A 60,948-nucleotide genomic window follows, 5' to 3' on the forward strand; every position below is an offset into this window, starting at 1 on the left:
TTAAAATTACTAGTTTGCCCATAGATGATAAGGTTGGAGTAAAAGAAACCTAATGCAAAATATCAATGATCATTATCCTCTCCTATCTATATATATAATAAAGTAGAAACATGCCATGTCATGGCCTGACCTTTCTCCCTCACCCCAATGGAGAACTCTCACACCCTCTTCATTTTAGCCTTCCTTGCTCCCTCATGAAGCCCCCTCATCACTCCCTTCTCCTTCTCTCATTTTGACATCTCAGCATGCTTGGTCCATCCCTCTTTCTTCTACGTTTATCCCTTTGGATATCCCTTCCTAAAATCTCCCTCATTACTAATTATCTCCTAAATTATCTCTAATTTAGTAGAGAATTTCTCCCTTAAATTATCTCTACTTCCTATTTATCCTATCTCCCACTTTTGATCCGTCAAAAGAAAGTTTGAATTAAAAAATTTAAGAATTATTTAAATATTATAATGAAATTATATAGTAACAAAAATATTTTTTAGAAGCACAAAAAATTATCATATATTTAATAATATTCATATTATTACTAATTTTCTACTTTTATGAAATTCATAAGGAAATTGTGTACTAATAATATAAATTATAATTTTAAATTTATTCAATTTAAATATTATTCAAAAAAACAAGAATTTAAAATTAAAAAAGTATTATTTAAAATTTTCAATAACTAAATATGACAAATAACAAAGTATTTAATATTATGATAAATAAAATTTAAATATTGAAATTTTTTAAATATTTTATGTTATATTTAAATATTTAAGATAACTAAATTTTAAATAGTTAAAATAATGAAATTATGTAATAAACTTAAAAATTTTACTAAAAGTAGAAAATCATAATAATGTATTTCATAATATTTGAATTAATAATAATTTTATATTTTATAAAATTAATAACGAAATTATATAATAATTTTAGGCATTATGAAATTCAATAAATAAGTAATATTGAAATAACTAAATAATGATATTATTTAAGTAGATTAAATAAAGAAATTATGTAAAAACCTTAAAAATTTTTATCAAAAACACAAAAATAACTATAATAGATTTAATATAAAATATTTTATAATAAGAATATAAAACATAAATGATTTAAAAAATAACTAAGCAATATTATAAATAAATAACTTTTAAATGTTTTCAAATAAAAAAATTTAATACCGAATTATATTTTAAACATTATTTTAAAACAAAAGAAATTAAATAATGAAATTATGTAATAACTTTAAAAATTTATCAAAGACACAAAATTAATTATAATAGATTTAATAATCTTCCACAATAAGAATATAAAATATAAATAAATGAAAAAAATTTAAATATTATTCAAATAGTTAATATAGATTAAATAATTTAGAGGTATTGAAGCTCTATTAATTATTTATTGTATTCTCATTATAACTTTCAATAATTATCAGAGATTGAACTATTGTTATTTGTTAGAGATTAGATTATCAATTTAGCTGAAATTAGGAGTGTTCAATAGGCAGTTTAATTTTATTACAGATTGTTTGGCCAGTCAAACTAATATGGATGGGTTGGGAACTTGGTCACTCGAAGCTAACCAACCATTAGTGAAAATCGGTTCAACCATCCTGGTCAAACAAGTTAGATCGTTCCATGTCATCACTCTATATTTAAATAAATATATATATTTATATACATATATGTATATATGTGTGAAAATACATATTTTTTCAATAAATAATGTATAATTATATTTTACATATAATATATGTATTATTTTATATTTTCAATTCAATTTTTTTTGTTTATTAAAAATGTTAAAATTGCGATTTGAGGACAAAAAAGGGTTTTTTTCGCAAAAAAAAATAGCAGGGTAAGGCACCCACGACACCTTAGGACACATGGATCTTGAAAACTTACCAAAAAAAAAAAAAAAAGATCGCCTCAATCGGACATCGGAGTGCAAAAGTAATGGCCTCTGAAAGTTTGCACATGCATTAACTATGCAAGTAATGCAACCTGTAACCCAGTGACCGAGTTGAATGGATCAACAGTTTAACCCTCCAAGTCGGATGGTTTTTTATCAAGTCAACGGTTTTTTACTAAAGGGTGGGTTTCAAAAGAACTAGACCCGGAATCAAGGTCAGGTGGCGATTTAACCGGTTGGGTCAAATGGTGGGTTGAAAACAATGGTATCGGTTTGGGCTGGTTTCAGTTTGGTTGGTCGGTTCAAAATATTTAAACTTAAAAAATTAAATTACTTTTAAAAAAACAATGATATTATTAAAAGAATAAATTTAAAATTTAAGTTTACAATATAAAATATTTTAGACTAAGAAATATAAGAATTTTCCCACTTTCATGTATTAAAAATTATATTTGAAATATAAAATATTAGTATATTTATAATCAGGTCGGTTTAATTTTGATTGATTTACAAATGGCCAAACTAAAAGAAACTTGAATTGGTCGAGTTGGGAAATTTCTGAACTGAAGTCAACCAGAAATACTAGAAAGTGCAACTCGGGGCGAGTTGGGTGATCAGTTTGGTCGGTTTCATCAGTTTGATGAACATCCCTAGATGAAATTAATTATTGTTATTTTTGTATTGCAAAAAATATTAAAAATAGTATATGAAATATAAATAATTATTAATTATTTAAAAATTAAACTATAAAATAATTACGTACCTTATGTATTTCTATTATTTAACTTTCGCTTAACAAAGTCCATGCACCGCACGGATCCCACTAGTTCTCACTATTTAAATTTTGTTCTAAAAATTTATGCTCTTAATGATGGTATGATTTGAGGTTTCTTTGCATTATTTATGACATTGTTACCGCCATACTAATACCACAATAAACAAAATCGTTGCTCCAAAATAATTTCCCTTTTTTATTATTATTACTGCAAATTGGGCCAGGTTACCAAACCCATTCTACAAGAAGTTGGGTTGGATTAGGGTTGATGCCTTGACCAATCTGATCCCACTTCATGTTTTTATGTATAAAATTATATAAGCATATGTTTATCTATGTAAGTACGAAGTTAACTAATAGAGTGCTAATGTTAGGGGCGAAGTGTTGGAATTTAGAAGTTCAGGAGGGTATAGAGCGTGTCCCACATGTGCCTCACATGCATACCTCAGCATGCATTGAGAATATTTCGCGTACTTGTCATGGGAGATGGTTCCCAATACACGTTTGGAATGTGCCGTGGGGCGCACTCTGTAGGGCGCCCCTGCAAATTCGTTTGTGGTAAAAGAAAATTTAGGGGCTAAGTGTCACAAACTCATACAAGTGGCTATCTGTATTTTATAGTTGAAACTTTGAGCTGCTAATATACAAAAAAACCTGGCCCATTTTTTATCGGGTTTCAACAAAATTTTAGGCCTGTGGACTTGATATAATATTAAATGTAACAAAAATATATAACAAAGCGGCAAAGCTGTGAACAGGTATAGACAATTTATGTACAACAAAAAAAAATGTGAATGATGTGTAAAATGAAATCCTGTCTCCTTGCTGTCTGAGAAGATGAAGACAAGGTTACGTTCGACGGAGAAGATGAAGACAATATCCTATCTCCTTGTCATCTGAGATCTAAGATCGAAGTTGGAGGAAGAAAAGGGTATTTTCGGTGGAAAAAAAAATACCAAATAGCGTGAAAGGGGATGTGAGTACTTACCACATACTCTCGATAAGATTTTCTCACACTTGCCGCGCAACTTTCATTTCTCACCAGGGTCACACCTATTTGGTTTGTATTGTAGGAGATAGAGGGTCCCTAGTCGATTGTTATTTTATTGGTGTCAATGGTGAACATCTTTAATATATTCAGCATATTAGTGGTCTCCCAACCGACAGGGGGTTTGATGATGGTCACTAACTAGGGTTCATTGGCATAGAGACTAAAACACCCCAATATAAAGGGTATTTCGGTCAAAAAAGAAAAGGTCATGGATCATGGGAAATTTGAGTATTTTAAAAAATTTAGAGCAATAGACTTATATTTCCGTTAAGCTTCTATGCTTGGGAGTTGGGGCTACAGGATTTAGAACGTAGTTGGAGCCATGTCATGCTCACCATAAAGAATTAGGAGTCACAATTTGATTGTTTTGGGTGTTTCCCCTTTGTTACATAAAATCACTTGGAAGTTAAGTGCTTGCAAGCTAACTATTAAATTAATTAATTCAGATTTCTTTTGGAATTTCTTAGCCATAATGGCATACTTGGAGAATGTAGATCCAGAATGGAATGGCTTCCTTTATTTAAAAAGCATATAGCTTAAAAGCTAAGGATCCACTTGGTTTGCAGGAATAGGGGGTTTGGAATTGGAATCAGAATGGTCCACTCTGATTCAACCTGATTGGTAGGGTGGAATCGGAATCCCATTTCCATTCCTGGTGGAATAGCATTTCCCAATATGAAGAAATGATCATTATCTCTTCTCCTTTGTATCTTGGTTATACTTGGAGATTTTCTTAGCTTCTAGTTAACAACTTTTTGTGTGGACGATACACTAGCTAGAGGCTTTTTGTTTGTAGTCCTCACCATTTTCAGATGCCTTGAAGCTTGTCTTAATTGAAGGATTGGGCTTCCAATCCTGATAAGGTAAGGGTTTTTATTTTTTTTATTTTTAATTTTTTGGTAGAAAGGAGGATTCATTAAGCAAAGGTACAAGGCCAAGCCAAACAAACACCAATACAAGAAAACACCAAAGGAAAAAGAACAGAAAAACGGGAAAAAAACTGATCTAGATTCATGACAAGAAAGGTGTTTTCACTATTAAATCAGCATATATGTAGCAAAAAAGCTCAAATGCCTGTGCAGGTTTCTCAAGTGTAAGGTGAGAGACAGTTGGGGTCATCTATTTGGTCCCTCCAAGTACCCTAGAAGGTTAGATATTTTCTTTGGAGAAGTTGTTTAGATGCAGTGGCTGTCAACTCCAACCTATTTAGAAGAAAAGTCGTACCAAATCTTGCTGCCATGTTTGCCAAAAGGAAGTAGAAATTGTTATGCACTCTCTGTGCTTGTGTGAATTTGCCAAGCATTGATGATTTGGTGGTTCTCTAGGTCAGAGTTTTAATCATCTGTCTCCTATTACCTAGTTTAAGAATTGGCTCCAAGACCGATTTGTGTTTTGTAATTCTCAAAAAGGAAAGAAAAGAAGAGTTGAAATGTCATACTATTTTAATGCTGTGGAATATTTGGCTGCACCAAAATGACTTTAGTTTTAGTGGAACTATGCCTAACCCAACATCTGTTATTGGCAGGGTTCAATTCCAGCTTCAAGAGACTCAGGACTAGCTATATCATCACCAATACAGCCTCATTCTGAGAATGGGATTAGATCTTCTTCTTTTTGGATTCCCCTGCAGGATGACTGTTTAAAGGTGAATGTGAACATGGATTTTTTTGGATTGTGTTGAGGCAGCTTTTGGTATTGTTATTAGAGATAATTCAAGTTTTGTTGTTGCAACTAAGTGTGGATAGATTTCAGCTTGTTCCCCTCTTCTAGCAAAAGCTAACACAGCATTCACTACTAGAATTCCCATTTTTAGAGGCACCTAGCTGGAGACGGTCAGAAAAAATTGCCTCTATAATGTTGGATTGTAATCTCATTAGAGATTAAATCCAATGGGGTTTGATTGGTTAATTACATGAGAAAAAAAAAAATACCTGCACATACATCTTGGAAAATAGTTTTCTTATACTAATACCAGTTTTCAACTTGTCCCACATTAGAAAATTACTAAACATGTTTTGAGATTTTAAATAGGAACTTGTTTACATTTCTTATAATTATAAGAGGAGATTATGGAGGCTTGCTACCACACAATGTGCGCGCATGTGTGCGACACAATGAGGCTTTTTAGAGGTGCACTTTGCTCACACTCGTGTGGTTTGCAAAAAGTGGCTTTGACTTTTGATGTGAGGTTGATCATTGACGTTTCAATGGTCACGATTCGATCGGGTTCGGATGTGATCAAAATGAACTATTCAAAGTTAACAATCATTAATTGTTAACTACCTTTTAACAATCACAATGTTTGAAATTGTGATTGTTCAAAGAGCCTTTTTCTGAACCAGCACCTTCCTCTTCTCCATGACTTTTCAAAAATTATATGTGTGAATCAAGCAAATAAACACAAGTTTTCAAAAATCACTCTTGTCTCTCTCAGTTTAACCTACTACTTTCTCACAGAAGGTTTCTTCAGAGATTCTTCAACTTTGTTGGTTGTTGCAGATTCTCACCCAAGGCTTTGTTGTATCCTGGGAACGAATTTGCATGCAACCCAACAGCAAACTCAATAAAACTGAGTAGGGACAATATATGTTCTAAATATAATGTCTTTAGACATGGCTCGGAGCTTCTCTTCCAAGTTTCTGTGACCCCAATTTTCCAACATATAACATAGTAAATAAGGCAAATTTATTGGGCTACTTTAGAGATACCTTTTAATGCATCTAAAGTTATAATTTCACCCTTACCTTTTTGGCGAACAAAGAAAATAGTCACTGATTTAGTTTGGCACCCACACTATCCATGTATAATAGTTGCTAGCCAAATCTCCTTACAAATAACTCTTCACTTTCCACCTCTTTTTCTTTCTATTCTTTTCCCATTTCTTCTCTTTTTCCCCTTTCCTCTCCTTTTTTCCTCCTCCCATGCCCTAGTTGAACTCAACTCTAAGGAAAAAGCCATTTAAGTTTAGAAGCATCAGGTTGTCGATAGAATCTTGTTAGAGACCTATGTTAATTTACCTACACCGAAACCCAAATGGGAGTAGATGGTAACAACATCTATTCATCATCTTGATGGGTCGTCCATATAGATTAAATCTTCTCTACCTGTTTGTGGGATACGGTACCATTGACAAGGTGAGAATGCTTCAACGCCCTTTAGGATTATTTACATTTTTCTGTAGCTAGTTGGTTATTTGTGCTTATGGTGTTCGGTGATCCATTAAGCACTTTTTTCCTTGGAATTTGTTGCTCCTCCTCCCTGCTAACAACTATTATCCACTTTAATTTATAACTTTTGGTTTTGGATAATGTAATGTGATTTGGTGCGTTCCATCTTGGAAAAAATATCATTATGTAATGCTTATTCCTTTTTTTGAACTAATTTTCCAAAGTAATCCAAAATGAATTGTATAACCTAGCACATGCTCTTCACATCCATGTGCAATTACTTTTAAAAATTTGAAGTTCTACATTTTTTTAATTTCTTCTATGAACATGTTTGGGCTTTCAGCTAGTTGGGAACCCTATGAACATAATAGGGTTCCTGTATTAGACTTTGTTCTCTTTGTAAGGAGGTTTGTTTTAATAGGTTCTTACTAAGTATTGCTTTAGACTTTCCTTTTCAACTTTGTTGTACTACCTATTTTAACAAAATTTCTTCTAATTACCTATATCAAAAGGAAAATGAATGTGTTTGGAAAGGGGTTGTATTCTTATGTCCTTCAAATTTTCCTGGTCATGTATTCTTATGCCCTTCAGAAAAATCATGTTTTAGATGAACAAACAGGGGAATATGTTTGGAAAGGGGCTGCTTCAAATTCAGATCGTTCCGTAACCATATGCTTTCTCATGACAAGTTCTTCATTCCACGATTTGAGATATTAGGATATTTCAAACTTATTTTGAAATTGAAATTTGATGTGGCTAGAAGGTATTGAAAGATTTTGAAAATGGATAAGCTTTTGGATTTGGGCTTTGGGATGTGAAAATAAAAAAAAAATGAGCCAATAAGTGTTTTGGTAGTATGTTTTTCAAATCATAACAATTTGAACCCAAAACTTTCAAAGTCTGAGAGTTTATTTGAGAGGGATGAAACTTTGGTAGAATTGCTTTTGTTTAGCTACTTTCTAAAAGAAGCTTTATGGAAAAAACATTTTTCTTTTGCTGAAATATAGTTAAATTAGGCTTCTGATGATTTTCAACAAAGTATATTATGTAGCATCTCTTTAAGTCCTAAAACAATAGAGTTTATTTTAGTCATATAAATGTTGAATGGCTTTGATTAGCATCACCATCTTGTGTACAGGACCTACATTATGATAGGCCTAAAACATAACAATAAGCTTATCAGCTATAAGACAAACCTAGATATTCACACCACACAGTGAAATTTTCTGCATATGTGGTTATGATTTTTTTTCCATCTTTTTTTTTGTGTAAAAGTTTATTTTGTAAAAGATTTCCTCTTGGAGTGAGCTATCAAAATTTGTTTGTTTGTCTTTTTTTGGTATTATGGAGTTGTTCTACTTTATAAATGTTTTTTTTATTGTTTTCTAGATCTCCCCCTAGATGAGCACATAGTTCCCCTTTGAAGGTCACCTATCAATCATAGGCATAGTTCTCTTGTTTGTAAGCCTGCTTGTTTACGCTCAAGTTTGGTCTCTTCACACAGGTAGTTTTGTTTAATTAATTCTAGCTATAGATATTCCTTAGTATAGAATTGAACTTGATATTAGTGATCTTATTTGCATTCCACATGGATGAGAGTGTGCATGTACTTGTCTCCTTGCTCCCAAAAGAAAGTTAACATAGTTTATGTTATGAAGAAAAGATGTTGGAAATTTCAAAACTTTGTATAATTTATATATGTTATGCAGAAGTAATCACATAATATTAGAGTATGTATAAGTTCTATATGATTGATCTTGTGATTGTCAATTCAGCAACTCATAGAACTAAAAATTTAAAGGATGTGTATAGTTAAATAAGTGACATAGTTCATTACACAAAGTATTAGACAAAAGCAACAACAAGATGGTTGAAAATAGTCAAATTGGTATTGTTTAAGTCTTGTAGAATATTGCAAGTATGTCAATCCCTTGTTACATGGACTCCTTCCATGTTGAAGAAATACATCCATATAGTTGCATGTGGATACCATTTCAAAGGAGGGGTACCCAATAAAACTTGCTCCTTCCAACTCCCCTAAGCAAGATATCTTCCAATCAACTAGATGATCTTGGGTGGAATGGTATGGTGCCACTGAAGACATAAAGCAATGGCTAAAAGTCCACAAATTATTAAAAATAAATTTATATGTTATGAATGATTTTCATTGTAGGCATAAACCCATAGGCATGGATGAGGCAATGGTTAAGGTTCTCTAAAGGTTTGAAGAGATATGACTAAACCTAACTAGAGAGAAAAGGAGGTGGCCAGAACTCTAGAGGGGTTGTACTACATACCCTCCAAATAGGTATCAAGCTGCCATAGTTCCTATCAAATGTCAGTAGTCTAGGAGAAAGAGAGAGAGAGAGAGAGAGAGAGAGTTCAGGTCCTACCTCTAGCTAGTAATGAGAAGATTGCTTAGTTTTAGTTTTCTCCTTTTTTAATTACTCTTTTACAATTTTACCATAAACCCCCATGAGAAGACTATTTAAGTGTACTCCTATCAATTTATCAAATGGAAAATGAAAATATAACACTTTGTCTTTTCTTCTTCTTGAGGGTGGAGATGAAAATCCAGTTCCAAACCCTTAAAATAATCCATGTAAATTAATTAACTTTAATAGGCTTTTAAACTCGATGATCTTCAATAGTGATTTTTTTTTATCAAGCTTGATGATTCACCATCCTCAGTAAGAGAATTTGTAACATGATTCACTTTTCCATTCATTTAAGTTAATAAATCCACACTATTCCAGCAGCCTCATCTGGCCATATTTACCTTACATAGGCATGCATTCGAAAATAAGCACATCAAAATTAGTAGGGGTGATCTTTGGTTGGGATGGGCTGGGTTTCAGGCCTATTACTTTAAATATAGAATGTAATATGTATGTGCCGACAAAACCTGGCCAGCCTAGGCCTAGCCCATTAATATCTGTATCGGGCCAAGTCAGGCTTATAAATGATCAACCCTATTGTTTAGGCTGGTTGTTCAGTCTAAACTTGGATAAGATGCTAACCACCAATAATCTTATCTCTTGGGAAAATGGTTTTCAAAATTTTTTCTTCCTATGCAGCTCATATATCCTCCCTTCCCTTGTGATATCTGGTGGTATTGGCACTCCATTTATCTATAGGCTATTTAGAAGCAATGATTCATACCTGCTTACCTATAAGCTTAAATTCCCCTTGTTAACATATGGCCCACATGAGAAAGGAAATATCTTCTGGGAACCCTTTTCCTTTTGTCTTCTCACATGAAATAGAAAACATTTGATGGAGAGGGGTTTATGCTTTTATCTTTCATGGGTAGAGTAGGGGGGTTTGTTAGAGAATAAAAACCTATTCAGTGACCTAACTTAACAATTTAAGCTTTTAGGTTGAGTAGTTCTTTTAGATGGTATCAAAGCTTATTTGACGAAGTAGTCTAGTATTTGATCCTTCTTTATAATTAATTAAATTTCAGGACAAGCTATGGGTGGGCCTATTCTTGTTGGCACTCCAAGTTCAATGGGCTTTTATGTGAGGGGGCATGCTATAGAATAAAAACCTATTCAATGACCTTACCTAACAACTTAATCTTTTAGGTTGAATGGTTCCTCTAGAGGTTGATCTATACTTTTGCCCTTCTATTTGGAAGAGCTCTGGATATTTCGACCAACTTTGAGTTCACCAGAACAACATTATCTTTGAGCCTTCTTAATAATGTCTAGATGTAAATATCCCTCTCTCTCTCTCTCTTTTTCTTTTGAGGGGGGGATGAGGGTACTAAAAATAACAATTTTGACTGTAATTTTGGTGTCAAAAGAAAAGCTAGATGGTTCATTTTAGTCAATTAATCAACAGTTTAAAAGGGTATTCAATAGCATGGTTTGTTTTTACATTATTGCTACTTTCAGAAAACCAGTCAACAGGTATGAAAAATTCCATGGGAAAAATTAGGATGTAGATCTTACTCAAATTAGCATATAGATGTCCTACAAGCATCAACAGATACATGTAGAAAGACATTATATAAAATGTAAAATTTAGAGAGTACTTTGCGGAGAGAGGTTTCCTTCTTCTACCTCTCCTTCTAGAACATTGTCTTGAGAAGTCTAATTTGAAATGTTTGGAGGTATCTGTGAACCATCAAAATTTGGTAAATATCCATTAATTCTAATTTCCATTATACTTTAGTCATGGATCTTGTGGTCTATAAGAGGTCTTTCTAGTCAAAGTATTTTGCCATGGTGACCAATATGTTCTAAAAGGAATTTCCTAAACCTATTTTTGCTAAAATATTTGTATGCTCATAAATGAAGGAAATTAAGAATATAAAGAGTGTGGAAGCCGAAGAAACACCTATAATGAGAAAGAGGCCCCAAAATCTATTGAGTCTAAGACTATTTGAAGAGACTATTGTACCTTGGTCTTCACAGGTAGTTTGATTTTCATACCACTTTCAATCATATTCGTTTTGTCTCGCTCTGTTAGATTTAAGATTGCTTTAGACACATGGGAGACTAAAGAGGAGCCCATTGGGAAAGCCTCGGAGGTGAGGACAAGGTCTTAAGATAAGAAACAAACAAAACACTAAGAAAATGTTAGAATCTAATGTCCAACACAAACACATCATCCATTTAGGAAACTCCTTGCAATACTAAGAAAAGGTTAGAATCAAATTCTTATTGAAATAATGTTGTAAGATGAGGTTTTTATGCATTTTCTTGCTTGCATCCCAACCAACTGGTTGAAAATAGTATGAGAAAATTTCTTGAATTCCATTTGCATGAGGATTGGACTGCTCTTTCTCATTGGTTAAAAGGAGAGATTCCCTTAAAAGTTGTATAGAACCACAACATTCAATTTGCAAGTGTGTTACTTATACTGAGGCCAAGTGTGTTAATATGGATGATGGGTGTAGTGTAAAGGGAAATGATCAATTTGCAAGATGATGATGATGAGGGGGTCATTAGTTGTTGATAGGATCAGGGGGTCATTAGCTGAATCATATGCAAGACTCCCTTAGTACTGTACAACCTTTCTTGCAAGCAACCTTGGGTCTGTTGGAAAGGTACATGCCCCAATTGCCTCAGAAGAAGAAACATTTGGGATTTTCAAGAGAGTCTTCATATGCCTTGTAGGTCCAAAGAATGGGTTTTTAGATGGCTATAGAAAGATTGTTGGCTTGGATGATTGTCATACCAAGACTGGTGCAATAGGGGGTGTAATACTAACTGTTGTAGGGCTTGATGGTAATAATGGAATCTGTCCTATTGCATATTCTGTGGTGGAGGTTGAAAACAAGGACAACTGGATATGGTTTCTGGTAGAGTTAAAAGATGCTTTGGGTATTGACCCGCACAGGTGGACATTTATGTCGGACAGACAGAAAGTATGTGCACTGCTTATAATTGCTTGTTGTTTGTATTGAATGCCTACTTTAATTTTTTTTTTTTTTTTTTGTGTACAACTAGTACTAACAACTATATTGAATGCCTACTTTAATTTGTTTTGTGAAAACCACAGGTTTTGTCTACGACATTCTTATACCAACTTCAAAAGCATCTTCAAGGGCAAGGCATTAAAGGATGTTGTCTGGTCTGCTGGGAAATCATACACCTAACTTGACTATGTTCATTACATGGGAGTTGTCAACAACCTATCCAGAGATGCACATCAATGGCTTAGCGGGGTCCCCCTGACACAAGGTCCAAGCATGGGTTTGACCCATCAGTTAAGTCTAATAACGTAACAAATAACTAGACAAAGTCATTCAATTCATGGATTGGGGAGGCCAAGACAAAGACTATTGTTGAGATGCTGGAGGATATAAGAAAAAAAAATTGATGCATAAGATATATGAGACATGAGGCATCCATTGCACTTGGGTTTGATCTATTGCCAAAGGTGCAAGCAATCATTGACAGGAGAAGAAGGGAAGCTAGGTAATGTTTAATACTTATGTACCTTAGATCCTTTCTATTCTTTGTTGTTCATTGCATATGTACTTATTTGTTATATACTGCAATTGTAGGTCTATCAAGGTTTTCCGGTCAAGACAATATGAGTATCAAACGTTGGGGGATGGCTTGGTTGACAATGTCACCAAGATGGATGCAAAGACTTACACTTGTAAGGTTTAGGATATAAGTGGCATACCTTGTGATCATGCACTTGTAGTGCTTAATTATATAAGAGGTAGGGTGGAAGACCTGTGTGACAAAGCCTTCCAAAAGGCCACTTATGCAGTGGTGTATAGTCACTTTATTCATGGTTTCCTAGGGTAGAAATACTGGAAACAAATGCAACACCACCCAATTAAACCTTCCACAGTAAGGAGGAGGCTAGGTCGACCCCCAATCAGTAGAAGAAGAGAGGATGATGAGGCAAGCCCATCTTATTGTGTCCCACTAGAACATAGAATGGGTGCTTTATTTGTGGTTTATTTGGTCACAACAAAAGGAATTGTAGAGCCCTTCCTCCAAATTCCAATAGAGAGACTCCAAAGGTAATATCATACAAGCAACAACCCATTTTACCATTCATTTATTTGTGTACTAAGGTTTTTGAATTGTAGGCACAGAGGCCTGTTGCTGATCAACATGATCCCACCCGTACAATGAGAATGAAAGTCTTGCCACCTAGGAGAGGTGCTATGTCTACACAGGTTGTTGGTTACTCACCCATGACCACTCAAACCCATTCAACATATGTAGTTAGTTGGGTCTTCATCAGGATCATCAGTTGATAATACAAGGGGAAGGTCTGGTAGGGGTGGTTGTACAAGGGGAGGTCTAGTACGGGTGGTAGAGGTTCCATGGGGAACCTACAATGTCCAATCATTGACTCATCAAGAAGATAGGTGAGGGAACTTATTTGATTTGTGAAAACACTTTCTTAAACATCTGATTTTTGTACTGACATTCATTCCAATTGGTGTGTGTAGGTAGAGGAACAGAGTAATCAAGTTTTGAGATACTCCTAGCCTTGAGAACTCTGTTTTTTTTTTTTTTTTGGTACATGCACAAGAACTAGTTTTTTGTATATTTTGACACAGGAACTATTTTGATACACTGATATCATTTTATTTTGACACAGACATAGATACATCGATATCATTTTTTGTGAGTTATTATTGATTAACTCTTATGATTAAACCAGTAAGGGTACACTTATGATTATGTTGACAAGTGTATGATATGTTCACATATGTATTTTGTGGGTTATTATGATGTGTGTTGATAGGTGTATGCTTATTTGTGAGTTATTAGCAGTTGAGAGATGTATTTTTTGGGTTATTAGGTTGGAAAAACTTTGGCTGTTTATAAAAAAATAAAAAAATAAAAAAAAAATAAAAAAAAATAGCATGGGCTATTTTGGGAGTCTACTGTGAATGACAAATGAAGACTTTGGCTGTTTTTAGAGGCTTCCAAGACAGCCTGTTCCAAACAACCAAGGTGATCTCTATTAGGTTAGTGGCACCCTCTCGTCTTACATCAGTATAGGTTAGTGAACACATCACAACCTAAACTTACCATGTCCAATGTCTTGAAGCAAGTAGCTAGTGAGTCTACATTATAATTTTAGTTTATCAAAACCTCCTGGCTGAAAACCTCTTGGCTAAAAACTTAGGGCATACCTTCAAAGTATTTCATGATGGATCCATTAAGAGTATCCCCTACAATACTTAGCAGAAAAGGCTCTTGCCAAATACTGCCTTGTGAAAGGAATAATTGGTTTTTAAACCCCCATAATACTTGGCAGAAAAGGGTCTTGCCAAATACTACCTTTTGAAAGGAATAATTGGTTTTTAATTGCCAGAAATTGCCCAATAATGCATTGTTTCTATAAACAAGAAATGAGTCTTTAATTGGTTTTTGGTATTTTTCCTTCAAGAGTTGGAGTGATGAATGGAAAAGATAGACTATTGTTGACATTCGTCTAGAACTAAAAGAACTGGCACCCAACAATGTTTACTCGGTACACGTTCCTAATTTTACATTAACTGTTTGATAGACTATTATTGAATTTCTAAATTATTATTCTTAGCTTGATCAGTACACGTTCCTAATTTTACATTGACCATTTGATCAATACACATACAAAAGTAGGAAACCACATCATGCATCTTTGATGCGTAGGTCCTTGATACGCTTCAATAATTTATTACAAAAATCTGACATTCTATCTAGGCTATCCTTCTGAGACTAGACAACTTCTACAACTTCATCCAATGTGTCCCAAGGTGATTGTTCATTACTACTAGAAGGTCCTTATCCATCTACTTTCATTGTAACACCCGTACACTATGCTCAACATTCTACATCTGAGTTATCCATGAAAAAAAAAATTACAACAACCTGCATTCTACAAAAAAACAATTGAGGTTTAAGAAGTCAATGAACAAAACAATTTTGGATTAACAAAATTTTTCTTACCTGAGGCTTTGTGTATACCCAGAACCATTTTCCTTGGCTGCCAAGCCTTTTGGATGTGAATACTCAACATAGCCCAATGCCATAGGGACACATCCTTACTTCATCTTTCCATAAGAAGAAGTTGCATCGTTTATCGGGTACGAATTACAATGAATGAATGTAGGTTATTAAACATACATCATGTATGTAAAATAACTTACATAACTTCCAACTGACATAGTAGTGGCACCCATAGAACTCTTGGCCAATGTTCTTAGTCTTTCCATGCCTTGCCATGATAGTGATGAGCTCTCCATCTCATGGACAACATATTCATGGTGACGGAACACAATCACACTTGACATAAAAAATCATTACACATATTTCGTGAGCAAGGGTGGATGAGCATAGGGGGGGTTGAGTGTGCGGGGTGGGTGGGGCTAAGTGTACGAGGGCGTGGACGTGGGTGGGCGTGGGCGTGGGCGTGCAGGGTAATGCAGGAGAGTGCATTGAACCAAATGAACAACCCACACTGCAAGCCCCCTACGACCACCTTCACAAAGATACGAAGAGATGAGATTGAGCTCTCCTTTCTCCTTCTTCACTGACAAAGTTAATAACTAAATCTCGTTCTTGACTGAGCTCTCCTTTCTCCTTCATGACTGACAAACTCAAGAATGAGACTGATCTCCCCTTTCTCCTTCCCCAAACCATAGTGCCAAAACTCACCACCAATTCCAAATGTTAACAAAACGGGACACCTCCTACAGTGCCGATGCTGAAAAACAATGGTCGGGTACATGTAACAGGCTGCCAGTGACCAAGCCCTAATGCAAGAAATAGTCCATGTCTGATCGATCCCCAAAATGACATGAACTTAAATGAAAAGGGCATTTTTGACTGAAATTGGGCATTTTAGGAATTCTAGACAAAATTATTAGTCACGTGGTTTCACATGCAAACGGACTATGACGGTGGACCAACAGCAAGGAGGTGTGTGGTAATTGTTAGAAAACTTAAGGGTAGTTTAAGACAATATGTAAGCAGTGAGGGTATAGTTAGTCAATTTCACAACCAGTAGGAATCGTTTAAGAAAATTGCCCTAAATCAATTTCAGAAAAGAGATTGGAAGGGTTTGAGCTAGTGATTCATACGAGGAGAAAATTTAAAAAACAAGCATTTTGATCAAAAGTAACTACATGGGTATTTTAGATATTTTCATATCTATTTTTAGAAGATTCTAACAAAGGGGATTTACATGCAACCATGCCATAAAGGTAAGGGGAGGTGATCGCAATTACCAAACTTCAATGAAGGTTTCTGCAACAACCAAAAACTTCAGGGGAGATTTTAGCAAAACATGAAGGATTATTATCTAAGACTCACCTTCAATTCTTCAGATTGTCTTAAACTCACCCTGACTTTTTGAAACCTTCAGAGACCCCGTGTTAGAGATCTACGTTAGTATAGATGGTTTTTGCAAAGTTACCATTTTAATCCAAAAGACCCTTTTCATTTCCTCGAGCACTCGACCCGAGGGACTTTCCAGAAACACTCTTCCACTCTGAAACAAGCACAGTGGGTGCTAGTGGTTAGTCGTTTATTTCTCAAAAATCTTCTCATAAGCGTCATCTCAAAACGGGGCACCATCCATGTTGAATCCTTGGATAGCCCAGCCTGACCCAACCAAAAACCACTTGAAGAAATACATATACATACATTTTCTTTATATAAAAATATATTTTTTCTAATTATATATACATGTACATATGTACAAAATATGTTTTTTTTTTTTGGTTGTACAAAAATATGTATATGAACATCTTAAAGGAGATAATTTATACTCCTAAGTTGGGCCATAAAGCCCAATAAAAGATGACTATGCAAAATACATTCATAAATTCTTTCAAATCCAACTAACCCCTTGAGCTCCACTAAGCTTGGCCTGAGTTGTGTTGAATTAAGCTTGGATTGGGCCTGGGTTGATAAATTCAGATTTGACCTTAGACTGAAACACATCCAAACACAAGATTTGCACCTTTGGCTCATTTCGGAGTAAAAATACAAATATGTAGAGCGTAAAACCTTATATTTTGTATTTTTTTTAAGACAATCAAGCCTGTCATCAGAGTGATGAGAACTTACTTTCATTGACAAACCTAATCTGAATGCAGAGTATCAATAAGAAAGTCAGGAGGCAAAGACCAAATAAAAAGAGAAGAAACAGAAAGCACGTGCTTGGCCAATTTGTGCGCTGTATGGTTAGCTCATGAGAGCTGGCCTGAGGATCCAACAAACCAAGCAGTGAGGGATCCTCGACATGAGAAGTTTGCAATCTTCAATAAGATGTCCGATCCGCCTTGGAGACGGAGAGTCAGGGTGCAACAAACTCTCAACCATGCTTTTTAAAAACGAATCGGTGACTGAATCGGTCAGGGGTCCGGTTATCGGTCTGAAACATCTAACCCGTATTAACAAAAAAACATTTAAAAATTTAAAAATGATCAAAACCGTTCGAACGATTCAAACAATTAACCAGTCGGTTCAGCGATTTGCTAATCAAAATCAACGCTTTTGGAGAAAAACAAAACCGATCTTGGTTTTTCCGGTCCGATCCAATTTTAAAAACAATGCTCTCGACAACAGATGTGGGTATCGAAGAGGCAAGTTCACTGAACAAGTAAAACAAAAGATTCCAGGAAAGTCCCGTAAAATGAAACCAGCTCCACCCACCAATTGATTAGAAGCCCCATCAAAGTTAAAGCTTGATATAGTTTGGGGGAGGAGCTTCCCAACATCTTGATTGAACTGGAGAGAGTCAAAGAGATGCAGTACCCAAGGTGAAAAGGAGATTGGATGAGATCAGATTTATTTGAGATCGAGAGGCCAAAACCACTGAATGATGGTTAAATGTCTCACATTTCAACAGTTGTGCAGCTGATAACCCCAGATGTCATATCACCCAAAAGAAATAAATAAAAAGAAGAAGACAAAAACAAAAGTGGAGATTGGGAAATCAAGAAACTGATATACGACCCACTCTATTAAAATTTAAGAAAAATTACAAAGGTTCCATGAATTTATGACTTCAACACTTTGCCCCTACCATTAGCATTCCGTCATTAATTGAATATTTCTAAAACCACAAACTATCATTTTGTTTATATGAAATGCCCTTCTACCGTTTTGTTTAAAGAAAGAATTGTGTTTTTGAATGGTTAGAAGTGTTAGTGTGTTACCTTCACAAGGTAGTTATCTGTAATTTATATATCCTAAAATTTAAATTAAAAATTAAAAAATATATGTTCAGAAACATGGTCTTTTGTTGACTTGTTATTTTAATCAGTAGTGTCCAATGTTGTTAAACTCATCCTCAACTTAACACTTAAAACTTAAAACTTAAACCCTTCCAAATGGACAGACCTTTGGCTAGTTCCAAATTCAAATTAAATTCCAGTAATGGGGATCCAAATTCAATCCGTTTATAATTGGATAAAATATGAATCCACCATTATCCGGTCAAATATATAATCTGATCCAATTGTATCTATTAGTAAAACTTCCATAGGTGGCGGCCTGGTCTCAAAGTTTGAACAACATGGTCTCTTTTGTTGACTTGTTATTGTAGTCCCCCAACCTTGGAGTAGAATAACCCACGAGAGTTTGTTATATGGTTCCCACGAGCTTTATTGTGTAACCCTCCCTCAATAATTAAACAGCCATCACCACTGGTGACTAAGTTTTGCCTATATATATGTGTCTCTTGAGAGTGTCTTTTTATCAGTCTCCTCTTCAAATCCCTGTATTTTGTTTTCTACATCTCTGATCAAAGGTTGAATATGGCTTCTTACGCCTCTTTTGTTTTTGGGGCCTTGTTGTTTATCTTCTCAACTTCTGCCATGCAGACCATTGCCACTAAACACTTTGATTTCTACTATCTTGTCCTCATGGTTCTCTCTCTCTCTCTCTCTCTCTTAATTTCGCAATTCTTTAGCCAAGTTGTTTTGTCCTTGGTTTGATCTCTAACATGGGTTACATGCTAAAAATTTGCAGTGGCCAGGTTCATATTGTAAACAAACCAGTGCAGGCTGTTGCCTTCCCAAGACAGGCGAACCAGAACTAGACTTCTTTGTGAAAGGCCTCTTTCCTTCCTCTAATGATGGCAAGGCTCTTACACAATGTGGGATGAGCCCATTCTACCTTGATGAGGTTCTTATCACTTCAATTTCTTTAGTCTTACATTTCTATGTGAAAAGGGTTCATCTCATTAGTTGAATTGAACCCAAAAAAACAAGAACCACTAGAGAATTTCTAACTACAAATCTGCCATCTTAAGTGATGATTTTCTGCTTGATTCTGCCCAGATTTTGGACTTAAAGGATGACTTATATGCTTATTGGCCTACCATCAAATGTCCAAGCACTGATAGTCGCTACTCATGGATGAACACATGGAAAACATATGGTGTTTGCTCTGGCCTCACTGAGCATGACTACTTTGAGAAGGCGTTGGATCTTCGAGCAAAGATCAACATGCTCTCAATCTTTAAGAGAAACGGTGAGTTCTTCTTTTAAAGTGACCAATTGGATCAGTGATCATCCAATTTGGCAGATTTTTTGTCACCCCAATTCTGTTGCAGGAGCTTTCTAAGCTTATCAATGTGGCCCTATATGTCCAGGTATTATTTCCACAGACTATGCAGACTACAGTTTGGCCAAAATCAAGGAAGTCATCCACAGAGAAATTGGAGCCACTGCTGCAATTAGTTGTAACAAGAACATGTGGGATGAATGTCAGGTTTCTGAGATATATTTGTGTGTTGACAAGGATGCCATGACAATCATACCTTGCCCTGTTCTACCAGACTTCACATGCGCTTCTCGCGTTGTATTTGGGTCCTTCACCTATGACATGCTCAAAAATGGCACTTCTCTTTCTGACAATTAGAATGCGAACCGGTCGACAAAAGGGATCGGTAAAGAAACCAATTGGTTTCAGGCCATGTCAAGGAAATGTGTCTTGGTCTATTGAGGTAATGTGTATGGATGTAGTTTTGTTGTCCCTGTCTTGTGTGTGATTGTTGTGATGAAGCTTGTAAGTTTCTGATGTTTGTAATATTAGAAATAAAGAAAGAGTGATGATGAGGCTTCCTCTCAGCAAGGTGCCAACTGGTTAGTTGGTAAGGTCTCTGGCTGGTTGTAGAAAAAAAAAGAAGAAAAAAAGTATGAGATATGAAAGATTAATGTTCAAGAGCATGGTAAGAATTATCAATGAACTATGTTTATCATATCATAAGGGGAGACTTCTAAACCTCCTCAAGATAGAGGCAGTTACCAATTGAGGGGTGGGTCAGTTGGTATGTTAGCTAGTTTGCTCCAGCATAGATGCCAATTGGGTTCCTGCAACCACCAACTTTGGGAAGGGGTGTGGTGGATATCACCAAATACCAAAAAAATAATAAAAAAAAATTAGAGGCAGTTACGATGATAATTTTTATTTAGTTTTCAAAACATAAATGGAAAAGAAACAGGATATCTCCTATCAAAAAATACAAAAATCAGAATGACAAAAGCATCATTCTTTTATTTGTAAGCCTCTTTCTTTTGATTAGGCTTCATTCCTTTTATGCACCCATCATTTTTTCAAATGACAAAAGCATCTAAGTGCTCAGAAAACGTTGTTCCTCTCTTTCAGCTCATACTTGTTAGCTGATATTGTTAAACAGCTCAACTTAAAACTTAAACCATCACAAATGGGCAGACCCTCAGCTCTAAGCTGAAACACTACGGTATCAGATAGACTAAATTCAAATTCAAGACTATTAAGGGTGATCCGATTTTCTTTTCTTTTTTTTTTTTGGTAGGTAAAACAAACAGCAGATAGAGAAAGAAAAAAATACAACAGACAAATAACAACAAGAAAAAGAAGTAAACGGAAAAGCAAAACAACTAACTACTTTAAACCAACTAAGAAGGCTCTAAAACTTCAGACACTAAGCAGCCAACTTCACCTGAAATGAGGGAATCAGCCATGAGGGGGGGACACCTCCAAGTAGAACACCAACCCAACCTTCCTTTAGAGGCCAATTTGTGAGCTGCACCATTAATTGACCTACTAATAAACCTGAAGGTTACAGAGATATCAGAGGGAGTAGGCCAAACTACAGGAGAGCAAGCAGAAGAATTCTGATTTAACACAGTAACCAAATCAAGAGGATCACTGTAAAAGCAGAGCTTTTCTGGTTTATTCTCTTCTTATCTTTATTCATTGAAGATTTAGATATATATACACAGCCATGGAACATCAAATCCTAAATTTACAGGAACTCAAACTCAAACTCAGCGGAGTCTCCTAACCCCGGAGACTCCTAATTCAATCCTAACACCCCCCCTCAAGTTGGAGCATGCAGATTGTGAATGCCCAACTTGCAGAGAAAATACTCAAATTCTCTACGACCCAGTGCCTTTGTAAAAATGTCTACCAGCTGAACGGTAGTCAACACATAAGTCGGACGAATGCAACCATTTTGAATCTCATCACGAACAAAATGGCAATCAACTTCAATATGTTTTGTATGCTCATGAAACACTGGGTTTGCTGCAATATGCAAGGCTGCCTAACTATCACAATATAATCGCATTGGGTTCGAATGCGTCACTCCAAGGGCCAATAACAATCCCTTCAGCCATTTTAATTCACACGTGGCCGTGGCCATAGACAGATACTCTACTTCCGCTGAAGAACGAGCCACAGTGTGTTGTTTCTTAGTTTTTCAAGAAATCGGCAATTTTCCAAGTAGAATAAACCACCCAGACAGGGAACGTCGGGACAAAGGACAGCTCGCCCAGTCTGAATCACACCATGCATATAACTGCAAGTCACAATCTGAACGCAAGAGAATTCCTTGACTAGAATTTCCTTTCAAGTAGCGCACCACTCGCAATGCAGCCTCCCAATGTTTTTCTTGCAGTTGCTGCATGAATTGGGACAGAACGTGCACACAATAAGACAACTCAGGACGAGTTGCTGAGAGATAAATCAGCCTGCCCACCAAGCGTCTGTATCGCTCAGGATCAGATAAGAGAGGCCCATCTGTCAAGGCCAGATTGTGATTCTGCTCCATAGGAAAAGGAGTAGGTTTTGCACCAAGTAATCCAACTTCAGCGATAATATCTAGAGCATACTTTCGTTGAGACAGAAAGATTCCTGTTGAATTTCGGGCAACTTCAATGCCCAGAAAATATTTCAATTGTCCCAAGTCTTTCATATGGAAGCAAGCACTCAAATATTTCTTGAAGACTTGAATTGTCATATGATCATTACCTGACACAATAATGTCGTCCACATACACGAGGACAAGCATATGTACCCTGTCTCGACGAAAGGTGAATAGGGAGTAATATGAACCTGATTGTTGAAACCCATATGTCTTCAAGGCTGCGGTTAATTTAGCAAACCAACATCTCGGCGCTTGTTTCAAGCCATATAGGGATTTTCGCAACCGACACACCATACCTGGTTTATCTGACTGAAAGCCAGGAGGCATTCGCATGTAGACTTCCTCATGAAGGTCACCGTGCAAGAATGCATTATGTACGTCCATTTGATGAAGCTCCCAATTTCTAGCTGCTGCGACTGCAAGAAAGGTGTGGACAATAACCATTTTTGCAACTGGGGCAAAAGTTTCATTATAATCAATTCCCTCAACCTGCTTGTTCCCAAAGATCATAAGACGAGCTTTGTATCTTTCCACTGTCCCATCAGCGTTGTACTTAATTCGATATACCCATTTGCATCCTATGGCTCGTTTTCCGGATAGCAAAGGCTCTACGGTCCATGTCTGATTATTCTCAAGTGCTTGTATTTCTTTCTGCATTGCATCCCTCCATTTTTCATCCTTTACGGCCTCAGCAAAAGAAGTAGGTTCAACTCCTGCAGTAATAGCTGCCAAGAAAACACGATGTCGACAAGAAAAATTGTTACAATTCACATAGTTATCTATGGGATAAGGACTACCTGCAAGATGTGATTGGCCAAGTGAGTTTGCAAAGGGATGCGGAGAGGGATTCAAGCGCTGTGTGGTGTGAAGCACATAGTCTCTTAACCTTGTGGACTGTTGTTTCCGTCGATGCCCACGCCCTAAAAGAAAATCAGAGTGTTGTTGTTGCTCAACATTGCCACCCCCCCTGACGCCAGGACTGTCTTCGCTTGCATTTTCTGTGGTGACGTCAGAAGAATGCAAGGGTTCACTAGTATTGGCATTTGGGTCTACGTGGGTTCCTTCTTCTACACTGACTCCTTCTTCTGCGAGTTCACCTCGCTGGTTAGTCTCCATCTCGCCATTTGCTTGTCCTGGTAAATAAGTGGACAACCCCAACACCTCATCTATCCCACCTATTCCACAATGAAATTGGCCTTGTGCTTTGTTTGGTTGTTCATCCTCCTTGCGTGCATAAGGGAATTCATCCTCTAAAAAAATAACATCTCTTGATGCAAAGAACGTGCCGGACTCTAAGTCATACAAGTTCCATCATTTCTTTCTAAAAGGATACCCAACAAAAACACACCGTCTGCTTCGACAGACAAATTTATCCCCTCTGTGTCCATGATTGTGCGCATATGCCAAGCAATAAAAAACTCGCACATTATCATAAGGAGGTCACCCAAATAAAACTTCATAGGGAGTCTTTCCCTTCAACAGAATGGACCGTGTCTGATTGATCAAATAACATGTGGTCAATACACATTCCCCCCAAAAATCAATAGGCATGCTAGCTTGAAAACACAATGCTCGGGCAACATTGAGTATGTGCCGGTGTTTGCGTTCAACCTTCCCGTTTGTTGAGAGGTCCCGACACAAGTGGTCTGATGAATAATACCATGCTGAGCAAAATAACTAGCCAAACAGACAAACTCAGTCCCATTATCAGTACGAACCACTTTGACAGGTTTGTTAAATTGCCTTTGAACCATAGCAAAAAAATTTCGAAGAACTTGTCTCACTTCTGTCTTATCAATCAGAAGATAAATCCAAACATCTCTAGAAAAATCATCTACTATTGTCAAGAAATAATGAGCACCACAAGAAGCTGCAGTTCTATAAGGACCCCATAAATCACAATGAATTAACTCAAAAATATCGGATGCTTTGTTATTACTAGAAACAAACTCTTCTCGACACTGTTTAGCTCGGAAGCATACATCACAACCCTTAATACTGTCATCCTTATTATTTTTAGTACTAACAAAAGGCAGCAACTTAACAATTTTATGAGAATGATGCCCTAACCTTTGATGTCAAATATCACACGTCTTACTCTCTATAGTCTTCATTGCTCTCGCTGATGCAATGCTCCAGAAATAATAGAGTCCCTCTCGCTACTCACCCGCTCCAATTAGCTTCCTCGTAGTTCGGTCCTGTATCACACAGAATTTATTAGTGAACTGAACAACACAATTCGACTCCTCAATCAATTGCGACATAGAAATTAGATTGCAGTTCAAACTAGGCACATATAAAACATTAGTCAGTTTTAGATGATCGTCCAGCGCAACTGTACATTCTTTCTCTGCTATTGTCGCTTTCTCATCTGACAGCCCGACTGAGCATGGAATGATGTTCTTTATGTCTCTCATCAACTCGAGACTTCCTGTCATATGATGAGAAGCCCCTGTGTCTATTATCCACTCTGATAGTTTTCGCTTACCACTTTATTGACTCCCCTCTTTTTGTGTATTCAAAAGGTTGAGTAGCATGTTCCACTGCTCACTACTTAGTCCATTTAACCCAGTCTTGACTGCATCGATTTATTTTCCTTGAGACGCATTGCCTTGTGCAGAGACTTTGGCTGTATGGGCCTTGACTTGGTCGCCACGACCTTTTCCTCCTGCCCCTGTTCCTTGTTTCCGTCCACCACGCCCACCATGTTCTTTTTCTTTGTTTTCAGCCATATCGACCGCTGTGTCTAAAAACCCTCAATCGGCGGCAGAATCATCACAGAAAACCGGATCTCCCTAAAACCTGTCGCAGAACTTCGACTCGCCAGAAACCCGTTAAAGATCGGACGTTTGTGAGTCTTATTCGGAACTCTCTGAAGGCACCGATTTCGAAGCCGTGGAATCTGAGACCGATCTTCTATTCACGATCGGTGATGCTTCTATTCACGAATAAGAGATCGCCGCCACCGGAACGCAACACGATCGCCGCTGCCACAGCGTTTCTAAGAGATCTGGTACCGCCACCAGAACGCAACACGATCGCCGCTGCCACAGCGTTTCTAAGAGATCGCCGCTGCCGCTGGTAAGAGATCGCCGCCACCGATCTCCAGAGGTCGTGGAACGTCTTATCTCCGTTCCACCTCCAAACCCACTTCCAAGAAAACGTTTTTTTCGACGGCGCTGCTGCCGAACTCTCGTCCAAGCGTGCTGTCCTCCGCCTCCGCTTCTACAACAGCGACAGCCATTGCGTCATTTCTCTTAAAGCTAAAGCCGTTATTGTCGACGGCATCAGCCGCGTCGAAGAGGATGAAGAAGAGAAAAAAGGGGGATGAGCGCCCCGCAACAGTAACTGTAACAGTCGATAAAATAATGAAGCCCCTCCTCCAAGAAGAGATTGACCCCTCACTGTTCTATGAGAGGAGACGTTGAAAGTAGAAAAACGACTTCCGCCGTTGTATTGTCGATTCGTCGGTCAATTTTGGAGCGGCAGGGGGTCAGAAGCAAACAAATCACCGATTTCCTGAAAATAATCGTCCTCTTGCCACGTAGTCGACGACGACCCGAAATCACCACAAGAACCTAGGAAGATATCACCGAAATCATCCCTGAAGAAACTATCCACGAAACTCGTTTCATCAAACAGTTCCGTAACAACCGGCAAAAGAAGTTCAGTACGAATCGAGTTTACCGAATGGTTTCGGCGAGTTTTGAGTGAAAGACGAGAAGAAAACCGAGCACGATAGAAGTCAAGGTCGAAGACAAGGAAGAACTAGAAGAAGCCCGCAAGCGTGCCAGACCTCTCGCTCCTGTTTCGTGGCTCTGATACCATTTACTCTCTTCTTATCTTTATTCATTGGAGATTTAGATATATATACACAACCATCGAACATCGAATCCTAAATTTACAAGAACTCAAACTCAAAACGAAATCAAACTCAAACTCAGCGGAGTCTCTAACCCCGGAGACTCCTAATTCAATCCTAACAATCACTCTCTATACTAAACCCAGATCTTTAGCAGTAGAGCAACATTCCAAAATAGCTACTAATTCAGCATATTCAGCAGAAACACCTCTACAACCTTCACATTTAGCAGCCAAAAAAGACTCAGACACATCAACAATCCAAAATCCTAATCCACTGGATTCAGCGGAACAAAAACTCCCATCTGTTCTAGCTTTACAACACAGTGGGTTTAAACTAGAAACCAAAAAGTTTTTACAGCTGGGGCATCACCGGAGAAAGAATCGATTGATTCTTGATGAAAAGCTTTCCACACTTCCCTCATTGTCCTATTCACCTGAAACAAAGAGACATACGGATCAGGCTGGATATCTTCAAACATGAATCCATTTCTTGCCTTCTAAATATAATAATAGATAATTCAAAACCATTATTATGACAATCAATAAGCAAACCCTTCTGACTCAACCACCAAGACCACCATTCTGCAAAAGAACCAAAAGACTCGAAATTTGAACAAACAACATTCAGGGAGCTTCTAAACCATGTTGCCCTCGCATGGTCACACAGGGAGAGAGTATGCAGTATGCTTTTCTTCTTTGCTTTGCAACTATACTTTTATGGGCGATCCGAATTTGATCTGTTTATAATTGGAATCGATATAAATCTACCCTATCAAATCTATTATATATATATATATATATATATATATATTGTATCAATTAGTAAAGTTGATTTGAATGCTATGTGTTTTAGTAAACCTCAACTTCTCAACTTTCATACAAGTAATATTAGAGTCATCTCTACTTCATTTTATTAATATTATATAATACTTTAATCATTTTTAGTTTTAATTAATTTATGCAATTCAATCTATATATATATATATCTAAAATTTATTACCATTACTAATATAACCAAAATTAATTATAGAAATTTCTCATAATGTTTAATAATATTTTATTTTCATTATTTTAATAATTACCATTATTAATATTATCACACAGAGGTGTAAAGCGGGTGGTCCATGCTGTGCCAGCCCGCGGGCTGAGCCATGCTATGCTTCCCGCCCCTTGAATACTTCGGGGATCAGCCCAGCATGGCCCAGGGGCCGAGCTTTAGGGCAGGCCAACCTGCGGACCGAACCAAGCCATAAGAGGTATATTTTCTTAAAATTTTGAAAAAGAATAATAAAAAAATAAAGTAAACTAATAAAATAGGCAAAAAAATTAAAAAAAGAAAACGTCTTAAATTTTTATTTTATATGAATTTTAATATATACAGTTGCTTATATATATGCAATAATAATACAAAATAATATAATAAAAATTTTATATATATTAATATATTATATAATTATTATATATATAAATATATATCGGCCGTGGACAGCATAGCCCGATTTACATTTCTTTTACCACAATTAATTATTGATGTTAATTAACTAATACAATATTTGCAATTTTTCAAAAACTAGCCACACAAAAAAGTCTAAGAATTTTCTCTTTTTTTTTATTTTTGATTTTTTGAAAGCAAGTAATGTGAAATTCATGCTAATCGTGTTGGAAACCAGATATATCACGTCTCATGGCCTTTCCTAATCGTGTTCAACAAGGAAAACAGGTTCGTTTCGAATCAGAACCCAGCTTTTGAACTCTTTCTTTCTCGCTATTCTAACGATCAAAAACCAGCAGTGTTGAAGGTTTCTCCCATTGGTTGGACGAAAACGGCACCCAATTTTAATCGGTCAGTTTTTCTCTGTTCTAAACTCTGTTTTAATTTTTGTTTTGGACGAAAAGGCATTGCTTTGGGCAGGGACGGAAAGACATTGTTTTAGACAGAAAACAGGGTCAAAAGGATATCAATTTTCATTGTGATACTCGTATTGATTGGGTGGAAAATTAGAATAGACTGAAAGGTTCTAAGCTGAAAGGTATGTATCTCGACCATCTCTTTTCTTTTTATATCAATTTAGGAAAATAATTGTTTGAAAACATTTAGAACGAAACAGGGGAATTTGAAATGAAATAAAGAGTTTACCGGTCGAATCTAGCCTTTTCATAGTTGGTTTTCATGCAAAGAGATGGGTATCACTTTCCTAGGTAAATAATACACCCAAGAAAATAAACTTTCCTAGTCTCTACATAACGCTGAAAAAAGAACATGGGGTTCTTGGTCAAATGGAAACCAAAATCCCATTGACCAACTTTCCCCCTTGCTGTATGAAGCGACCACTGTAGCTAGATGCCTTGACCCGGGTCAAGAAGACAAGTTTTGCAGATCGGTTTTTTCATACCCATCTATGATCCGATTCGAATTTGTACTGGCAATAGGCCGGTTTGGACCGTCATCTTGATCAGGTCGAGCCCAACCCAATGCTTTAATCAATAGTACGATTTCAGTACTTAAATTATATTTAAACTAGAATTGACAGTAATTATGATTAAATTTTCATTATATTTAAATTATATTTGAAACTGTAATTAATTGTAATCAAAATTTAAACTGTAATTAATTGTAATCAAATTTTAAACTGTAATTAACAGTAATTATAATTCAATTATATTGAAATGCATTATTTAAATATAATTGAAGTTATAATTTAAATTATATTTGAGTTATATTTAAATTATATTTATAAAAATTATATTAAATTACAACTAATAATAATTAAATTTAAATTGTAATTAACATTTTAAATTTAAAATTATGTCTAAAATATTTTAAATATAAGTTAAGTTATAATTTAAAATTTAATTATATCTAAAATATAATCAACAAAATTAAACTGTGTTGAATTTTATTTAAACTATATTTAAGTTATGGATTAAACTGTAGTTAACAGTAATTATATTTAAATTATATTTTAAATTGAAATATTATCAACTATTCAACTATAAGTTTAGTTATCAATGAATTATAATTCAAAAATAAAATATAAAATGACAAAATAATATAGTTTTATCATTTAAAATCATATTATTTAACATAAATTCCCTTTCAAACTGTAATTACATTTAAATTATATTTAAATTTTGTTTTAATTTCGAAATATATTTGAATTATATATTTAAATATAATTTATGTTTTAAATTAAATTATATTTTAAACCGTAACCACTAGCAATTATATTTAAATGTAATTAACAGTAATTATGATTAAATTTGAATTACATTTAAATTATGTTTTAAATTCTATTTAAATTCTATTTGAAACTGTAGTTGATTGTAATTAAATTTTAAATTGTAATTAACAGTAATTGTATTTTAAATTTAAAATTATGTCTAAAGTATATTTAAATATAAGTTAAGTTATAATTTAAAATATAATCGACAAAATTAAACTATGTTGAATTATATTTAAACTCTATATAAGTTATGTTTTAACTGTAGTTAAAAGTAATTATATTTAAAGTATAATTAACAGAAAATATATTTTAAATTTAAATATTATCAACTATTCAACTATAAGTTTAGTTATCAATGAATTATAATTTAAAAATAAATTATAAAATGACAAAAATCATAGTAATTAACAAAAAATTAACAATGATCCAATAAATTACCAATATTTCCATAAAAAGTATAGTAATTAACAAAAATTTATAAAAAATTACCATAAATTGTCATAACTTAGTAGAGATGAACAGAAATTAACCAAGAATATAACCTGAAATAAATTACCAATATTTCCAACAAAAATTATAGTAATTAGCAGAAATTAATATACATGGAAAAAACTTATCAAAAATTACCAATATTTTATAGAAATTAATAAATACACTATAAAATTACCAATTTTTAAGAAAATTTGTTACAATTACCAAGAATTATCCAAAAAAATAACAATGACCCAATAAATTACCAATATTTCTAACAAAAAGTATAGTAAATAGTAGAAACCAATATACATAACAAAAACTTATCAAAAATTACCTTAAATTGTCATAACTTAGTAGAGATGAACAGAAATTAATCAAGAATATAACCTGAAATAAATTACCAATATTTCCAACAAAAAAATATAGTAATTAGAAGAAATTAATATACATAGCAAAAAAATTACCATGAATTATCATAAATTTCCAATGTTTAAGAAAATGGTCATAATTACCAAAAATTCTCCAAAACCTTACCAAAAATGAATTAACATTATTTCCAATAAATATGATAAATTACCAATAATCAACATAAATAATTATCATTAATCTTCAAAAAATAATAGTAATTAATAGAATTAATTAAAAAAGCAAATATATATATATTACCAATCTTACATTAGTTACATTGTTTTTTTCGTATAGATTATAAATCATATAATTGAAACTTTACAATCCTTACCTATGATGGTATTAGTCTATAGTGTTACAATGGAAAACATAAAAAATATGTTTACTATTATATGTTTCTATTGTTTCACTTCCATTTAACAAAGGGTCCCTCCTAGTATCCAATTATAATCCGAGGGTCGGTTTGGTTTGTGAGAATAGGTGTCTGGATTCGGAACCAGAATGGTGTATTTCAATTCCAACTGTTTAATTGGGCAGAATCAAAATCCCATTCCCATTCCTGATGAAATGACATTTCCCCCTTTGAAGGAATGGCCATTCTATCCCCCTCCCCTGTGAATGAGAATCCATACCAGCCAAATTAGATCATAATTCTAATTTCAGTCTAAACCAAACAAGTGAGAGGAATAGACCATTCCGATTCCAATCCCAATTAAACTGTAAGCTAAACGGACCCTGAATTCAATTCGAATCTAAAACAAATCCTATGATAAGATCCGAATTCTAATTTGAATATAACCAATTCGATCTATTTGCAAGACCCATCAAAAAGTTTTTGGTAGGCTTGGGATGGGCGCTCAAGACAAGATTTATGATATCATTATATAAAACTTGGAGTTCACATCTGCTCTCCAGAGCACATCCCCATCTTGTATTAGGAACATCTCTCGATAAAAAGTAGGGGAGATGATAAAACATCACTGGAAAATATTCCCAATACAAGATAGGGATGTGCTGTGAGGCATTGTGGGGCGCAGACGTAAACTCCAAAACTTGCGGCCTAGAGAAATGATTTGGGGTTGAACATTGGCCCATGTATATATCTCAGTGGGTCAGTGACTGCTAGTGCTGACTATCACCATCTACAAGCCGCAGCCAGATACTCTCTTGAATGGTAGATACATGACCACATAGTATGAATCGGTCCATAAAAATTTTTTCTGCGTGGGCCCTAGTCATCTCGAACTCGGAGCCTCTCACCACTCAAACACAGTGTGGTGATAGGTAATGGGCCTTAACTAACTGAGATGGATATGAATCTGGTCCACACAGATAGTAGTGGACCTAGTGGTTCAAGTGTTACTCTCTTGTTCACATATATATAATATAATTCAATAAAATAGTAATAATAAATAAATTTACACCGTGAAAAGGGAAGAAATAATGTGGGCCTTCCATCTCTCTGTATCACACTGTATGTAATATGTCCAGACCAACTTTATTTCCGGGTGAACGAAGAATTCCCAAATATGGATTCAGGAGAGAGAGTAGAGGAATTTACTGAATTGTCCCTATTTCTTCCCCAAAGTAACCGGAAATGCCCAACTTTGTTCTCTGTGATATAAAGAAAATCTACACCTATCTGAAGACACGTTTCCTCGGGCCGAAGGCCATGTCCTGATCCTCACAGAGCGTATCTTATATCAATTTCACAGATACATCTCATCGTGCATTGGGAACATCTCCCATAAATAAAACACAAAAGTAGGAGAGATGATATTCCCAATGCATGATAAGATGTGCCTGTGATGTCAGTGTGAGGTTATGCTCTCTGTGAGGAGCAGATCCAAACTCGGTTGATGCGTTGATGGCCGACCTAGGTGCCAATACTGAAAAGTGAAGTGAAAACCATCCAATAATATCGAATTGGGTTAGATTGGATTGGACCATAGGACTCAAACATGATCCTTAATAACCCCTTTTAGACTTGGTTTGGGAGGAGTACAAATGTAAATATGTACAATGTAAATACACATCAAATAGTTTAAAACACAAGGCTCAGTTTTGCAGTATACATATTTGTATTTATAGTCTTTCTAAACTGATCCTTAGGCACAGTATCGAAAGAATACAAATATATACAATATGAATACAAACGAAACAATACAAAAGGTAAGGTTTTGCACTTTACATATTTGTACTGTACATATTTGAGGTAATATAATATAGTCTTCTATCAAAGGGTATTTGAACTAAACCCTAACTCAACTTTTAAAGGCTAAATTTTAAATGAAATGCTGGTCGGACACAATTCCTCCGACCAGATAGCAGCTAATAATTCCTCCTTTAAGCCCATTTGGGCCGTATTTCTCTTTTGTATTTTAAAACAGCCACACAAAGGCCATAATCTGACGGAGGGCATTTCGTTATTAAAGGAAACGATTAGTCCAATTTGTAGCCTACTGTCATTCTTAGTTTCTTACTCGACAATGCCCGAAATTACAGTCACACACATCGAAGTTTAAATGCGCAATCCCTAGAGATTCTGTTACATTTAGCAAAGGAATCTTGGAAGCATTCCAATCGTCCATTGAAATAAAAAAAGCGGCCAAAACAAAAAACAGATGAAACCTCGTCAAGTTCGGCTTGTCTCCAGATATTCCATTCTTGTCTTTGGGTCGACATTGCTTCTTCACTGTGTGAAACTACACACTTTCAAATCGCCAACGTTGCTCATAAACTAATCCAGTAAATCTGCCAGATTGTCTTCAGATTCTGCAGTTCTTCGTTCCTGTGTTCCAGACAGTAGTAGTGAGCCGTTGTTGGAGAAGCAGAAGGTGAATTGGTGTTCTCTCTCTCTCTCTCCGGTTGATTAACTAGTTTGTTCTATCTTTACGATTTCTTTATATCAATCTGATTCATTTTCGAACTTCTTTATGGGTATGCCCGCCAGATATAGTTGATGATAATTGATACTATACCATGTTAACTAATGAAAAATTGAGCTAAGAAGTTACCCTGGAGTGTACTTCCAACTCATCAGGGTTGGTTGTTCTCCTTGTGAGAAGCTTTTTATGTTTCTGAAGAATAATAGGTAATAAAAGATTCCCTTGTTATTCGGGAACGTAGAGATGTGGTTCCATTTTTTTTTTTTTTTTTTTTTTTTTGTATGGCACTTTCACTTGTTGGGATTCTTTCTTTCTTTCTTTTTATTTCTTTAATATTTATTCAGTCTAAGGGGATGACATTGAGCAGAGTGGAATGGTGGAGCATTCCCCATATTGTTGGAATAAGGCCTAGTTGAATTGAGAGATTAAGGGGATAAGTTTAGCTCTCATTTTGAAAATGGATTAGGAACTTTTGACATCCATTAATCTGTATTTGTTACCTGTTAATTGTTGTCTTAGGCCTGCATTTTTGCAGCTAACACCTAGCTGATTACTTCCTATTTTGGTAATTTACTTGATTTCTTCATCATCAATCATCACCATCCAAGCCTTATTCCAACTATATGGGATCAGTTACATGAATCCTGTTTTACCATTCCATTCCATTTGGTAATTTACTTGTTCTTTCTTACTTGATTTCTTCCTTTGTGAACTAAGTGGTAGTTTTTGTTCTAATTGATAATTGAATAGTCTTTTTAGTACTTAAGAATCTCAAGTTAGCTAACTGAATGTAGTATCTATTTCAAGCACCATACAGCATTTAGGAAAGGCACAAGATAATAACATATCAAGTTTCAATTTTTTTCAGTCTTGTCAATTGCACCTGGAAAGGCACAAGATAATATCCCTTCATTGTGTGTATCCACAATGAATTTGATCTCTGCTCAGACATGTCAACGATCTCTAGTATGGTACCACATACTCATTCCCACATGCTCACTAATCATTCCATATGCCAGAGCAGCTGGAATTGCAGCTAGCTTTCCTATCCAGCCCTTGCATTCCCTGTTCGGCTTTTAGGAGTAACAATTACAGATGCACTATTTGGACATCTCATACAATATATTGTTTTAATTTATGGTTGGAAAATTGATTTGATATATTACAAAGCAGCATTCTGTTCTGCACCCATCCAATAGCCTAATGCTGGCTTTTGGAACAAGGGTCAATGTGTTACTAGTTCATATTGTGGCTTATCCTTGGTTGGTGTATAAACTCTTTATCTTGAAACAAATTTTATTAAACAGAGGAGTAGAAACTGTACTTGTGTTTATTGGCTCTTTTTATTCACTTATTAAAGAATGCATTTTTTTCTCTTTCAGCTAAAAAATCATGTCAGGGAAATCCATTATTAGGCCAGAGGGAGAACTCAAAGTTAGCTTTGGCTACCAATGCAATAGAAAAGAAAGGAAACCTGTTGAAGTTTACAATGGATATGAAATCCCATCTGAATCCAAACTCCGAAGGCGCAGTAGCTCTTTCTCTTGCTTATCTGGTGCTGCCCTAAGTGCTAATGCCACATTGGCAAACACAAATATTTGCAATGGTCTCATTGGAGAAGAAATACTTCCAAGTTTGGACTCTCCCAAATCATTCAGGAGCTTTCCCTCTTCACCATCCCTTTCCAGGTTAGATATTTTATCAACTTCTCTTCAGAGTAGTGGATCAACCTTGAGTTGCAGCATTTCTACTCAAAGCGAAGCTTCTGAATGGGATTCAAGTACATTGAAATCCATGAGTGCTCCTTCAAGAAGTGAAGGTTTCTTCAATGCTATGGAAGTTCAAGTGGCAGGTGGAGCTGCTGGTGAAGATAGAGTTCAAGCTGTTTGCTCTGAAGAAAATGGGTGGCTCTTCTGTGCTATATATGATGGGTTCAATGGTCGGGATGCAGCTGACTTTCTGGCTGGAACATTTTATGAGACCATTGGTTTATACTTAAATCAATTGGAATGGAAACCAAAGCAGGAAGGTGTTACATCTTCAGATGGTTACCTTCAATATTTTCTAGAGGATGGTTATAATAGCCCTGAGGAAAAAACTGCTTCAAGAATTCTTGCAATGGATCCAAGAGTTAACATTGTCACTGAGGAAGCTCCATTTGTCAGCACAGGAGTCTCATATGATTCATTTAAGCAGGGGATTCTCAATGGTCTCCAATGTGCTCTAAGCCAGGCTGAGAATGATTTTTTATACATGGTTGAGCAGGAAATGGAGGACCGACCTGATTTAGTATGTGTTGGATCCTCCGTTTTGGTTCTTCTTCTTCATGAGAAAGATCTATATACACTCAATTTAGGTGACAGCAGGGCTGTATTGGCAACATATGGACAGGGCAGCGAAATGAATGGAACTAAAAGTTTGGTGGCTGTCCAGCTTACTGATATTCATACTGTTGATAATGAGGTAGAACGAAAGCAGATTCTTAATGATCATACAGATGACCCCACAACAATTGTAGCTGGAAAAGTGAAAGGAAAATTGAAGCTAACTCGTGCATTTGGAGTTGGTTATTTGAAAAGGGTAACCAGTTTTGTTCTTATAAATTGTATCAAAAATGTTTGTGTTTTATGAGAAAATACAATATTAGGGAAGAAACAAACTAGGTGTAGTATAGACCGTTGGAAGATAGACAATTGTGTCAATCTTTAGAATTATAAAATATAGATAACCACAATTGGGGGAACTCCCTTGTGTTTGATATGTCCCTTTGCGTTTTTCTATGTTATCCCTAGAATTGCCAAATTAGTTTTCCTTATACAATTCCCAGTATTAACATATTGATTTCTGCAGAAAAAACTAAATGATGCTTTAATGGGCATTCTGCAAGTCCGAGACCTACTCAGTCCACCATATATCTCCACACAACCATCACTGAACATTCATAGAATCTCAAAGGATGATCACTTTGTAATTGTTGGAAGCGATGGTTTGTTCGACTTTTTCAGCAATGATGAGGCTGTAGAGCTTGTAGATGCCTATATTTTTAGAAATCCGTCTGGTGATCCAGCAAAATTCTTGCTAGAGCAGCTTATACTAAGAGCAGCTAGTAATGCAGGTAGAATCACAATGATATATTTCTTTGATTTAGGGGTGTGTATGTGTATTGTAAAGAGAGAGAGATCCAATTCTATTTAGTATCAATCAGCCTCTCAACTGACTAAAAAATTGAAGGCATATAGCACTCTGTGCCAAAAGCTAGGGATCGAAACATCCCTATTAAGTCTAAGTGACTGCTTCTCTCTTCAATCTACTTGTTTTAAAATGTTATTGTATAAACAAGTCATCTCTAATCCAATACTTATCTTATCTCTTGCAGGTTTCAGCACAGAAGAGCTAATGAGAATTCCTGCTGGCAGGAGACGGAAATATCATGATGATGTGACTGTAATTGTAATCATCCTTGGGAGCAACCAGCGCACATCAACAGCATCAACTTATGTGTAAGATCGCATGTTAGAGAGAAAGTCATGTAGTTTTAACTTTAGATTTCAATTGTCTAGCATTTCTTTGCATGTACAGTTTTTTTTTTTTCTTGCTGAAAACTCACATATTGTTCCTTGTCTATGTGCCAGTCAACTTACAAGGTTATGTCAATTTGTAAGTGAAACGGCAATTATTAGCTCTTGAAAAGTTTCATAGTTTGTATATTATGCCAATCTGTGGCCATATGTTATCATTAAGAACTTGACTCAATCCTATACTTTGAAATTTGGGTGGTAGACCTTTAAGGTTCCTGCTTCAGACAGTTTTTAAGTATTAAAGAATATCTTCTTTTTATTGTTGCTACATTCCATGATTATGTGATGACATTCTGTCAGCTTCCTGAAATACATGATCTCTATAGTGTGTATGCCAGTGTTTTAAAAGGCATGTGAGGCTCACACCTTGAGGTTCACACCTAAAAGTACAAAGGGACATGCTCACACATTGAGATACTTTATGTAAAGTGATCTGTTTACCGATTAAGAATCAATTCAAGTATTTTGTATGTATTAGTAAGTATTCTGTTTAAGTAACTTTTGATAACACCCTTTTAGTGTTTTGCTTTACATTAGAAGCATCCTAACAGCCTTGATGGATTTGTTTATACAATGGTTGTTATGGACACACGGCCCGGCAGCGCACTGCTGTCACGGGGTTAATCGTTGGGGCCCCGTGCGGCACTCGAAAGGGACGAATAAGCCTATGCAACAAAGCAAACACACACAAAAGGCAACAAGATGGCACACGAATTAGCAAAAGGCTATTTGTATTACATTAATCAGTGGTAAGCACAAGCACACAGTACAGTGTCGAGGGGATCTCGTGCTTAACCTTTACACGCTTATGAGCTCACTCGACTACCTACCTCCCCTCAAAGAGTACGTTAAGCTTTTGGGGGAGTGACAATAAGAAACATCAAAAAGGTGAAAAAGCATACTACAGTATTACAATAATGCCATTGGCAATCCCCCATACAAAAGTACATGCATAGCCCACCCATGACACACACTTGGACGCTAGAGTGGCGGTTATAGGCACGATGGTTGGCACTTGATGGCGCGGCGAAGAGAACACTTGTTACAGTCTCCCCCACTCAATTCAGTCTTCATCCTCGAAGACTAGCTTCTGCTTGAGGCTTGAACTTGTTGTTGGTGAAGGAAGGTTCTTCGACTGCTCCACAAACCGGGTTTCTTCCAAGGCCCAGATAGTAGGTTGGGTAGATTGCTAGTGGATGTTCTTGATGGAGGGAAAACCTATGGCTAGTCCCTAAGTTAAGTCCCTGCCTAGCTGCTTCAAGGTAGGATTTTGGCTTGTTCCTGATGGTGGTAGGAAAGTTGGTGGCCAAGGCTGGGTCAAAATGGTATTTTGGATTGTTATAGTGTTGGTTCCCATGCATTTTTCTCCAAGGGTGACTCACAAGGCTACTACGGGATTTATCTTGAGGGATGATGTGAATGTGGTCCCTAAATGGCTTGGGTGGCACTCGCTCTCCCCGATGGTTGTGGTAGTAGGTGTGGGCAAAGTTTGACACGGCCTTGGGTCTTCTGTTGGGCCCATCAATTGTGGGTGTGTGCGGCTTCTGCTGCAAAGGTGGCTTCCGCTGCTGTTGTTGTGTTAGTACAGGCATTGACACTGGCGCTGACTTTTTCCCAAAGTTGCTGCGATCACTTCTGGTTGCAATGGTGGTTGTTGTAGATCTCTCTGCCATCAATGGTGGTGGGTGGTATTGGAGTTGCAAGGCAGAGACGTGCTTCTTCTTGGTGCTGGCGGTGGCGATCATGTTAACAATGCAAGGTGACTGCTCGTCCAAGATCATCAGGGTGTTGAGGTGAGGCGCCGGTGCTGCTTTTGCTTGTATCATGAAGTCCATTCCAAGGACAATATCAAAATCATCTATGTGGACGACGGAGAGGTCAATCTCTCCATCCCAGGTGTCGAGTTGTAGTCTTACTCGGCGAGCCATGCCTTCAGTAGGTTTGGCACCTGTGTTAACTGCTTTGAGCCAGCCAGGCTCTTTGGAAACGACCAAATTAAGTCTCTTGGCCTCTGCAATGGATATGAAGTTGTGAGTGGCCTCTGTGTCAACTAGGGCCCTGGTTGGCCTCCTGCCAATGGTTACATCAACATACCTAAGTCCTCTCTTGACTGAGGAGGGCTGTTTGGAGGTAGCCCCTTTCTTCATCATGGCATTGAAAAGTTGGAGGGCGCCCACTCTTGGCGCCTGGGTACTCCGTTCCCCATCACTCTGCTCATCATCACTTAGTTTGGCAATGAGGGCATTTAGCTTTGCTCGCTTTGGGCAATTTCTGGTGAAGTGCTCCTCCCCACAAATGTAGCAAATGGGAGGACGGCTTGGTCTCCCTTGATATCTATTGTTGTAGTGGCTTTGACTTCCTTGTGGCTGCTTCCCTTTGTGGTGCTCGACCGGTTTGTGGTTGAAGGGTGGCTTCTCTTTCGGGGGACTTGGTTGTCTATCTCCCCCACTCGAATGTATGGTACGCGGGCTGGCTGGTCTGCTTCCTTTGTCATCCGACAGTCTCCGTTCACTAAGTTGTTCAGCCACGGCCATGGCGGAGGCAAGGTCCTGAACATTGCATCGTTTAAGCTCGAGCAAGGCTTTAGGCCATCCATGAAGTTGAACAATAAGTCCTTGTCTGACATATCGGTGACTTCTAATGTGAGGGCTGAAAACTCTTTGACATAGTCATGGAGGGAGTCGTCGTGCTTGAGAGTCTTCATCTTGCGACGAGCGAGGTATTCCACGTTCTCTGGGTAGAACTGTCTCTTTAGCTCTCTTTTAAAGTCAGCCCAGGTACGGATAACACACGTACCACGTTCTATATCAACACACCTTCTGCGCCACCACAACATAGCGACATCAGTCAAATACATAGTAGCAGTACATACCTGAGTCATTTCATCAGTCACATTGGCGGCGGCAAAGTACTGTTCCATTTGCCATAGGAAGTTGTCGAGCTTCGTGCATTGCGAGTACCCGAATAGGGAGTTGGCTCCCTAATCTTGATGTGGGAGGGAGTATGTGCAAAGGAAGTGCTGGCTGGATTAGCGACGACCCTCTTCAAGATTGCACATTCTGCTTTGAGCTCCTCTAACTGAGCTTGGGTGTCGGAGGAGGCACATGCGGCGGACTTCATTGAGTCCCACTCTGCTCTCATTTCATCTAGTTGGGCCTGGACGGCCATTGATGTGGAGGTGCTTCTTCTCCACGTTGCCCACTCGTTCTTCATCTCATTGAGCTGGGCTTGAAAACTGTCAAGCCTGTCTTGGACCTGCGAGTTGGAGGAGCTTGCTTCTTGATGGCGCGCAGTGCTGCAAATTTGCTTGAGCGTGCCATTGATTATGTCTCGGACCTCGTCCACGACTCCACTCAAGCGACCTTCAATCTCGACCAGTGTGTTGTCCATGGCTTCCATGTTTTGATGTAGCTCGTCTATCGAGTCTCGCATCTCACCTACGGTGGCTTCGCAACGCAGCATGCGCAACTCAACGGCTGCATGCTTGTTGGAAGATTTGTCACATTTGCTAGGCTTTGGTTCCTTGTCCTTGCCGATGTCATCGGCGGGCGCATCATCAGCCTCATTGGATTTGGAGAGTCCATGCTCGATCTCCTCCACGATGTCCCTGTTGTGCTTCATGCTGAAACTCACATCGCGGGTCGAATGGCTTAAAAAGAGCTCCTGCTCTGATACCAACTGTCATGGGGTTAATCGTTGGGGCCCCGTGCAGCACTCGAAAGGGACGAGTAAGCCTACGCAACAAAGCAAACACACACAAAAGGCAACAAGATGGCACACGAATTAGCAAAAGGCTATTTGTATTGCATTATTCAGTGGTAAGCACAAGCACACAGTACAGTGTCGAGGGGATCTCGTGCTTAACCTTTACACGCTTATGAGCTCACTCGACTACCTACCTCCCCTCAAAGAGTACGTTAAGCTTTTGGGGGAGTGACAATAAGAAACATCAAAAAGGTGAAAAAGCATACTACAGTATTACAATAATGCCATTGGCAATCCCCCATACAAAAGTACATGCATAGCCCACCCATGACACACACTTGGACGCTGAAGTGGCGGCTGTAGGCACAATGGTTGGCACTTGATGGCGCGGCGAAGAGAACACTTGTTACACTGCGGCGCAGTCATAGGCAGCAGCACGCACAGCAGCCCGGCAGCGCGCCGCACGCACCGCCTGGCAGCGTGCAGCATGCACCGCCCGGCAGCGCACAACACGCACCGCACGGCAGCAGCACTGCGAGACGCGAGCACCGCCCAACAGCAGCAGTAGGGCGGGGCCCACACGATAGCTCATCAGGGTGGGTCCACACTTATCTTACCACATCAGCTCTGCTCACCAACTCGCCGCCAGCTACACCATCCCTTATCCCTTATCCCTTATCCCTTATCTTATCTTATCTTCTTAAGTAAGAGTTGTGTTACCATTAGGAGTTTGAGTTTGAGTTGGATTACCCTAGCCTAGCTGAATCCAACAAGGAATTTCCTTATATAATCTCCTATTTAAGGAGCTACGAGTTGAAGTAAAGACATTCAGTTTTCCAGTCAAGAGAAGAGTGAGGAGAGTTCGGGTGGTCTCTTGAACAAATCACCCATTCGGAGAGTTCGGGTGGTCTCTTGGACAAATCACCCATTCGGTTTTCCACAATAGGTTTTGCACGCAAGGGAAAGTAGGGCTTTCTTCCCGTGGACCGAGCCATGACAAGATCCTACGCCCAGGCCCATAACATTCTGGTATCAGAGCCAAACATCATGGGTGATATGGAGCAACTATCATCCAAGGTCCACGAATTGGAACATAGTCTAGCAGAAACTAACATGGAGGTTCGTGAAGTCAAGGAAGATGTCTGGGAGCTACGACGCCTGCTGGAAGCATTCCTCACCAACAAAGAAAGGAGTTTTGAGGGAATCGCCAACACAAACAGTCGCCATTCGGACTGGGCAGAGGCATCCAGCGAACAGCAGATCACTGCCCCGATAGCCGCAGTTATTCCCAAGTATAGCCATTTGGAGTTTCCCTCATACAGCAGTAGCGGCGACCCAGTGGGATGGCTGTACCGCTGTGAGCAATTCTTCCGTAATCAGCGCACGGAGGAGAAGGACAAGGTCAGCCTGGCCGCGTTCCACCTGACCGAAGAAGCGCAGCTCTGGTTCTATTGAGTGGAGCAGGAGGAACTAGGTCTTAGTTGGGATCAGCTCAAGTCGTACTGCCTCCTTCGGTTCGGACCCCCATTAACAAGCAACCCCTTGGGGGAACTCATTAACCTCAAGCAGACCGGGACCGTAGCAGAGTATTAGCGGTAGTTCCAGACCCTTCTCGCCAGGGCCTCTTCAGTACGCCCAGACCAGCAGGTGGATATGTTCACAGCTGGTCTAGCCGAACCCCTGAGAGTTGATGTAGAGATGCAGAGCCTGCCTAACCTGGTCACGGCAATGAATTTAGCCCGAGCCTTCGAGCGCAAACTGCAGATTAGCTGAGGGCCGTCCAGCATGGGATGCTCAGCAGCGGCTTGGACAAACCCGAAGCCTACTGGAGGAGAGCCTTCGCTGGCAGCCAACAGGGAACCACTCGGAATGGCTCCATATCCAGCAGCCAGCCCAGAACGGAAGCCAGAGACGAGCACCAATTCCAGATTAGCATCCAGTGTGGGGAGCAGCATCGGTGCACCCCCTATTAAGCACTTGTCTAGGGCTAAGATGGCAGAACGCAGGGCGAGGGGGCAATGTTTTAATTGCGATGAACTCTATTCAGCAGGGCACAAGTGCAAGAGACTTTTCTGCCTCCTGGTGAAACAAGAGGAAGATGAGGATGAACCCCCTCCATGGGAACCCGATCCAGGAGGGCAAAGCCATTCCACCTATCCAGGATTCCTTTGACGGTGTTTTCGACACCCAATTCGAGCTTGAGGACAAGCTCGTAGTCCAGGAGGGGTGTGATGTTATGGACACACCGCCCGGCAGTGCACTGCGGCACAGTCATAGGCAGCAGCACGCACCGCCCGACAGCGCAGAGCACGCACCGCACGGCAGCAGCACTAGGCAGCAACACGCACCACACAACAGCAGCACTAGACAGCAGCACGCACCGCACGACAGCAGCACTGCGAGACGCGCGCACCGCCCGGCAGCAGCAGTAGGGCGGGGCCCACATGACAGCTCATCAGGGTGGGTCCACACTTATCTTACCACATCAGCTCTGCTCACCAACTCGCCGCCAGCTACACCATCCCTTATCCCTTATCCTTATCTTATCTTCTTAAGTAAGAGTTGTGTTACCATTAAGAGTAGGTAATTAGGAGTTTGAGTTTGAGTTGAATTACCCTAGCCTAGCCGAATCCAACAAGGAATTTCCTTCTGTAATTTTCTATTTAAGGAGCTACGAGTTGAAGTAAAGACATTCAGTTTTCCAGTCAAGAGAAGAGTGAGGAGAGTTCGGGTGGTCTCTTGGACAAATCACCCATTCGAAGAGTTCGGGTGGTCTCTTGGACAAATCACCCATTCGGTTCTCCACAATAGGTTCTGCACGCAAGGGAAGGCGCAAGGGAAAGCAGGGCTTTCTTCTCGTGGACCGACCTGTGACGAGATCCTACGCCCAGGCCCATAACAATGGTCCTCTCATGTACATATTTTTATAAACTTGTGTTTTTGTCTTTAAAAGTGAGATCTCTATCTCTTGAGGCTTAGGTCTCACTTACACCTCATGCATCAGAAGACCTAGTACTCCACCTCACACCCCCTTTTAAAACAATGCTCTATGCTTATGAGCTCAAATTATTTCAGCTGTACAGGCATGTCAGGGTCTAGTATCAGTTTTTTGGATACCCTTGTATGTTTACAAGTTATGAGCCATGACTAAAAATGGAATCTAGGATCTGAGGGAGATTTATACCAGGGGTTCTTCGGAGTAACCCCCACCCCCTCCTCAAGATGCTAGGTTGGGTAGAACCAATGGAACCAACAGCCCTTTTGCCCTGTGCAATAAGTCAATTTTCTGGAAGCCAATGTTCACAACAGTTGTAGTCCTTGTTGTTGACCTTGGTAAATTAGCATGTTTACTCCTAAAATTTTCAATCTACTTAAATTAGTAATTTATTAGTAATTATTTACTCAAGTATTCTGATGAGAACCCAGAGGCTGGCCCAAGCCCAGCCCGCTATGCTAATGGGCCATGACCACCAGTCACGATGGTGTACACACGGAAGAAGAACCCCCACCCAGCATTGGAGCAGCTCCAGACCACGAACGAAGGAATCACAACTAACTCCATGATCGTAACCAACTGAGTTGTTAATTCTGCAGTGTAATGGCCAGCTACAGCTATATAAGTTGTGCCCTCTACCAAACAAATATAATAAGAATACAGAACTTTTCCTCTCTTTCTCTCTCTCTCTCTAGAGGTCGGTTCCCCTCGAAGGAACCCTGAGATAGGCAGTAACCTATCATCTGGTATCAAAGCTTCTTCGTTTCACCATGCCTAACACTCAATCAGCTTATTTAGACGATCAGATGGATCGCTTGGAAGTCGACATGCACCAGGTGACGTCGGAACTGAAGGAGTTGAAGGAGGTGTTGTCCGTAGTAGCGGCGAGAAAGGACAATGAACTGGGGCGTCTAGCAGCAGCAGAGGAAGATGTCCGGGAACTTAAGGGGACGATATGCTAAGCTCGACTTTCCGGTGTTTTCTGGAGGAGACCCCATTCCGTGGATCTTCAAGGCGAAGTAGTACTTTGAATATCATGAGACCCCTGGTCATCAGCGGGTAATTGTCGCCTCATTCCATCTCGACGGCGACGCCATCCTCTGGTTCCAATGATTCCGGAGATCGTGCTCACAACTCTCGTGGCAAGACTTCACCGACGCTCTCTGTGTATGCTTCGGGCCAACCACTTATGAAGACTGGGATGAAGTTCTTTCGAAGTTGAAACAAACAGGGATGGTTCGGGAAGAATGTCTGGACCGATCAAGGCGAGTAAATCGGGCCACTAGACCGATTCTTAAGCCTTCACCCCCCAAATCAAATGGCCCAATATCGGACCAGACACAACCACCTCCCAGAGGCCCAAAATGCCTTTCCGACGCCTATCCTGGGCTGAAATGCAGGCCCGACGGGAGAAGGGTTTGTCTTATAATTGTGAGGAGAAATTCGGCCCAGGCCATAAATGCAAAGTCCAATAGGTGTTCCTCTTGCAAACGGAAGATTCCGAAGGAGAAATGGAGATCCCCGCCCCTGGTGAAGATGAACCCGTGATCCCTGAAACTGATCCGGAGATATCTCTCAATGCATTAAATGGTTCGGCATCCTCAGGGGCTATGAAGGTTACTGGACAGATTTGGGGGCGCCCGGTGACTGTTCTGATAGACAGCAACAGCACTCTCAACTTTGTGGCTCGGATTCTGACCCAACAACTAGGTATGGCTGTCCACTATTATCCTTTCTTTCCTGTTCATGTTGCGTACGGAAACAAAATTGTATGTGATGGTATCTGTAGAGATGAGAAGTTGTTCATTTAGGGCCATAAATTTACAGTGGGCCTCCATCCCCTAGAATTTAGTGGGGCAGATGTTGTGATAGGGGTTCAATGGTTGCGCCAACTAGGCCCAGTAATGTGTAATTGGGCTCAGATGACCATGGATTTTGAGTTAGGGGGAACTCCCTACCATCTACAAGGCCTTGGACCCCCGACCCTTAAGTCGGGTGATGCCAGAACCCTATTAAATTTGGGCCACGGAAAAGGGTATCCTGCACTCGTGCATATGGGTCATGAATCCCTAGGCCCAACTCTTAGCCTAGACCCAAATCGGCAACTCAGTGATCAAGATGTGGCCAACTTGCAAGCCCTTCTAAACCATTATGCGGATGTGTTTGGGGAACCTGATCATCTACCCCCTGCCCGAGAACAAGACCACCATATACCCTTACTGCCAGGGGCAGCACCCACTAATGTACGCCCCTATCGTTACCCCTATTACCAAAAGACAGAAATAGAAAAAATTGTGAAGGAGCTGATGGAGAAGAGACACATACAGCCGAACACCAGCCCGTTTTCTTCTCCCATGTTATTGGTGAAAACGAAAGATGGATCCTGGAGATTCTGCGTGGATTACCGTGCCCTAAATAAAATTACCAATAAGGGTCGGTTCTAGATTCGAGTAGTAGAGGAGCTTCTAGTTGAATTGGGAGGAGCTCAGTACTTTTCCAAAATGGACTTGCGATCAGGATACCACCAAATAAGGGTCCACCCGGAAGACATACCCAAGACGGCCTTTTGCACCCACGATGGCCACTATGAATTCCGGGTTATGTCATTTGGGCTAACCAATGCAGCTTCTACTTTTCAGTCCATTATGAATGACATATTTAGGCCTTTCCGAAGGCGTTTCATTCTGGTGTTCTTTGATGATATTTTGGTTTACAGTCGTGATTGGCCCACACACTTGCAGCATCTTGAAAGAACTCTGGGGGTATTTCGAGAGAATGGGTTCTATACCAAATTGTCCAAATGCATATCTGGCCAGACCAGGGTCCATTATTTGGGCCATATAACAGAGCAGATTATGGCCGACCTAGAGAAGATCTCTTGTATTCAGGCCTGGCCCACCCCCATTACAGTGAAGGCTCTTAGAGGTTTCCTTGGTCTCACAGGCTATTGCAGACATTTTATTCCTGGATACAGGTTGATTGCAACACCATTAACTCAGTTGTTGAAGCGGGATTCCTTTATCTGGGGACCCGAAGCCCATCAGGCCTTTGAAAACCTAAAGAGGACCGTATCCACACAGCCCATTCTGGCCCTACCAGATTTCAATGAGACCTTTGTGCTAGAGTGTGATGCCTCGGGTACTGGCTTAGGCGTAGTTTTGATGCAAAAGGGAAAACCCATTGCCTACTACAGTAAGGCCTTGACAGCCTAGGCCCACAATTATTTTGCTTATGTAAAGGAACTTATGGCTGTTGAAAGGATGAGAGATCTATCATATGGATGGCCGAACCCTACAGAAAGGTTGGGCGAAATTTTAAAATTTTCTCTCTCCCATGTGGGAATCACATTCCCTATTTTAGAAAATTGCTTTTCAATGATTAATCTTGAAACCAAACCGGACCATATCTGAAACCAAAAGGGAGTAGAGGGATATACTTGATACGTAGTAATAATAAACCCCTAATGAAGGTATTCACGCCAAAGGAGAAAACCAAAGACTACTTCCACCGAAGATGACACGGTGTGAGGTGAAGCAAAATCAGCAAGACGATTCTTCTGCAAGAACTGAATTCTTCAGCAAGAATGTGATGGAGGGCAGGTGAGCACGACTTCAGATTGTCTTTTCTACCAAAAGGCAATATCAAGAACTGTTCTTGATCACTCCCACTAGTGGAGATAGAACTGGTAGGGCGGCAAGAGTAGGAGAGAAAAAGACAGTGCAGTCAAACTGTATTGTCTCTCTCTGTAATTCAGCAGTCTGTGAGATGAATTGGAGGTTTGCCCTGGTCTTCTATTTATAGGCTTAAAGAGATGTTCTCCTAATCCCATTAGGAGTTTCCTAATCCCATTAGGAGTTTCCTAATCCAAATCTTATATTTGGATCTAGACTCTCTTTAAGAGATAAGGATAATCCCTTATCTTATCTGCAGATAAAGATCACCCTTCCTAATCAAATTAGGAGTTTCTTGATCCAAATCTTTATTTGGATCTGGACTCTTTGAGTGGATAAGGATAATCCCTTATCCTATTTGCTGATCTAAATCCCAGAACCGCCCTCTTTTAATTAAATTTTTTAAGCCAGTTCAAATTGGGTTTTATGCCCTATTAAGTCTATGTGCTCACTAGCCCCTCAATCTACTGCTCAGTTGGTTATCCTTGTATGGTGTGGGACCCAAACATTGATCTACACATCAGACACATGGGTTCAGCCCAGCCTTTGTCACAAGGCCTGGCCGAATTCACTGTAGGAGACAGTGAACCCTTGAGTCCATCACCATGGGTTATTAATGGGCCCAACATTTACACTAAATGGTCATTGGGTCAAGCCACCTTATAAAAACCCAATGACTGTGGGCAAATGCAAGATTAGCCCATCAGGTATTACCCTCAATGGTCTTACACTTAACCTCTCAGCCCATAATGATCAAACGCTGCCCGACAAGAGAGGACATCTCCCTCGGTTGCAAGGTACAGTGCTGCACTCTCTACTCACATGGATCACGGGAATTAAAACCTTTTGCAAACATGATATATATATATATATATATATATATATATGTATATCTCTATATAAATATATTTTGCAAAAACAAATTTCAACGGTTGAAATCAACTGCCGACAGTTTTAGTTTCCATCAGAGAGAGTGCATCCCCGATCGTTCACTTTGTCCGACAAAGGGGCTGATCCTGTCACTATGATCACCCACTCAGATGAATTCTCAGACTGTCCCAACATACCCAGGTTTTGACCCCCTCTAAGGATCTCACTGATTGGCATATCAAAGACAACCCAATCTGACACCTAGTGTAGTATCATAATCGAGTCTAGGGGTCAGGTGTAACATTCCAGTTTTGCCCATCTATCTCCAAGGTCCAGGGCAATACTGGAATTTTGGTCCGGTTCAGGGTTTCAAGAAAACCTACACTGCGCATGCACCTTAGGTCTCACCCTAGCAGCTGAGACAAGCCACCCCAACCAACTTGGCGGCACATCAGTGTCTGCCTTGGCAAGATAAATCTCCCCAGATCTATCCAACGGTTGTGAAGATTCTAAACTAACACGAGCCTCATAAATGTCAAGTTTAAGGGTATTACATAGAAACACACCATAATAACATGAATCAAATATGTACTTTATTCATTTACATTAAATGCCATAATGTACATCATTCTGATTGGAGCTAAGGGCATACACTGTGTAACAGATGTTGCTTTGGCCGTCCAGAAATGGCATACTTATTTATTGGGCCGGCATTTCATCATTCGAACAGACCAGAGGAGTCTCAAGTTCTTGTTGGAGCAACGGGTCCACACAAAAGATCAGCAAAAATGGATCTCAAAGCTTATTGGGTATGACTAATCTATTGAATACAAACCTGGGCCCACCAACAAGGCAGCAGATGCCCTCTCTAAGGTTATTGAGTTTCATCAGTTGATGAGCTCCCAACCCATTCACCCATTATTTGAAGCAATCAAGTTGGAAGCTCGTGAGGCACCAGAATTGGCCTAGATACGGGCCCGTTATCAGCAAGACCCCACCACAATACCAGGATACAGCATGATGGGCCCAGATCTGCTATACAAGGGACGGTATGTCTTACCTTCCTCCTCACAACACATTCCTGCTCTCTTACAACTATTTCATGACTCACCTCAAGTGGAGCACTCTGGAGTTCTAAGAACTTATAAACGACTGTCCTCACACTACTATTGGGCTGGTATGAGGGTCCAACAATATGTGCCTGCCTGTACTATTTGTCAGCAGCAGAAGTATGACTCCCAGGCAGCCTCTCAAAATGCCCGCCCAGGTATGGGAGGAGATCTCGATGGACTTCATTACGGGGTTGCCCAAGTCCAACCGGTATTCAGTTATAATGGTGGTCATCGATCGCCTGAGCAAGTATGCACACTTCTCAGCACTTCCGCACCCTTACACTGCTGCAATGGTTGCTGAAGTTTTTTTCAGAGATGTCGCCAAGTTACATGGAACTCCCAAGTTGATTGTTTCGGATCGGGATCCAGCCTTCCTTAGCCAATTTTGGAGGGAGTATTTCCAACTCCAGGGGACTAAGCTATACTGGTCCACCAGTTATCCACAATCCAATGGCCAAACTGAGGTGGTAAATAGGTGCTTGGAGACATATTTGAGGTGTTTCACAGGGGACAGGCCACGACAATGGGCACAGTGGTTACCTTGGGCTGAGTATTGGTACAACTCTACATACCAAGGGGCAACAGCCATGACTCTCTTCAAGGCCGTGTACGGAAGGGATCCTCCCGCCATCATGCCATATGAATTAGGGTCCACTAATGTGGTCGCCGTGGAGACGCAATTGATCAACAGAGATGAGGTACTACAGGAGCTTAAGTTCAACCTGAACCGAGCCCAACAAAGGATGAAGTATAACTACGATAAGAAGCAACTGGAGGTAGAGTATCAGGTCGGGGAATATGTTTACCTGAAGCTGAAACCCTACCATCAAGTCTCAGTGACAAAGAGGGCCTGGCCGAAATTAGGGCCCCGTTACTTCAGCCCTTACAAGATTTTGGAAAGAATTGGTCTGGTTGCTTATAAACTGGAGCTTCCCCCCTCCTCTCGCCTTCACCCAGTCTTCCATGTATCCTTGCTCAAGAAATGCACCAGCCGCCAGTCCATCATCAGCCCAACATTGCCCACATTCACTGATGACGGAGGCCTAGTTACAGAACCCAAGAGCCTTACGGACTTCAGATGGATTAAGAAAGGGAAGCGGGTCATCTAGGAAGCTCTAGTAGAGCGGGAGGGGCTACCTACAACAGATGTCACTTGGGAACCTTACTGGGAGTTGCAAACTCAGTTCCCAAATCTTGACCTTGAGGCCAAGGTCATTCTGAAGGAGGGAGGAGATGATGAGAACCCAGAGGCTGGCCCAAGCCCAGCCCGCTATGCTAATGGGCCACGGCCACCAGTCGCAGTGGTCTACACGCGGAAGAAGAACCCCCGCCCAGCACCGGAGCAGCTCCAGACATCGAACGAAGGAATCGCAACTAACTCCATGATCGTAACCGAGTTGTTAATTCTGCAGTGTAACGGCCAGCTACAGCTATATAAGCTGTGCCTTCTACCAAGCAAATATAATAAGAATACAGAACTTTTCCTCTCTTTCTCTCTCTCTCTCTCTGGAGGTCGGTTCCCCTCGAAGGAACCCTGAGGTAGGCAGTAACCTATCATATTCAATCTAAGTAAATTATGGATCTGTTATATGTTGGTTGTGTCAAGAACCATCGTTGTTATAATAACTACCATGGTGACCAGCATATATTATAGTTAACCTCTGAAATAGGAGGAATACAAATATCTTTCAAAAGGGCTAAAACACTTTTAGATCCCATGATCATCAACAAAATATTGAAAATTTTAGATAAAGTAGGAACAAGTAAGTGTGACGTTTGACAGGAGTTTAAAAAATTAGAGAGAGTCAGCAGTTTAGATGGATGAACCGAAGGAATCTGATTCCAAGGGAGAAATTGCACAGAAGGAGGGGGATAACATCTCATTAGATGGATTGAAAATAAATAATATGCTTATGCATTTTCCTTTGTAGGTAAGATTCTCTTGATCAATCTTTTTCCCTCTTCTGAGTGGTCCTACAAATTTCAACCCAGCTAGCATTTCCTTTATGTCCAATATTGATCCCATGCATTTGTTCTCATAACATCTTTTTTCTTCCAACCGCTTGGCCACTCGAACTAGTGGAGATTACTATTAATACACAAGTGATTTGTTCTTTGCAATTTCTGCCTAACTTTAGAAGGATCCACCATATTGCTTTGTACTGTTTCTGCAGCTGGAATTGGTGCAATTGGTATTCGATCAAGGCCTTAGTTTGACTTTATCAATAATAACAAAACTCCTTGGTTCCTCTGTGGTTTTTCCACTTGTAGATTTATGGGCTCAGAGAAAAATCAGATGATCAGTGTAGAGCTGCTCTTTCGGGTCATGGAATTGGCCACCAATTATCATCATTGGTAAAGAGTAAGTGGGTCCTTTTTCATATTTTTATCAGTGATTCCTTTACAACAGAGTGCACCAGAGAGATTAATCCTTCTACCAGCATCTAGGTATCTTTCTGATGAGGAAAAGAGAACAAAAATTATTGAGGTAATATACTTGATTTCCTTTTTCTTTCTTGGTTGAACATTTTTTTCTTGCCATTCATATAATACAAATAACCGGTGTTCGATGTAAAGGCTGTTTAAACAGTGTTCGAATCGGCCTTGCACTGACTGAAGCCAATCTCAACAGATTTGGACTCTAGTAATCTGGATCTACTACCAATCAGATGCTATCAATACAGCTTCCAAAATGATCTATAACCAAACATGTTTCATACTTGTATCCTGTCATTGATGGGACGGTATTTCTGAGATGACAATCATGTTTGACATGTGCGGCTATAAATTATGCTGGAAGCAGTGTTGGTAGCAGAACCGGTCCCTATTAAGTACTAACACACCATATTTTTTTTGATGATTAGTAATGACACACCATGTTTGAAGAAAAACATAAAAAGTGGTTAAAAAATCTCTTAAAGAAGACAGGCTATAACATTTGTTTCAAAGCCAGCATTAATTGAAAGAAAAATTTTTATAAAATAAACTCATTCAAAATCTGAAACCTAACATTTGTAGTTTCAGCAACAAGTTTACAATCCAATTGCAGTTTCCCAATGCTAAGTGCCATGATCAAATAAGAGTGTGTACTGGTTTTTTTTTTTTAAAAAAAAAAAAAAAAGAGGCAATTGCGTCAACACACCTATACATTTTGATTTCCAAAATGCATCAAAGATGCTCGTCAGGGTTATGAGGTGGCCAACAATGATTCATTGTGTATACCTTTTTTTATATTTTCCTTAGAACAAACAATTAATACATCAGCAAAATTAGTTTTACCATGTGGCAATTGTTTTTGTCCTTGACAAACAAGTTTGGATTTCCTCCTCACAAAATTTGTCTTCACACTTATCTCATAACACACATCCCTTGCAGTCACACATTAAGAATATCTCCAGACTCCAAGGGTTAGGGGGTATTCATGCTTGAGGTAATATGGTTTTTGAACCATTGTTGACCTAGACAGTTGGACCATTCAGCCTAGAAATCATCTAGGCAATCAGTTCCATTTTACCCTTAACCTATTTTTTTTGCCAAAAACCATTGATTTGGTTTGCTACCGATTAATCACAGTGGTCAAACCATCAACTAGTTCGACCCAAACAATGGTTTTTAACCTTTTTCATATTTTAATAATATATTATTATTATTTATTTTTTAAATTACAACAGACCATTCATTTAGACCGAACAGTCAAACCATTGATCTAGAAACCGGTGGCCATTGATTCCAGTTCCAAGTATGGGGGTAAAAACATTTAGGTCAATACACAGAAAATTACAGATATTGAATTAACCCAAATGTGCTGGGGATGCCACAGTTTTCTGTTTGGCTCCATACTCACGTATGAGAGAGAGAGAGATTTGAAATCCTGAAAATGCAAAAACGACTAGTTCTAGGCATCACAAAGTACAAAGCTAGTACCTCTGTTAACCAAACAAGTGAACAACCCTACAAAGTGCAAACCCATTCGCCCCGAACGGCCAAACATAACCAGGTCCCTAGTCCCTACAATTCCTTCTTTATGTACATTTTTACAAAATTACCCCCCAACCAAACCCAACCCACTCATACAAACTAATATAACTATAACCTAAGTACCGTGGATGTCCACGTCGATTTTCGACGAATACATCACATGATCATGCATCCATTTGGATTCTCATCGCTAAACATCTCGAAGGAATCAGATGGTGGTGGCGGTGGTGGGGCATCATAATACCCTGCGTCAGTATACGTATACGTGTACTGCGCTGGTGCCAGGGGTACGTAGTAAGACGCAGCAGAGCTAGACGACGGATACGCCGTATTGTAACTTACGGCGTATACAGGTTGGGGCATATGAGTATATGGTACGTACGAATATACGTGCTGGCGTGGAGGGATGAGATTCGTCGACGGATTAGTGGGACCCGTATTACTTGGAGGAATGGCTGCGGCTGCGGCTGCGGCATTAGGAATAGGACTAGCCGTAGGAGTCGGAGAGCTGGTCGTCGGTGTGTCCCCGGCGGTTTCACCTCCGTTCTCCACAAAATTAACCTTTTGCCCTTTCTTTTTTTTCTTTTTACCCCCATTGCCACCATTTTCCCCACCACCGCTTTTCTTGGCGGGCCCATCACAATTACCGCCCTTTTCTTCCGTCGATGCCGACGGAATCGGAGACTGGTCCACCGCCTGCGACTGCGAGTTTTCCTGCTTCTTTCCGTCGGACTTCGGTTCTTTGTTTTGCCCGGCGCCACCATTTTTGGCGGGTGTTGCGCTTCCCCCTTCGTTAGTTTTGACGGTAGCTCCATTTTCAGTAGTTTTATCGGACGTGGGTTTTGCTTCCACGTCCTCTGTTGGTGTTGGTTTCTTTTGGCCGTCAGGGCTGCCGTTTTCATTGCTTTTTGAGTCATTTTGCTGCTCGTTTTTCTTCGATTTCCCAGATTTCTTATCCTTTTTCTCAGCTTTTTCAGGCCAAAGCTCTGCGTGCTTCCCTGTTTTCTGCAGTTTCTTGATCAGGGTCTCAGCGTCAATGTTTCCATTCACTACAACTTTGTGTTTCTGCAAATCGATAGTTACGGTATAAACACCTGCAAATATAGCAAAGAAAAAAAACCCTGAACTCACCGTAGAAAAGGTAGCAAGAAAACAGAGAGATTGAAAACAAAAATATAACAGGTACCTTCGATGCTCTGTAGAACCTTCTTGACCTTTCTCTTGCAGCCTTCACAATGGATGGATACCTTCAAGATATGGGTCTAGAAAACAAAAGGATACGACCATAGAAACACTACAGAAGCAAAGATTGAGGAAAACGAGGACATTGATTTCGATAATAGATAGTAAGTTACCTTATATTTCAGGGGTTCTGAAACTTCTTCAGTTGCTGCTGTTGCCATCTCAGAGCTTCAGAGAGAAGAAGAAGAAGAAGAAGAAGAAGCGTTGGTGTTGAGAGGTGCTAAGAGGAGAAGCAATGACAATGAGAGTTGAGAGAAAGAGAGATCGCTCAAAGCTCAGAATTTTAGAGAAAGGAAGAGTTAAAGGCGAGTCCTTGTGGGGCGAGGTGGAGGTCGGGGACTGGACACTTGAGGGATTAAAAGGAGGCAAATGGGCTCGTATTTTGGTGGGATAACTATCCAGCGAAAAGACAAAAGAAACCCTATTTCCTTTCTTTTTTTTTTTTTTCTTCTCTCTCTCTTTTCTTTTTTTTCTTTTCTCTCTTTTTTTTTTTTGAAAAGACTAATAAATTATAAGCTTTTTTTAATAACCCACATAACAAAGAAATGAGCAAATAAAACCCATTAATTAAAATGCCTTAATGGCTTAGTGAAATAAAACCCCACTCAAATCTAGATTCTGGACCAGTAAAGAAACTGTTAAAGCATTTATATTAATCTAAATTAATGCAAGCCTTAGAAAATAAGCAAGAGTAAAAAAGTGTGAACATCGTCGTTACCAAAACCTGCTTAGGAATTTGGACCCAACCATGAAAGGGATGAATTTCTATTTTCTAGGAGGCTAAAAGGCTGGCGAAATCAAATGGTCCTTATCACCTACTTCATGCGAGTCTGTACTTCCTTTTCCCATTTATTTTCTTGGTTGAATTAATTGGGCTGTTGGATCAGATGACAGGCACTATACTTGAAAAAAGTTGAAACAACTGTTGTCAAATATAAAGAAAATATGGTTTGAACTTTGTTAAAACTTAAAAAAACAACTGCAGTTCTGTCCAAAATATCCAAGATTTACCCCCCTGACCCTGAGGCCCTGAATCCTGCAAAATTGCTCCAAGTTCCACTCCATTAGCACTGAATCCCATTTACTATCTACAGAGAAAAAACTGCTTCCAGTTCCAGGATTGCCTTTAATTCTGCATTAATCCACCTACAAGTGTATTGACGCCCGGCGGACCGCCCACACTGTAGCGGGTCTGGCCGGGCTGGTACACGGGTTTGGATGTGCCATGGCATGAGCCCAGGTGGGCCCATTGTCATATCAGACCGTGTGCGGCATGATGTTTTTATAAAAAATAATAAAATAAATTAACAAGATAAATAATAAATTAAAAAAATAAAAGTGAAAGACTTACAATTTTAATCAAATTAGTATAATATATATATATATATATAGGTTATTATATATTATATATGCATATTATTAACTATGGGTCATGTCGTGCTGGCCCACGAGACTCAAACCCCAAGCCCGGCAGGACATGAGGGCTTAGGCCTGACCCGAGTCATACTGGGTTGTACTATCCCGCGAGTGTTCCAGCCTCTAAATTAACCCATATGAGATCAGAAAAATTTCCTCCTGCTCCTGCAGTGGCTTCCAAACATTTTGTCCAAAAAATGTATAATTTTCTCCAAAAAAATTGAGACAAAATCTGTTTTGAACATTTCTCAACAACTCAGCGCCACTATGTACCAAAATACTAAAAAAAATGTTCCTGAAAATGAAAAACATTATTTTTGGCATCTTTCTACTAAATGCCTATGATGCTGAGCTCGCATTGGTGCTCAAAAAACGCCATTGACAAAGAAAACCATTCGGATGGTGGCTTCTAGCTTTATAAGATGGGCTCCACCTGAACAATTTATAAGCTTTGTTTGGTGGAAACCCTCAAAAAGTTTTCTTAATGTCTATTTGGGAGGGCTAAAATACAGTAGATTTTGGTTTTTGATGTGGACTCCACACAGACAACCTATAAGCCATAGCAAGTGTATATGGATACTACTAAATTCAACATAAGCTGTAGGGTTGTTCATAAGAAGGCCCAATCCAACTAAACCTACAAACCCGGATCGACCCAACCCGATTCGGCTGGGTTTTCATTAATACCGGTCGATTTTGGGTTGTACAAATTCATAAACCGATGGTTCGGATCGGTTTTGGTTTGCTTGTGTGAAAACCAAAATCGACCCGAACCGAACCGACTTAGTTCCTACTTAACTAAAAACTGAAATATCTGAAAATATATATTCCAATATCTATATCTAAAAAATATATATTATGAAAAATGTCAGATATATATTTTCAGAAAATATATATTCTAATATATTTGTATGTATATTTTTGTATATATATATATATATTTCTAAAATACATATTTCAGTTCTAAATATATTTCCAGAAAACTAGGTGGCCATGGGGGGCATGGATGAACTTAGAGCCGAAACCGACCCAAACTGACCCAACCCGACTCAAACCGACCATGTCGATTTTGCTTAACACTGTGTCGGTTTCGGTTTCCATCTCAGGTAACCCGACCAGGTCGGGTCGGTTGGAAAAACCTCAGTAAATCGACCCAACCCGACCCGTGAACAGCCCTAATAAGCTACATGCAGTCCAAGGTTTTAAAAATCAACTCAGAACTACAACCGTTTTGGCCATCGGTTTGTGGGTCACCAGTTTGATTGTCCAATTTAAAAGAATAAAAATAATTAAAATAAAAAACAACCAAAAATCATTGTTCAAGTCGAACTGGTGATGGTTCAACTGCCTAGGTCAATAGGTTGTTGACTAAATCAACAATGTTTTGCCAAGGATCGAGTTAAGGGTAAAACGGAATCAGTTGTCTGAACGGCTTCTAGGTTGAATAGTCCAACCATCCGGGTCAATGATGGTTCAAAAACACTAAGGCATGTTAATTTGCTTCAACCTCCTTGATGGAATAACTTGTCCATAACATTTTCAAAGCATTTGAACCAACCTAGGTGAAAATTCAGTTCAACCCTCTCAAAATGGGCTTAAACAAAGAATTCGTTTTGCTCCTCACAGCATATTGAAGTCATGCATTGGGATCTGCTCCTCATAGAGCACTCCTCACACCAACCTCACAACCACTTTCCACTGTGTATTAGGAACATCTCCCCTGAATAATAAATACAAGTACAGGAAATGTTCGAGATGTGCAACTAGAACATGCTGTGAAGTTGGTGTAAACAACGCTTTGTGAGGAGCAGATTCAGACTCCTATGTGACAAGCAAATCTGAACTCATAAGCAGTAAAGTAGATCCCGACTCATTTATGAGGGGCTTCACATTGCGGCTTTTGGGTTTGTGAAATGGGGCCATGTAAAAGCTCGATTAACAACCCACGCTTTTCACGAGCTATTAGAGCTCGGCTCGTGAAAAGCTCAATTCGACTCGATCTAGACTGAGCTTTGAGTTGAGCTTGAACCCAATAAATCTCAGCTCGTGAGGTCGGGACCTTAATCAAGTTTTTACATATATATATATATATATAAAATAAAATGTTATATAATATATATAATAATAACTAGTTTTATTATTTTTAATTTTTTATATGTATATATTTTTATTTTTATAAAACATTTGGCTCATAATCAAGCTCAAGCTGAGCCAAGCTCAAATTACGAGCTTTTAACTTGAACTGAACTTGAATTAAGCTCGAACTTCATAATTTATTATCGAACTGAGCTCAAATAACTAGATATTCGACTCAATTTGACTCAAATCCCCCCTATCATCAATTCTCCAAAGCAATTGAACCAAAATTTTTGTTTTTTTAATACAATCATTAGGTAAACCCTCGGAGCCCTTATATTAAATAGAAACAGCATGTGTTATTATAGCTAGTGAGTAGTGACAACATCTGAAAATTAAACAAATAACATATTTCAATTCATCCCAATTTTAGTTTTAGGCTCTCAGCCATTGTGAAGCTCAAAACCTCTTTAATAATTTATTCGCTGAAACATGTACAAAAACGATAAGCCCTTCAATTCAGCCACTTAAATTGTTATGAAATGCGGTATAATATCGAGTATATTTTTGAGTGATCGAATAATACTGTTGCATGGACTCTTTTAAATAGATAAGGTGGACATGTCATTCATGGGATTCTCACACCTTACATATTCTTGAGCACACTTGCATGTAACAATATTCTCTTCTTTATCTTCTACTTTATTTGATACCAATGTTTTAAAAACTGATTCGAAATAAAAACTGTTTTAGCCATCGATTTTTGGGTCGATCAAACTATAATATTTACAAAAGAAAAAAAAAAAAGAAAAGGTCCAAAAACTACTGTCTGAGCCAAATGGGTCAATGGTTTGACGGCTGCCTAGATCAGTAAATCATTGACCAATTCAACAGTTTTTGACTGTCGGTATTCTGACCGATTTCTAAGTCAAACGGTCCGACCATCCAAGCCAATAACAGTGTTAAAATCTTTTTTTCTTTTTAATTTTCATATAAAATATTATTTAATTTTGGGCAGATACATGACATTTGAGGAGACTTTTCTCTCTTCTTTTTATTGCCTTTCATTCATTTTCCTTGGGATGTGCGCAACAGTTCTTTCCCTCTTCTTTTTCTAAATTTTGGCTTCTCATTTGTATTTCTAGTGTTGGAGGAGTTTTGACTCTTGAATATTGATTTATGAATATTTCTTTTTAGGGGTTAATTACGTTAGGTTGACAGTGGTTGAAGTTTTATTGGAGGAAGGTTTTAAGCTAAGAGTTGGCATCAGCTCCCCACTGCCCTCCCGCACGAGCTCCATCGCACAGTAATGATGAATGAAGATGGCGAGGTGACATCAAAGACACTACTGCTTACTCGTGCCATTGAAAAAGGGAAGCTTCCTCTCTTCCCCAGAAACTCTGATCGTCCTCTGCAAATAAATTAGTAGGACGGTACCAGTTGATCAACTGTGAATCAAAAGCCGCGCTATCGTTTTCATTCCCAAGCAGTAATGTAATTAACAGAGAGAGAGAGAGAGAGGGTCTGGTTGTTCTCGTGTCTATATCAGTATATCACACAGCACAGCAGTACAGACTACAGACACACAGTCATGGCTTCAGATCTTTGTTAATGAGTACTGTTGCGATATCCACCTTGGTGGCTGGGTCCCGCTTCCAACACACACTTTCTCTTTTTCTCTTTCCACGTGGCTACTACAGGGATTGAGTACAACAGGTACACTTACCATTATAAGGCTTGAGCTGACCATTTATTTCTGCTACAATATTGTTGTGTAGTTATGGAATGGTGAAACCAAGTGGAAGTCGAACACAAGCACGTACATGTTTACATAATCACATGTATCATAAGAGATCGACAAGATGCAGAGAGGAAGTTTCGACGAACAAGGATTACCATAAATCCTATCCAACTTCTCCGAAAATTAATCAACCGATACGCACTGTAAGTTGGAATATCATCATCACCCTCTGTCTGAATTCATTCAAAAACAGTCAAAAAAGTGATGAATTGCACTGGTGACTTACAGACTGCCACACACTAATATAGATCCCAGCTGAATTTGGTTTTGGGACAAACACCTCCTAAGTTTCTAGATTTCAGCACCTTTTGCCCCCTATTTTGACAATGGGATTGACAGTAAAGGTAAAATTATTAAGGTTAAGGTTATGTTTGGTATCATAGCTGTTTTTACGAGATTTATTAATACAAATTTTTTATAAAAATAGGTCACTGTTTACATAAAAATTTTCTTTTTCAGTATTAAATGCTGGTAGCATTGCCACTTCTTCATGAAGCCAAATTTGATGTTATTATAAATTTCAACACCAATCCAATGTTTATATCTTTTGAAAAAGTACGGACAGTCCTAATGTAGAGTTGTGCAAATTTATAGACATTCAAAAGGTCAAAAAATCACGCTTTATGTATCTATACCTACGGGTGAATTGGCATCAATTCCGAGCTGGCACCTACCCTAACTATACTTATTCTGACCCTGGGCTGAACTGTCATTTTCCCTATATTTTTCAGTAAAAGTTGTTTTCCAATGTGATGTGACAAGATAATCGATGAACTCCAAAATTTCTAATAAAAACAGCAATGATACCAAATACAACCTAAATTTCTTATTCAAGATTTGATTGACTGAGAGCAAAAGCTATCCAAACATCAACAATAGGCGATGCTAAAGTGCAGTATTTGTTTTGATTTGGAAGCAGAGTACACAACCTAGTCCAAAAGAGATAAACTTATCAAAAAGTCCAAAAGAGGGGTACTATATGTCCATTTCCATCATTTTAATGGCTTTTGCATCCATCAAATCTTGAATGAGCAATTAAGGTGATGTTTGGCATCATGCTGATTCTTATTGATTTTTCAAAAAATCATTGATTTGTGAAATTTGTGTTTTTTAAAAAAAATGGT

The 60,948-nt window shown here is 38.7% G+C and overlaps 3 protein-coding genes across 6 annotated transcripts; 2 read left to right on the forward strand and 1 right to left on the reverse strand.

The window, feature by feature from the left end:
* The first annotated feature begins 19,061 nt into the window (after positions 1–19,061).
* Positions 19,062–20,553, forward strand: LOC104606132 (extracellular ribonuclease LE-like). The gene is made up of 4 exons (XM_010271190.3): positions 19,062–19,253; positions 19,357–19,512; positions 19,668–19,860; positions 19,982–20,553. Exons 1-4 carry the CDS (start codon positions 19,143–19,145, stop codon positions 20,248–20,250), a joined length of 729 nt encoding a protein of 242 aa, XP_010269492.2. The 5' UTR covers positions 19,062–19,142; the 3' UTR covers positions 20,251–20,553.
* Positions 20,554–32,964: 12,411 nt separating this feature from the next.
* On the forward strand, positions 32,965–51,707 carry LOC104606130 (Protein phosphatase 2C family protein). Of its 4 annotated transcripts, none has more exons than XM_088904228.1 (5): positions 32,965–33,329; positions 34,763–35,960; positions 36,231–36,495; positions 36,757–36,880; positions 48,884–49,102. In XM_088904228.1, exons 2-5 carry the CDS (start codon positions 34,773–34,775, stop codon positions 49,092–49,094), a joined length of 1,788 nt encoding a protein of 595 aa, XP_088760354.1. In that variant the 5' UTR covers positions 32,965–33,329; positions 34,763–34,772; the 3' UTR covers positions 49,095–49,102. The 4 variants fall into 4 exon arrangements, with proteins under 4 accessions (XP_088760354.1, XP_088760355.1, XP_088760356.1 ...); XM_088904229.1 differs by lacking the exon at positions 48,884–49,102 and adding an exon at positions 51,583–51,707 and having other exon boundaries at positions 32,968–33,329; XM_088904230.1 differs by lacking the exon at positions 48,884–49,102 and adding an exon at positions 37,013–37,226 and having other exon boundaries at positions 32,970–33,329.
* Positions 51,708–53,173: 1,466 nt separating this feature from the next.
* On the reverse strand, positions 53,174–54,858 carry LOC104606129 (heavy metal-associated isoprenylated plant protein 35-like). The gene is made up of 3 exons (XM_010271188.3): positions 54,645–54,858; positions 54,476–54,551; positions 53,174–54,383 (listed from the first exon to the last, which is right to left on the reverse strand). The coding sequence occupies exons 1-3, from the start codon at positions 54,690–54,692 to the stop codon at positions 53,446–53,448; spliced, it is 1,062 nt and encodes a 353-aa protein (XP_010269490.1). The 5' UTR covers positions 54,693–54,858; the 3' UTR covers positions 53,174–53,445.
* Positions 54,859–60,948: the final 6,090 nt, after the last annotated feature.

The sequence above is a fragment of the Nelumbo nucifera genome, chromosome 4, assembly GCF_055504915.1.
Source record: "Nelumbo nucifera cultivar China Antique chromosome 4, China Antique-T2T, whole genome shotgun sequence".
Lineage (NCBI taxonomy): Eukaryota > Viridiplantae > Streptophyta > Magnoliopsida > Proteales > Nelumbonaceae > Nelumbo > Nelumbo nucifera.

Excerpts from the sequence above, each read along its gene's own strand:
- LOC104606130 (XM_088904228.1), top strand. The coding sequence starts at position 34,773 with ATGTCAGGGAAATCCATTATTAGGCCAGAGGGAGAACTCAAAGTTAGC. Across the intron at positions 35,961-36,230 it reads GAGTTGGTTATTTGAAAAGG|AAAAAACTAAATGATGCTTT; the intron begins GTAACCAGTTTT and ends TGATTTCTGCAG. Across the intron at positions 36,881-48,883 it reads TCAACAGCATCAACTTATGT|AAATGGCATACTTATTTATT; the intron begins GTAAGATCGCAT and ends TTGGCCGTCCAG.
- LOC104606132 (XM_010271190.3), top strand. The coding sequence starts at position 19,143 with ATGGCTTCTTACGCCTCTTTTGTTTTTGGGGCCTTGTTGTTTATCTTC. Across the intron at positions 19,513-19,667 it reads GCCCATTCTACCTTGATGAG|ATTTTGGACTTAAAGGATGA; the intron begins GTTCTTATCACT and ends GATTCTGCCCAG. Across the intron at positions 19,861-19,981 it reads CTCAATCTTTAAGAGAAACG|GTATTATTTCCACAGACTAT; the intron begins GTGAGTTCTTCT and ends CTATATGTCCAG.
- LOC104606129 (XM_010271188.3), bottom strand. The coding sequence starts at position 54,692 with ATGGCAACAGCAGCAACTGAAGAAGTTTCAGAACCCCTGAAATATAAG. Across the intron at positions 54,552-54,644 it reads CAGAACCCCTGAAATATAAG|ACCCATATCTTGAAGGTATC; the intron begins GTAACTTACTAT and ends TTTGTTTTCTAG. Across the intron at positions 54,384-54,475 it reads GGTTCTACAGAGCATCGAAG|GTGTTTATACCGTAACTATC; the intron begins GTACCTGTTATA and ends CTATATTTGCAG.